The sequence below is a fragment of the Solanum dulcamara genome, chromosome 7, assembly GCF_947179165.1.
Source record: "Solanum dulcamara chromosome 7, daSolDulc1.2, whole genome shotgun sequence".
In the NCBI taxonomy this organism is placed as follows: domain Eukaryota; kingdom Viridiplantae; phylum Streptophyta; class Magnoliopsida; order Solanales; family Solanaceae; genus Solanum; species Solanum dulcamara.
In genome coordinates this window covers 59,940,269-60,012,357 of record NC_077243.1, presented here as the reverse complement: position 1 = coordinate 60,012,357, position 72,089 = coordinate 59,940,269, and the positions used below count along the sequence as shown (strand labels likewise).

Sequence of the window (72,089 nt, the reverse complement as noted above, 5' to 3'; positions counted from 1 at the left end):
GTATCCTGAATAAAAGCCATATAAGACGTATATCCTCTGTTAATCAATCTCTGAGCGTGTAGATATGAAATAATCTTACTAGGATAAGAACTACTAGTGTCATTCCACTCGATTCTTGCACACCAGGTATTGCTAAGAGTCACAATCTTGGTATAATAATCAAGAATAGCATGATAAGGAGAAAGCCACTCTACACCCAATATCATATCAAAGTCTACCATTTCCGGAGTGATCATAACTACCCAAGTATCATACTCGGTTAGAGTAATAAGACAGGATCAATACACTTAATCCACCACTAAGGGCTCATCCATGGGTGTAGAAACATGAATAGGCATAGGCATGCGATCCCAAGTCAGATCAAATCCACATGCAAAATAGGTAGACACATAGGGGAAAGTAGATACAGGATCAAATAACAAGAGTACAGGTCGATGGCAAATTGGGACGATACCTGTGATAACTACATCAGAAGACTCGGCCTCAGGCCTTCTAAGAAAAACATAGAACTATTCTCTCTTGAAACCTACACCTTGCGTAACGCCTCAGCCTCTTCCTTGTACAACTATAGCACCATCAGCAACCCTACCAGAAGTACGACTACCCTACTATTTTGATCTCACCTCGACCTCTGGATGATGGGCTAGTCCTCTAGTTGGAGCTGATGGATTAGGTTGGGGTCCATACCGGCCTTGAGCAATATACCTCTACATGAGATGACCGAGATTCCCACAAGTTTAGTAATTCCTCTGAGTACAACCCTTTTGTGATGACCCTAAAAAAGTACAAAAACTACATCTATCAAAACTGTATGACCCTCGAGTAACTTGACCACCCTCGATCCCTGGAATGAAAGCATGGATGGGTCTCTGTCGATGAAATAAACAATCACCTCTATGCGATCCCCTACCTCCTGATATAGTGCCTGAAAACTAACCAGAGCGAGCCCGCTTGGGGTCCCCAAACTCATCTCTGACCATCAATTTTGCCTCATTGTCAAAGCTCACAATAGAAGAAAAGGAAGCCCTCTCACAGGCCGATCTAAACACATAGGATCTAATAATGAATCTACGGACTCTCTCCGCCTGATCTGGGATCAATGTCGTAGCATGCCTCGATACCATTTTGTCATAAACTAAATCCATGTTTCTTGACACTCATATCAACCCATGATACATGTCATCCCAAACCCAAACAAAAGAGGAAACAGTCTAAAAAATAGATAAGTATAAAAAAATACGGAAGTCTTAGTCATCTACAAAACCCCAAAAGATTAGTTGTCACGTGTACAATCTTCTAATATAGTTGAAATGAAAATAAGTACAAGTCTTAATGTGTTTGTCTCTCAAATAGAATAAAGCATGTAAAAGAAACAAAAAAGATCCCCGGCATGGACAACTATCTCTCAAGTATCCTTGAAAGCCGCAAATGAAGAAGAAAGGAATTTGGATCACTATGCGGTCTCAGAACCTACACATGTGTAGATAGAAAGAGGTAAGTTCCAAATAAAACGGTACTCAGAAAATAATACAATAAATACATGTAAAGCTAAGTAGAAAAAATACTCCTGACACACTATCTAAACCTCCATAACTACAACCTGCAAGCAGAACAGCCCAATATAACAGTCTTTATATGCAGATATAGCTCATGTAACATGTAGATCAGATATGTTTCCACAACTCAAATAGATAGTATCAATGTCGCATATATTTCAATCTTAAGTGGTCATATAGTAAGGGTAAATAGTCATATAATCAACTCAATGCAATACCATGCAATGCGATGAATATGTGATGCTAAAATAACAACCACGATGTGTGGCACGTCCCAGTATGTAAGAATATAACAACCATGACATATAGCACATCTGTCGATGCATTAATATAACAATCACAATGTGTGGTACGTCCCTTGATGCAATAATATAACAACCATGATGCCTAGCCCATCCCTTGAATACTCTTTGTCTTTCTCTTTTATCATAACTTAGTTGAGACCATTTTCCATCGACGTAATCATCAATGTAGACTTCAGTGATAATGTTTCAACCCAAATGCATATGAAGATGCTCATGCAATCAATGGGAATGATATAAAGTCCAATGCCATATGCAATTTATATCCATAACATCACAGTGTAAGCTTTACAACGAGACAACAAGGTCAAATTGATCAAATAGCTTGAATCATTAGATAAATTTTCACTTTCATTCTTAAGTGTTTTCATGGTTCATGATCAACCCAATACCAAATTCAATCAAATCACATAGCACATAACAAGAATACACATTCTATAGAGCTTACGAAAGTTTAGAATTTCACATGACTTGATATAGCACTCGACTACTCCGGAACTTGAATCTTTTCCTTTCATCGACACTGTGAATCAAATCAAATATGAATTCCCAATAAAATTACAAAGCTAGAGACACCAAAATCATAGCTTTTGAAATTTAGGCCGAAACCGACCAAAAACTCAAAGTTTGGAAATTTTTACATCAAAATATTCCTTGAAGTATTAGAAATCTATTGTCAAAAACCATTTTCAAAATGGGGTTGAAATTAGTTCACAAACTTGAGTTTTGCAAAAACCTTAGTTCAAGTAAAAACTCTCACAATTGAAGTCCTGAAACCATGAATTCAAGGTAAAAATTACCAAATAATAGTTGGGTATTGAAGGATTTAAGTCAAAAGCACTTACCCAATGAATTCCCAAGAAAAACTCCTCCCCAAATCGTCTCTACCGAGCTCCAAAGTTCAAAAATAGAGTAAAATGGCCTTCTTCCTGTCTTTTTGGTAAAGACCACTGTTCAGGGACAGAAATGCTCTCCATGAACGGGGACCACTAACTCTGCAAACGTGGAGGCTATCCAAAAATACCCTCAGCGAACATGACACAAGCTCTATGAACGTAGAGAACAAACAATGGCCCTTCCGTGAACACAGCTTTGTCTCCGTGAACGCAGAAAAGGTATTTCATGATTCATTTGGAATCTTGTGCATAGAAACCTTTTATGCATTCCTACTAAATTTGACATTCCAGAGTCAATGAAATCATCGGAATTTGAATTCGAGGTCTTCTTGACCCAAAACTCGATAAGTCACAATCTAACTAACTTTAAACCTCAAAACACCAAACAAACTCGGGACCACCAACAATCCTACCAAGACCATCCTAAACCTAAAATCATCACCGAATTCAACAAAATTATTGAAATTCAATTTCAATCAGCATATCTCAAAATATTGACCAAAGTCAACTCTATAATCAAAATTTCAAGAATTACCAACTCAAGACCTCCAATCTTTGTTACAACTCCAAATCTGATTCTGTTCTCCTAGAACAAATTTCACATTCTGGAGCTCCTGGAATTGATGGAATTCTATTTCAAGACTTGTAGCTTCAATTGGTCTCAAATACCACTTTTGAATAATTTACTAACACTACTGTTCATCATTTTCATCGGCAGAAGACTGCTGGAATGGCTTCACCACCGCCGGTGGAGCTTCACATACCACCGGACCGTAATAAGAACATAGCTGAAGAAGCATCAACCTTTAATCCAGCTAAGAGTACTTTGAATCTGCAAAAAAATACTGACAAACCAGTAGCAATTTCAAGTAAGGCAGGATTGATTCAAGTTGCAACATCACAAAATCAAACCCACAGCTCCTCCAATCTGCAAAATACACCTGCGAACACTGTAGATATTTCTGAGGAGGAGCTGCGCCGTGCTCAAAGAATCATTGATTTGAAGAACAATGGTTTGATTCGAGTCACAAGACCTGTATCATCTGATTCCTTATCATTTGGACTACCTATAGTCCAAAAATTGGATCAAAATACTACACAAATCGTGAGCACTGATCCTGCAATTAGTGCGCTGGAAAATGCACAGTCGCCGGAGGTGCGCCTTGAAATTCGACCAAGTTCCGGCGACATTCGAGCCATCGCACCACCTGGGCTTTATTCTCAAGGATATGGCGCCCCTCAGGGAACAAAAATCTCCAGCGAAATCATCGCCGGCGAACAATTCAGCGTCGGCGGCGGAGCTCCGGCGAACAAAACTGAACAAGATGAATACCAAAATGATCCTCAAGATATTTCCCATCTTCCCAACCATGAGAGACAACTCGAATATACTCCAATTGTTTCGAATTCACATTTGAGTTCTAACAACAATGGAGTCGCCGGAGATCCGGCGACTGAATTCATCCAAGACCAATACCAAAAGGTGAGTAACAGTGTGGAGAGGCATTCTAACAATAAAACATGTCTCGAATCTCCACAAACAAGTTCAAATTCAAAAAGTCGTCAAGATGACTTTGGGGGTGCCGGAGCTCCGGTGAACCAATTGGCACAAGACCAATTCCAAAAGGTCCATCAAGGTGTTAGGAGGTTCCCAAGCTATGTAGAGTGCCTCAAATCACAACCAACAAGCTCAAACTCAAAAAGTCGCAAAGACACTCATCTTAATGAAGAACACTGTGACAGTGTTCTTCAATCTGAATTTGTAACTGGTGCGGTGGATCATGATACATATGACCAACAAAAAAATAGAATGGGAACATTGGAAGGCATTGAAGAGTATGATCAAGTCCCCAAAGAAAATTCGAAGGGGAATTTCTTTGTTGAGCAAAGGAACAGTGCCCCTACAGTGGTTCCTCCAGGTAAGTCCTCCAACTATTTCAATCAATATATAATAGAACATACTAGTCATAATCACAATGTTGATCAAATGCATATTGATACTGTCAAATTTCATGAAGTTAGTCTAACTGATAATAATACTCAAAAAGAAAATGTAGCTAATGCAGCTACTGTTAAGTCTACTGATCTGCATCTTGTTATGTCCAAAATAATGAAGTACTGAAGACTTCTACTCACAATGTTGATGTTGATCTTGTTGATAAACACAAGGAGAAGGGGAACATATTACCTGGAAATGTTGAAAAAACCAAACAAACTGCCCAGTTGAACAAGGGTCTCAATGTGAAATTTCAACATGTCCAAAAACCTTATGTTCCTAATAGTAACCCAATGAAAGTGTCTAATAACTTTGATGCTTTCAAATCCAATAATAAATCTGCTACTATGAATACTGGAAGCAATTTAGGTCCCAAATATCCAAACCAACTTAGAGCTCCAACTTTTAATACTTCTATTTCTACTAATCATGTGGTGTCCCCTACTAATCAGTTACATGTCAAACAAAACAAGCATCCCAATACTAATATTCCAACCCCTCCAAATCCTGTCATCCATCAGACCTTGGCTACTAAGTTGAGAGCCCAAGAAGCCATTAAAACAGCCATTATTGATATTACACCCCCCAAAATTACTACAAAACAAGGCTATCCAGCTATAGTATTTACAGAAGAAGATTTCTTGGTGAAATTGGCTAGTGATTGTAAGTATACTCTGATAGGAAATTTCACTAATACTATGCCTAAGATAGAAACCATTAGAAAGGAATTCATCTTGCAAACAGAGCTCAGAAGAGGAGTGAAAATTACTCATTTTAACTCTAGGCATCTGTACATAGACTTGGACAATGAATATGATCACTCTACTGTATGGTCCAAAGGAAAAATGTACATAAATGGACAGCTTATGAGACTCCAGCTATGGACCCCCACCTTCAAGCCTGAAGAAGAAACCTCTCTAGTTCCTATATGGGCTATATTACCAGAATTACCTTGGCACTGTTATCGTCTTGAAGTGGTAACCCCTTTACTGTCCCCAATTGGAAAGGTGTTGTTCTTGGATTTGGCAACCTACAAGAAAACAAGGGGTAGTGTTGCCAAAGTCAAAGTACAAATTGACCTTACAAAAGAAAGACCACAGCATGTATAGATGGGCTATGGTGAAGATGAAAATGGAGCAGGAAGGTGGCAGTCTATTCAATATGAAGGGGTGCCAGATTACTGTCAACACTGCAAATATCAAGGTCACACCATTTATGTTTGTACTGTTAAAAAAGGGATGAGGATAAGCAGAAAAAGCAAGTTCAAGAAGAAGAAGCAAGACACAAAGATAAGGACAGCACTGACAAGAATAAGGAACAACAGAAAAATGAGCTAAAGCACCAAGAAGACAAACAAAGTAAGGAACAACAAAATACTAGCAGGGCTGCAGCTGAAAAAAGAGACCAAGAACATGCAGGTTGGCAAATTCAAAGGAGGAAAGGTAAAAAGGAAGAACAACACCACCAACAACAACCACAACAACATAAAACACAAGTATACATGACAAAAGGGGAAACTTCAGCACCCCACTAGCATAATATCAGCAGCAGCAGAGAAGGGAAAAATCCACAGCAGGCAGGTATGGTTAATAGCTCTAAATTTAATACTTGTACTAACCAAACTTGTAATGTAGACTCTGGAGTCCAGAGCTTACTCCCTACTCCCCATACAACATTAGATCCCATCCCCCATAAGCCTATACAGCAGGTTCTACATGGTACTGGAAGTAGCACACCTGCAGACAAACAAAAAGAGCAAAATATTACAGCTATTTGTACACCAAGTACTGCTGTGAACAATGTGGAATGCAACAATGCCTATGGAAAAATCCCAGGTATTGACTCAATGCTCCCACACCCCCATGGCTCCCCTAATTACTTTAATGTCTTAAATGGTATTACTGTTGTGGCTGATGAAGTCTGTGGAGGTGAGGATGGGGGAATACAGGAGAAAGCCACTAATCTGCAGGAAGGGGAAACCAAGGGGAAGGAAAATTTGGCTGAACATAGAAAAGATCCTAGAACCCCTGTCAACACTCTTCTAGCAGAAATAAGGTACTCTATGCATTGGCAACAAGATGATATTCAACAAGTTCCAGAAGACAGGTTACAGCTCACTGAAATGGATAAGGAAGGTGCAGAATCTCCAAATAGATGTGAAGGAAATATGGGTGCAGTTACTAAGCTCCTGAATAATAAATATACTCTATCTCTGAGTAAGAAGAAGATGGATGCAATGAAGAAAAAGTTAGCTCAGAAACAAAAAAAATCTCTATCTGGAAAAACACAACACAGAGTGAACTATGTGTTAGTTGATGAACAAGCAGGGATTCATGTGACACCTCTTCAAATTCAATCCAGTTCTACTGAAGTGTGTGTTCTTGATAAGAAAGCCATATCACATGACAATGAGGATGAATACAGACCTATTCAATCTGAAGATGAAGAGGATTTGGACCAAAGGGAACAATCTCAAGATGAGGAAACTAGTGCCTCTCCCTTTAGAGCATTGGAGGATATCACAAATACTACAATATAGGAGGAGGTGTTGCAGGTCACTGAGGAGAAGGGTCTATCACCCAGGGGTCAGCAAGATCAGAACAAGAAGAAAAAGAAACAAGACATCTCCACCAGTTCAGATAATGCTACTTGTAAGAGTGGCATCAAAACAAGGTCCAAATCCATGAAACCTTGATGATGAATACAATATGCTGGAATGCAAGGAGTATTGATACTCAAGGTGCTTTGGATAGACTCCAAAAACTCAAGGATTATCATAGTCTCTCTATGTTGGCAATTCTTGAACCATTTGCTCATCAATCACAGATCAACCAATACAAAAATCAGCTTAGAATGAATAATGCCTATCATAATCCTAATAACAAGATTTGGCTATTCTGGAATCAGGATGTGGACTGTCACATTAGAGACCAGGATGAACAACAGGTCACTTGTGATATTAAACATGTGTCTAGCCCCAATTCTCACACTATTACATTTGTCTATGCCAAGTGTAAAGATTACTTGAGAAGAAGTCTTTGGGAAAAAATGCTGCAGGTGGCTGATATAGATAAGCCTTGGTGTATTGTTGGAGACTTTAATGTAATCACTGAAGTGGAGGAAAAGCTTGGAGGTCTGCCTTACAATATGAACAAAAGCCTTGAATTCATAAGTGTCATTGAAGCATGTGGCCTCACGGACTTGGGTTTTCATGGCCAAAGCTTCACCTGGTGCAACAACAGGGACAATGATGCTAGAATATGGAAGAGGTTGGACAGGGCCATGGTGAATGATAGGTGGTTAGAGATAATGCCTATGACTATTGTGACTCATCTAGCCTCTATAGGTTCAGATCACTGTCCTCTTTTAGTTGAATGTCAAGATGATCATAGTAATCCCATCAAATACTTCAAGTTTCTTCACTGCTGGACAGAGAATGATACTTTCCTGGATACTGTTAAAACCTATTGGGATAGGCATATGGAAGGAAATCCTATGAGAATTTTCCACCAGAAGCTTAAGAGGGTAGCTAACACTCTTAACAAGTGGTCAAGACAACAATATGGAGACATATATACCACAGTTAAAGAGTTTGAAGAGAAAGTACAGCAGGCAGAAGAAGATATCATCCTTGATAATTCTGAGGAAAATAGAAACAAGCTTCATCAAGTGAATGCAGAGTACATTAGATATTTGAAGATTGAGCATTCTATCCTTAAACAAAAAACTCGGATTCAGTAGTTTAAGGATGGAGATGCCAACTCCAAATACTTTCATGCTATCATCAGAGGAAGAAGGAGGAGGTTACTCATTCATAAAATCACTGATGACCAAGGAAACACTTTTCAAGGTGATCAGAACATAGCAACTGCTGCCTGTGATTACTTTGAGAAGATCTTTACTGGAAAAGAGGATTTGATCAATGAAGATATCCTAAAATGCATTCCCTGTTCCATCACAGATCAGCAAAATCAGATTCTTAATGCTATGCCTACCAAGGAGTAGTTGAAAGCTGCTGTATTTTCTCTTAGTGATGTGTCTGCAGCAGGTCCTGATGGATTTAATGGCAAATTCTTCCATACCTGCTGGGATATTATTAGTGAAGACTTGTTAAACTTAGTGAAGTACTTTTGTTGTGGACAGTCTATTCCCAAGTTCATCACACATGCCTGTTTGGTTCTACTCCCAAAAGTAGAACATCCTAATAAACTATCTGATTTCAGGCCTATATCACTCAGCAACTTCACCAATAAAGTCATTTCTAAGGTCCTTTGCCTCAGAATAGCCCCAATTCTCCCTCAAGTAATCTCTGAAAATCAATCTGGTTTTGTAAAGGGAAGAAGCATCTCTGAGAATATTATGTTAGCACAAGAGATCATTCATGGAATAAAACAACCAAAGATTGGAGACAATGTTGTTATCAAGTTAGACATGGCCAAAGCCTATGACAGGGTGTCTTGGTCATTTATATGTCTAGTGATGAGAAGAATGGGTTTTGGAGAAGTATTCATTGACATGGTTTGGAGGTTAATGGCTAACAACTGGTACTCAGTTATTGTGAATGGAGGTAGGCATGGTTTCTTTCATTCTACAAGAGGCCTCAAACAGGGAGATCCTTTGTCTCCAGCCCTATTTATTTTAGGTGCTGAGGTGCTATCAAGACTTCTCAACAACCTTCATCAACACTATTTGTACAAAGGTTTTCACATGGAAAAGAAGGGTCCTCTAATTAATCACTTGAGCTTTGCTGATGATGTAATTATTTTCACCTCAACCTCTAAGTATTCTCTCAAGTTGATCATGAAGACTCTGCAGTTGTATGAACATACATCAGGACAGCTTGTTAACAAAGACAAGAGTCAATGTATGATCCCTTTGAATACTGATCCAGCTACTAATGAGAGGGTCACTTCTATCACTGGTTTCAAATCAACTCATGGCCCTATTACATATTTAGGATGTCCCTTATATATTGGGCGTCAAAGGATCATTTACTTTACTAGTATGGTATCCAAAGTGATCTCCAGGATTAGAGGATGGCAGGCCAAAATATTGAGCTATGGGGGAAGAGCTACTCTTGTCCAATCAGTGTTGCAATTACTTCCAATTCACCTGCTTTCAGCAATCATCCCTACAGTCACTACCCTCAAACAAATTAAAGTCCTTATGGCAGATTTTTTCTGGGGATGGGATAAAGAAAAGAGGAAGTACCACTGGGCTTCTTGGGAGACACTCAGCTACCCTGTGGAGGAAGGGGGTATTGGTATGAAAAACATACAAGATGTGTGTCTGGCCTTATAATACAAACAGTGGTGGACTTTTAGATCCAAGAAGACTTTATGGGGAGAATTCTTAAAGGCTAAGTATTGCCAAAGAGCACATCCGGTGATAAAAAAATGGAACACAGGTCAATCTCTTATGTGGAAGCATATGATGGCAAATAAAATTAATATTGAGCCTCATATACATTGGCATATCAATTCAGGTACATGCAGCTTTTGGTGGGATGATTGGATGGGTATTGGACCCCTTGCTTATCACAATAACTATCTACCTAGGCTCAATAATACTACAGTCTCTGAATACCTTATGAATGGGGAATGGAATGTGCAGAAAATCAGAAAATATGCCCCTCCTCAGCTTGTGTTTCAGATCCTTAACACTAAGGTATATTATCATCCCAACATAGCTGATAAAGCATGCTGGAAACTAACATCTCATGGTAATTTCACTTCCAAATCTGCTTAGGAATAAGTTAGAAAGCACAAATGTAAGAGCTTGACTGATAGTTGCACTTGGCACACTAACATCCCTTTCAAGGTGTCCTTTTTACTATGGAGAGCACTCAAATTGAAACTTCCAACCAATGAAAAACTAGTTCAATTTGGAGCTGAACCAGCAGAATGCTCTTGTTGCTACAGGCCTGGATTGGATACTGTTGACCATATATTTGCCTCTGGAAATTTAGCAAAACATATTTGGCAGCAATTTTCCAGATCTTGGGGAATCCTGCAAGACAACTGGCCTCTGAGAAACATCCTGATGAAGTGGTGGACTTCTAAGCCCAATAATGCAGTCCATAAGCTCATGTTGCAGGCAACTCCTATTTTTGTTTGCTGGCATATATGGAAGAATAGATGTGCAAGCAAATATGGAGAAAAGAAATCTAGTTCTACTAGAGTTAAGTTCTCCATTACTAAGGACCTGTACATGCTGATAAGCACTGTCTATCCTTACATTAAGTGGCCTAAGAGTTGGAATGATCTGGTTCTGATGGTAGAAAATTGCCAACATGACACTAAAGTGATCAAAGTTGTGTGGATCAGACCTCCACCTTCAATAGTAAAGTTGAATACTGATGGGAGTGCATTGGACAACCCTGGGAAGATTGGAGCAGGGGGAATATTGAGAGACCACAAGGGTAACTTGATATATGCATTTGCAACTCCATTAGGACATGGAACCAACAATCAAGCTGAGGTACAGGCAGCTACTATGGGCATCCTTTGGTGTCTTCAACATGGTTATAGTAGAGTGGTACTGGAGGTGGACTCAAAACTTTTGACTATGTGGTTGAAGCAAGATATCAAGCCTTCATGGAGCATACACAAATACATGGAAGAACTTCAGAATTTAGTCCAGTTACTAGACTACTTTCATTGCAAACATGTATTTAGAGAAGCCAATTTTGTTGCAGATACTCTTTCTAAGCACAGCCATAAGCTTGACAATACTCAACAATTCTATAATATGCAACAACTTCCACAAGAAACCAAGGGCTACATCAAGCTGGACAAGATAGGGATGGCAAGCTTCAGGAGAAAAAGATTAAAAAGGATCAAACAACCTTCTTGAACTATTTTTATCTTCAATGTTCTAACTTACTCTTCAAATTGGATATCAATATGACTAGTGATAACCACTTTGAAGGTTCTACAGTTAGGACCATTGTAAAGGGGAGAGTCTCCCCTGCATCTTACCTACCTAGGATTAGAGTAGCCTTTTTCTTTTTCTTTCCTTTCCTTATACTTTTTGACTGTGCAGGAACTTGTACACATGCAACATATCAATCCACAGTTGGAGGGCCAGCTATGTGTGCTGCATATTACAGCAGTGGCAGGATGGAGCACTTCACCATTTGGAGCTTGCAGCTTGTGGAATTTCTCCATACAACCGGAACTTACATCAAGGGGCTGGTGCTGGAGTGTCAGCAATTGTGCTTGGAATTCCAACAAATTGCAGCATACAAGGAGAAACTACAGCACAGTTTTTGCTGTGCAGAATTTTTCTTGTTCTTTTACTTATGCAGGTACAATATACAACTGCAACCTCCAAGAAGAAGTTCTTCAGCATACAACAAATCATTAGAACATAAAGCAACATCAAGACATACCTGCAACAGATGGACTACAGCTGCAGCAACAGCCATCAAAATTCCAGCACAGGCCACAGCTGCAGCCCCCAACAAAAGCATCATGCAACATCAAATTGACTCCAAACTAGGCAGGAATACAGAAAATACAGTAGTTGCAAAGCCTAAGAAGTTTTAGCTCAAACGGAAATTTGGAGACGTTAGTCGAGCGACCTTGAAAAGGTTAGCCGAATTAAGTCTCCAAATGGAACACTTCACTACTTGGAGCTTCCAGCTTGTCCAAAAGGCCTCCAAATGTTGCAAGAACACAGAAAATACAGTATTTGCAAAGCCCAAGAAGTTTTACCTCAAACGGATAATTGGAGACGTTAGTCGAGCGACTTTGAAAAAGTTAGCCGACTTAACTCTCCAAATGAAGCACTTCACTACTTGGAGCTTCCAGCTTGTCCAAAAGGCCTCCAAATGTTGCCTGAACATAGAAAATACTGTAATTACAAATCCCAAGAAGTTTCATCCCAAACAGATAATTAGAGACGTTAGTCGAGCGACCTTGAAAAAGTTAGCCGACTTAAGTCTTCAAATGGAGCAATTCACTACTTGGAGATTCCAGCTTGTCTAAAAGGCTTCCAAATGTTGCAAGAACACAGAAAATACAGTAACTACAAGGATCAAGAAGTTCCACCTCAAATGGATAATTGGAAACGTTAGTCGAGCGACCTTAAACAAGTTAACCGACGTAAGCATAATGAGGAGGTTGGTGTCTATTTGTTTTTGGTCTTGTTTGCTTGTCTCTATGCATTTGCAGGTATCTGGAGATACATTAAAGCATGTTACAGTTGGGGACATGTTTACAAGCCACAACACACAAAAACTCCAACAACATGCAGCACACAAGGACAAACTACAAGTCCACAATGGACCTGCAGAACCACAGCACAGTGTTTGCTGTGCAGAAGTATTGGAGGTATTTTTCTTCTTGTTCTTTTACTTGTGCAGGTACAATACACAACTACAATCCCAAAGAACAAGTACTTCAGCATACAACCACTCACTAGAACATAAAGCAACATCAAGACAGACCTGCAACAGATGGGCTACAGCTGCAGCAACAGCAATGGCAAAAGGGTTGTTTTTCTTTGCAGATGCAGGGATTACAAAGTGCATGGTTACACTTGTAGATGCAGCCAACAGATACCATGATACAATACCTGCAACAGCCCTCCTGGATTCTATGCAGGCACACAAGAACCCTCCAATATCCAAGGCTGCTAGAACATCAGAAGCTGCAAAATTCTAGTTTCATCCTCCTTAGCTGATAATCATGATTGCGATGCTGTTGCATACTTCCCTTGGACTTACTTGGTACGACAAGACAAAAAAGGGCAAAGATGAAAAAAGCTTCTTCACCCCATGCAAGATAGAAGGTTCATATACTTGTTCTTCTTCAATTTAGCTATGTATGGTACGTAGCATAGTTGAATAGGACTAGTGTAGGTTACTTTCTTGTCTTTTCATGGAAGGGGAGAGTCTCCCTCATTTATGCTTTCTTAGTCGACTTGTATTGGGAGGAGTCCTCTCATAGGTTTACTGCTTTCTAGTTATAGATAGCTCCTTTTGCTACGGGGATGAGTTAGCCGACCTTAATAGGTTAGCCGACTTATGAACCAACATAGGATCGGAGGTAAGGTTTATGTCCCCCTCCTTGTATTTTTCTATTTTATTTTATGTTAAGGCTTGGGGGTGATGCTCAACCCCTGACTATGCACGAGAGGTGGGAGCCTCGTGTAGGGTCTGTTCCCTCAAAAAAAAAGCCTTTAAAACTCAAAAACTTCCAAAAACTCATCTTTTCAAAGAATTTCCCAAAACAAACCCCCAACAAAGATTAGAAATGACTCGAGACAACTATCGAGAGGGGTAAAATGGTCATTTTTGCAAAATATTTCAAAAACAACCTTCAAGTTCATTATAATATTGGACTAATTATGTAGCATTAAACTATCATCTTGTTTCGTAATCAAGCATGATAAACTAGATATATCTCTATCCTAGATACAAAAGGTAAGCTAGATATATCTCTATTCTAGATACAAAAGGAAAAGTAGATATATCTCTATCCTAGATACAAAAAATCTAGGTATTTAATAAAGAAGGATCATGCTCCTTGTATCCGCGTTCTATTCTTCTATTTCTTTCTCGAATTCTAGAGAAGACAATATGTGTATTCTAATAGTGATCAAGCATTAAAATAGTAGAATAAACAACACAAGAATAAATTTTCATGATAACCAATCTTCATCTAAAGAGTTGATAATATACAATCATTTGTTGCCACAACTCTAGAAAAAGTACATTTAGCCACTCATAATTTAATTCTCAAAGTTTGAGTCTTCAATAATCATTAAAGACATTAAAAGATGAAAAGGAGTAAGAATGAACCCTTGAAATTGAAGAAGAAATTCATTAAAGTCTTGCCTCCAAGTATTAGAAAAAGAATAATAATAATATCCAAAAACAAGTCTATTTATATGCTAGAAAATGCGTCCAAATTTTGGGGTGCAAGTCCGCGATGCGAAGTCAAGGCGGACTTGCCTTGCTTCCAATTTTGCCTTCTCCATATTAAGCTCCGTGACACTGATCCATTACGGACTTCACTGGTCTAATTTCTTTTGACGACTGAAATCATCTGACGAGCTGCGACATAGAGCGAATGTAGAGCTGGGTTCATTTTTGTTTTAGGCATTTTTTTCAATCCTTACTTCTTGTCCACTCATCCGCCTTTATCTAAAATATGGATTTCACTTGTCTTTTAAGCATATAAATATGTCCAAGATTACCACCCCATACTTAAAGACTTGTTCTTCCTCAAACAAATCCATATATTCACACACAAGACTTCGACTTGACATAAAAGTATTCACACTTTGGCCACGCAACTCATAAGGCCTTTATCTTTTCAAATTAAGCATGACATAACTTCACATTTGTTACATATCAAACCACATTGAGACCTCTTAACCTCAAGAATCAACTCAATAATTTTTTGCAAACTCAAGCATATATTTTCACTCAATATATCATATTGATCACCTATCCTTCATTAAACATGTGCCTTCACCAAAAAAGAATCACCCATGTTTCACATATATGCAAGTAATATATCTCAAAAAATGGCATAAGACTAGAAACACACTCACTCTCACAAACGAATTCATATGTTCACATAACGAACAGCAGGCTTGCCCTTAGTGTGATGCTCCACTAATTTAGTATGCTCGAATAGAATCAAATAGGAATTTTACGAGTTGTAATGTGGGATAAGGAGAGGGTATAAAAATTATATAATAGTTACTTACAATTCCTTAAGAACATTGCACTTTTAGACTTTATTACCTATTATTTCCTTATATTTTCAGCCCTCACTTCAATAATCATTCCTTCACTAGTAACTCACTCTAATCAAGAATGTTTCACTTTACCAGTTACTTTTTATTTTTCTATCTCTCTCTTTTTCTCTTTTTTTTATGTCCCGTTCTTTTAAATAGGGATTCTTTATCACTTTATATCTATCATTTTGATTTTCTTTTACACTTAACCATCCCCTTTCTACAGATTTAACAATTATAACAAGTCTATGCTATAATGATTATGGAAGTACGGTGCAAAAATTAGGGATTCAATAAAAAAGGTTAAGGAAAAACACGTGGCTATCAACAAAAGACTACAAGCTCCAAGGCCTAACTAGTGATACATTATCTGAAAAGGCTAACTTTGCAAAACAAATCAAGGAAGGCATATTATCATCATCTAAATAGAGCAATACTTTTTATTTTTCTTCACACACACCAGGCAAGTTCTAAACATCATGTCGTAACACATAATATACAAACCTTATCACACATTAGCACTTGTTTAAATTAGGTAGGATAAGTATAGATTTTTACGCTCAACAAATGCAAGAATTCATTTTTAACCTTAAATTGATATTTGAGTTGACATAAGAGCAGTCTCTAAACATAGTTCACCTCATGCTTTAACAATAAATTTTCCATTATATAGTTACGTATTCTCAGCATAAATACCTTGACACAACAAACACATTGACAAAATTAACCTTAAGACAGTCGTCATTCATCCATCATAGGGCAATATCACACAATTACGACTAACACTCAATTATACAAAGAAAATATTTTTTTACGGTTCAAAGAGACTATCTTTGATCAAAGAACCAAAAATAAACTCCAAGGAACCCTAAAAAACAACTCATATATCAAAAATATTTACACAGAGAACAGTCATACCGCACCCTACACTTAAAATCATAGCACTTTTCCAGTGCTGCAAATATATATAACAAAGCAAAAAGTAGGGTATAGGAACTTCCCTAAAAACTTCTCCATCGTATCATCAGACTAAGTGCCCTGCAGTGCCAGTGGCTGCTCCAATTCATCCTCATCAGATTCCTCATCTGAGCCAATATGCAATATTTTCTCATCAATTAGTATGTCATCCTTCGTCGGCTCATAAAATGTTTGCCCCAATTTCAAGATAGCCTTGGCATGGGCATTGAGAGGATACTTACACTAACCTCATACAATTACTCCCATTTGGAAGCTCTGTAACCATTTTGGTGCCTCAGCATCTCAAACCCATACATATGGTTTGCTATCAGGTCATCTCGTCTGTGCCTTTCTGCTACTGTGAAGGGAGACCCATGCAGTGAACCAGGCCCCTTCATCTTGGTGAAACCAGTTGGCACTATGACTAATAGAGCCATATAGTCAACATATTTTTCTAGGACTCTTTTGGCTTGACATTTTTGGGTTATCAATCCCTCGAAAGCATATCATCGTCCCTGGTGGACTCGTACCTTTTGCATTGTTGATTTGATCACAACACCAATGTTGATTTCAATCTATATCATGTGGGCGTAGACCAGGAAAAATCTATCTTAGGTGACATTAGTGTAGTACACCCCAGGAATTAAGCAATTTATCACAATCTTGAGCCACACGTGGGCTTCCCTATTCATCAATCCATAGAGGAACGTCTGGTGGTACTCCTTATGGTTGTTATGGGTCCACTTGGCATTGGATTTCCTCCCACTCAGAGTATGGAAAATATAAGGATAAGGTAGATGAATTTTTAAACATGTCGGCACAAAAAAAGATACATCCTCAGTCCCTAAATAATTATTGATTAACATGGGGTTCGGGGTGATACTCGTACCTCTCACCTTACTTTTATGTGACCTCTTGTCAGGGTCCAATTAGCATAGAACTCTCATACCAGGTGGAGGTTGCATTTAGTGGGTTTGTCAAAGATAAACCCCATTTGGAGCTCCCTAATCCATTGCATAATCTGAGCAAAGTCCCTCAGAAGACTTTTGTCGTCAATGCTTAAGTCTGAGAAGTACTTTGCCTCAGTGTGCTTCTTGTACCGGATTTTCCTTTCTTTGGTGACCGCTCTAAGTCCAAAGCGATAATTTTGTCCCCTTGGAAGTGTGGGTGTTGTGGGAACATTAGGGCTGATGTGGACCCTTTTTCTGTTACTAGAGGAAGCCACTTGCTTTCCTTTTCTTTGACTGCTAGACATTTTGACCTATCAAACGATTTACAATAATTCAATCAACCCACAAGAGATAAGAAAAAATCTTATAAGTTGTGGGTTTTCTTAACTGATTTACAAGGATAATAATATAATCAAGATCTCTTGACCTCTAACCGTCTATCATAATTGACAACCTAACTACATCATTGAGCAGGGATATATTGAACCAATTATAAAGGATCATGCTCCTTGTATTCCGCATCTAATCCCTCTATTCCACTCTCGCATTTTAGAAAAGATAATATGTGTATTCTAATGGTGGTCAAGCATTAAAATAGTAAAATCAAGAACACAAAAATAAATTTTCACAATAACCAATGTTCATCTAAAGTGTTGATACTATACAATCATTCATAGCCATAATCCTAGAAAAAAGGAATTTAGCCAATCAGAATTTGATTATCAAAGTTTGAATCTTCAATAATCATTCAAGAAATTAAAATATGAAAGAGAGTAGGAATGAACCCTAGAAATTGAAAAATAAAGTCGTCCAACTCTTGTCCTCCAAGTCTTAAAAAAACAAAAATGAGTCTATTTATAGGCTATAAAATGCGTCCAAATTTTGGGGTGCAGTTCTATGACGCAGAGTCAAAGCGGACTTGCCTTACTGCCAATTTTGTCTTGTCCATATTAAGTTTCATGACATAGAGCCATTACGGACTTCACTAGTCCAATTTCTGTCAACGACTAAAATTATCTGTCCAACTCCGCGACACGCAGCTAACATGGAGATCGGTTCATTTTTGTTTTGGGCTTTTTTTTTGAATACTTGCTTCTTGTCCACTCCTTGGGATGCCTTGATTTCACCTTCATCCCATTTTTCTTCAATTAAGTATCCTTTCCACGTGCTTTTTATCCTACAAACACCTAATTACATCAAGTAGCAAAATAACATAAACAAGACCAAACAAGAGCAAACATAATGGATTTTTTCTCAAATTTAGCTAAAATATGAGTTTCACTTGGATTTTAAGCATAAAAATATGCCCAAGATCACCTAGCCTAGTTCTGCAATCCGACCATAAAGTGGAACAACAAGTCATCACTGGTGAGGTTGGGAATTTGGATCATAAAGGTGGTAAACTCCTTGATATAGTCGCGTATGCTCCTTGTCTACTTCAACTTCTGCAATTTGCGGCTTGCCTCGTACAAACATTTTTTGGGAAGAACTCCTGCTTGAACTCTCCCTTGAATTGATCCCACGTGCTAATTGTTTATAGACCTATCATAACATCAATTGATTTTAATCTACATTATAGCATGATAGTCTCTGACAAGTACAACACTGTAGTGCTGATCTTGGCATCATCGCCCCTTATTATTTCATGTCAGAAATAGTTCTCCAAGTGCTAAAGAAAGTTCTCTACTTTTTGTGCATCACAAACTCCTTTGAACATTAGTGGCCTGGGGGCCTCTATCTTTGCCTCCCTTATCATGATTATCTTACAAAACATAAAACATATAAATAACTAGTTTGTGTAACAAATGGATAAATCTTACTAAATAAGTAAGTAAGACTTTATGAGTTACCACTTAAGTTTTGATAAACTTGCAAGTAAATTCATAGCAAAATGACAAATTATCCATTATGGATAACAACAACAACAAAAACAAAATATAAAAAAATTGACAGACCAACAAATAAAATTACTACCAAATAAACACAGTGAGGTCTCGTACTAGAGATCACGATTATTTCCTTATACATATAGTTACTTGGCTTAAACAATTCTTTCTGCTTATCTTACTAGCTCCGAAAGATTCTTTAAGTAGCATAATTAATCAAATAATACTGCCATACATTTACGACAAAGACCTTAAAGAGTTCAAAATACAACAAATAATTCCGTACGAGATGGTCCATACATGACATGTACGATATAAGTTCTTAGAAACAAATCAAATGGTCATAAAAGAGCATAAGATACCTTAGGTTGGTCTTGGAAGCTTCATTTATAATATGAAACAATAGATAAACGTCAAATGCATAACATGAAACCTATAGAACCCTTATATAGTGAACTCTTATTATCTCCCTTCCAGCACGGACTCAGATTGAAGGCACACATAAGCTTAATCATTATAGCAATACGAGATAAATAATATTTAATAACTTAGAAGTTAACTCATCACATACTTACTTTTACAATATTAAAGCTACAAATACTTGTCAATTTGAACCACCAAGAAAAATATGGCATGAGGATTATATTTTATTTTATTTTTCTGATATTTTCTAAAGGTATTTTTTCCAAATAATCACGGATATCGACCATGATTAACAACTCAAATACAGAAGATAAAGAAACATGTCGAGATTTATGATCAGTAGTGTGAATAAAATAAGTATAACAAGTATTTACTTAAGCTTTTATGAAAGACTTTTAAGTAGCAAAATGCATGTTGAGGAGAGCGAGACGAGTATCCCCAATTATTCGTCGAATCAGGTACTACTCTATCTTTGTCTTAGCCCTGTTTTTCCTAGTTGATCACTAGGTGATGAGTGATGGGTAAATTAATATCTATTGTAATGACTTGTCCCCATCATTACGAGGAAGCCAATGGAAAAGAAATCGGGCAAAAAAACTTTTGGGTAGTGACTTGGAAATTTTGAGCCTAGGTCAGACTTGGATAAAATCTGAGTCAGGTGAGGTCTAGGGTAATTTGAAAATGGATGAGGGATTAAATTGTTAGTTTGATGAGTTGATTTGATATCCAAGATGATATGGAGCCTGTACAGCTTTACAGGACCGTATTCGTGCGAGTAAAACTCCCGAAATTGAATTGGGCGTAAAGTGTAGATGTTAAGACGTTATGGGACGAGGGTGTGTTGCAAAATAGGAGACCTTGGGACTCAGTCCGGGCTTTATTTCTCCGTGTATTATGCCAGAGAGGGATTATTCCAGCCAGAGCAGGGCCGTTGTGACGGCCCAGTCGGGACTAAAATGAGAAAAAACCCTAGAAATGGTATTTTTCTACAAAAACTATTAGGGCTGGGCATTTAGTTATTCGATTTGATTTTGGTTTTTTTATTTTGATTTTTTTGGTTTTTAGTTTGTGTAATTATGGTATCGAATACCGAACCAAATTGATTGGATTCAGTTCGATTTTTTGTATGAACCTGCTTATTGGGCTTTTATAGATTTTATATTATATGATTTCACAGTGTCTCATGTGGTTTGATTTTATAAGTAATAATGTAATATTAAATATTTCTTGATTTGATTATGGTGGTCACTATTGTTCTCTACATATATGTAATATGTGTTGCTATTTGCTAATGAAATTACATGTGTTGCTATGTGTTGGTTGTCTTATAGTCAAGTTCATTGTTCAATATATTGTTCTATACTTTCATTGACATAATAATACTACTACATGCCAGACAACTTATAGAAATTGGAGTAGAAGTCTTTGGTTCCATTTCAGCATTTACACTCTCTTCACTCTTTATAGGTTCCCACTATTCTCCCAGCCACTCAAAAAACTTTGTATGTTTTGTAACTTTGCTCCACAACATCATCTTGCCGTGTTGTTCATCTGAGTTTATGAGAAGTGAGAAGTCTCAATGAAGGCTAAGCAGATTGAAAATTACAAGTGAACTCAAAAGTGAAAATCTAGGCTAAGGGTAGAAAAGAAAAATAGAAAATAATTATTAAAAGTATTTAATAATTAAATATCAAATATAGCATATTGATATAGTATGTATTAATTTTGGTTAACCGAAATATCGAAATATAACAAAATGTGTTATCAAAAACCGAACCAAAAAATTAAAGTTACAAAAAATATGGACCAAAAATTAAAATATCAAAACCGAAAAATCGAAAAAATTCAATTTCGATCCGATATTTCAGTTTTCCAATATTTATGCCCAACCCTAAAAGCTATTCTTAATAGCTAAGAGGCGACCCAGGGCATTTTTCCATCGATTTTCCACGAATTCTCGCGCCAAAAGTAAGATAATTACACCCCTAATTCATATTTCGATTTCTACAACCTAGAATCATGTTTGGTGATCATTGGAGGAGGGTTTTGGTCAAAATTAATGGTGGAAAAAGACTTAATTAGGCATTTGGATCATGGGTTTGGCCAAGGGTTGTAAAGTTGTTATAATTCAAGTGAGTTTGGACATTTTATTGATTCTTTGCATTATGTATGACTATTTTTAGACCAAGAAAAAGCCGAACGAAATCGAAAAGAAAAAGCTCCAGCAATTTAGAGTTTTCAAAAGCTTAGTACGAATAGGTGATGGTTTTTTCTTCTTGTATGTGTGATATGTGCTTGATAATTTCTTCATTGTATGCATACATGTATGTGAATAGGAAAAGTTGAAATGAACCATGCAAAATGACTATGTATTGTTTTTGTCTTGCAATGAATTTGTTCTTGATAAATATGACTGTTGAACTATTTACTATAATTGTGATTGGCTGTGTATGCTTGCATCGGGTGTCACGTTCTGACACATAACTCGATTGGATGTCACGTTCTGACACGTAATTGGATCGAGTGTCACGTTTCGTTACAATCTTGGATTGGGTGTCACGTTTTGACACACTAATAGGTGTTTGGAGGTCCCATGAGAGGACCCTTCCTTGAAATTGCATGATAATTGGGACTATTAATCTGTGTGCATGTTTAAGTACTGGATAAGAAATGATAAGTGGTAAGATACTCTGTATCTATGTGTTTACTGTGTTATAGTTACTTGATCATGTCTCATTTACTGCCTAGCCGCGTGATTCTATCAGTACACCATTGCTTTTGTGTACTGATAGTGCACCTTCTCTGTCTTTGTTAAGTAAAGGGCATCTTCATGTGGTTGTTGATAGACCTCACCTAAAAGATCGTTGACTAGTCAGAATTCAAGGGTGAGCCAATTCTTTCGGACTACCATGAGCTCTTCTATATCTTGGTCCTTCATTCAGGATTTAGACTTTCAGACACTTGTTTATGATTTTGGGGTTGCACCCCCTTATCTTTAGACTAGTTATTTCATTAGAGTTTTGGTACGATGACTTTCAAATTCTAACGGTATTTCTGCATGTTAGTTGAACTGGTTGAGTTTATAGGGACTCAACACCCTTTTCTTATATTTAACGTATTTCACATGTTAAATTTGCTTATCTCTTGCGATTGTTGTTAGTTTAGGCTGTAATAGTGATTCTCTCACCGGAAGGTTAATGAGGGTGTCAATCACGGCGGGTTAGGACAGTGACAGATGAAGGCAATGAAAACAAGCGGAGTAGCGAGCAATGAATGACAAGCGTAATTGCATAGAAAAAGGCCAAAATACTAAATCCCCACGGACCAAAAAGAACCAAAAAGCCCCTAAATCAATCCGGATAAAGAGTCATGTGTCATACAGCAAAAAATACCGTAGCTCAAATAGGAGCATATATACACCATAACACGGAAAATCGCACAAAAAAGTAATAAGTCAAACAAACAGACAAGGGAAAACACAAACACAAAACTCCAGATCTAACCATCACACACCAAAGTAGAGAAAACACTAAGCAAGACACAGAGATAACAAACCCATAAGACGAAGAAGATACTTACAGGGGAAGATATGAGAAAAAAGGAAGTGCAGTTGCGCAATTTGATGGAATCAATGAAAAGCGTCTGCATCATTTCATGTGAGAAGAAGTGGTGTTCACCAACGAAGGATACATGTAGTCGCACAGAGAGAGACACAAATACCCTGGCTGCTGAAGCAGACATGTCATCCAAGACACATCTACTTCCAGCGGCTTATATATAGTAGTAATATGCATTTATGCATGCTTGAAGAACACTTATAGCTGACATATTCTTTAATGAAAAAATAATACAACCAAAAGTAATAAATGCTAAGGAACTTCCACTAATTACTCATATATGTAGTTCTTTGCCTTGAATGACAAGTAGTGGTGGTAGTGTCACCACCACATACTTCCCTATTTATTAAAATTTTTGGGTGGGGTTGATGTCACATATGCATTCGGGTATTGGTAAGTTTGCGGTAATATGAATATAACTTTTTGAATATATCACAATTAATAGAAAATTATTTCGAATAAAGTCTGCCTCATATAATAATAATTCTTTAAATATAATTAGGCTTATTATCTCCATTTAAGTATTAATAATTGATAAACTCTTATAAAAATAAATATATATACAAATATATTGTAACTAAAAAAAATTCACAATACATTTTAGGAAGGCAATAAGTATCTATTTTTCAGATTTTGATTAAAATATGATGTTATTAAATTATTCATGGTGCTATAATATAAATCTCAAATTTATGCTCGTTATTCTTCTATACGAGACAAAGAACAACCGTAAACATCCGAAGTATGACAAAAGTAATTTAATGAAAATATACTTTACTCAGACATGCATATGAATACTATAGTAGAGTTTTTAAATTACTTTAGTTAAAAAGGATCCATGTGGTAGGATAACAATGAACCATAAATCAAGAATCGTTAATAAATATGAAATACAATAGTTTCAATAAAAGAATTAAGCAATGGAAAGTTTGAGTTTGATGGAATTTGAATTCACAGATTTTGGATAAAAATTCTAATTTTGATTTTATTAACTGAAATCGTAGATATAGGACATGAGGACGAACTGAGTTTCTCACTGTGATAGCCTTACATACCTTAATTGTTTCAAATATCCAAGAAATTATGATATTGGAAGGAGAGGAACCACAAAGCTTTTTTTGAACCTTGAAGATGAATTATCTTGAAAATCTAGGTTTTCAGAGTATAATTCTTGCTTAGGATACATAATCATATGCTGGAATCACTGAAATATTGTGAGAGTATGCTTACTTTAATTTGAAAGGAAAAACTCTTGATGGACTTGCTTGAACAAATCCCTAGGTGCTTGACTTGCTTTAGAGAACTTGTTCTTGACTTGGGCTGAAAAGAATGAATGAGAGAATTTACGTAGGATCTGATATTTATGCTTTTTGGAAGTCAAAACTAGAAGGATTGGGTAATAGGGTCAAAAAAAGTCAAACATACCCTTGAAAAAATGTTTGAAAAAGTTTGGAAATTGTAACAATGAATCATTTTATATGTCGTACAGTGGCACCACGACTCGTAGTCTAACTCATGTTTGCCTGGGATGATTTGGGTCTCTCTAAACTTTTCTACGGGTCACAGTACAGGTCGTACTATCAAAGTATGAGTCGTACTAATGATACCATGAGTCATACTATTAAAAAATTTAGATTGGAGCATTTATGATAAAACAATAATAACTTTTTACGTCAAACTCGAATTTAGAAACGATCAATGGTGTTGAAAAAAAGACTCAAAGACATTTAATTTTTTAGGTAATAAAACACTAACTCTTCATATTTTGAGAGATATGTTCGTTTGAAGTTGACCCTAGCATTATCTTATGCAAAAACTTAATCGGGAAACTTTGAACTCAACTTAGTGCTAGAGGCTAATTCACATCCAATACATTTTCCACACTTAAAAATTCATCTTAACACCCATGTACAATTAGAAATCATCGGATTCGAACCTATACACATTCAAAGAATGATTCAAATCTTAACTTAGAATTTTGCGGGTGTTACAAAGGTGCATTAAAAGTGTTGAAGGACCGAAAATCAGTGCCATCCGACAATCGACATGAACCTTCTGATACTGAGCCACATAAATGATGAGGTTTTTCTACTATTGTGGCCATGGAAAAACAACTTCCTTTATGAAATAATTTGGTGGCAAGTGTAGAAAGGAAATCCAAGTGATAGCAATTGTGGGGTTTTCATCTGGATCAAACAGTGGATCCCATTTTAAAGTATGCATTGAATAGGACCAATTCATATATGTAATATTAAAAGCCGACTTCGAGATTAGATTGACATGTTCATCTAACATGGTAGCACAAATTAACACATATCTATTGTGTAATAATTCGAGATTGTATTCTCCTTTCAATTAACATTAAAACAAATTTGATTTTATAAAATTTAATGCAAATAGATATTGGATGTTTTAAATGTAAAAATTTATTCGGATAATGCATAAGTATCCTCCTAAATTATGACTCAAATCCTAGCAACACACCTTAACTTAACTAGAGTTCTATTATCCCCCCTTCCCCCTCCCCCCTCTCCAGACTATTTTAAAAAGGAATAAATACAACTTAAATGATGACGTGGCATAGAGAATGTGCATGCTCTTTTGAAGACATAAGTGAAAAAATTGGATACGTGTCCTTTTTTAATTGGTCATTTTATAATTAGTTAACACACATAATTATTGATATTAAACTTTATATATATATTTCTTCCTCACTTTAAACTTTTTTTCTCTTTCATTAATTTCTTATCTTTTCACTTTTAATTATTTTTTAAAAAATTATGTGTACTTTTTTAAAAAAAATAGAAAGTGTCATTTAATTTTAATGTTTTAATTTTTTAATACTTTAATTGATTTTCTTCACTTATGTTGGTATCCGTACGAAATTAAATTATTTTAAATACAAAGCATTTGGAATTAACTTTGAAATCAAATCAAAATAAAAGGCCAAAAAAATTAAGAGAATGAATAAAATCAACAAAAATAATAATGAATGAAGGTTAAAAAAAATGAAGAAAAAAAAGTTTCAACACAAGGCAAAAGTTTTTAAAAAAAACTATGTGTATTAACTTATACAAAATAAAGAAAATAAGGATATTTTTAAAAAAATATAAAAATTAATTTTTAAAAAAATATTCACACATGATGCGTGCTTGTTGTACAAATGCAATCAACTTACCTGGTTGAAGGTGTCACGTCAGCACAAAAAATGCATGAAAAGACATAACAAATGAGCTCGAGGGGGTAATGGAACCATAGTCAAGTTAAGGTGTGTCGCTGGAATTTCGGTCATAGTTTAGAAGATACTTATGCATTATCCCAAATTTATTAGACTATGTTTATCATAAATTGTTTGTTGGGATAATCACCTTTTTGAGTAGTGCTCATAAAATATTTACTACTTTAAATATATTTTTTATTTATTACCTAGATATATCAAATTTAGAAAATATTTATCATTTTAGCCATTATATTATGTATTAAAAGTGAATTATATATATATATATATATATATATATATATATATACATGTATTATAAATATATTAAAAGTATTATACTTATTTTGGTAAATAAAATTATACTATATATTAAAAATAAATTATGCATGTAATATAGATGTATTACACAGTATAAAAGTTAATTTTGAATGCAATATAAGTTTCTTAAAATGTATCAGGCTTATTTTGTCAAAACATTTGTACTATGAAAGTGAATTATACATGTAATATATGTGTATTAAAATTATATAGCTATAAATGATCAATATTTTCTAAATATGATATATTTAGGTAAGTTTTTCTTGTTTGTTTGGGTAGTACACATGTAGGTGTGTGCAAAAACCAAACCGTCCAATAAACCAAATCGAAAAATATGCTATTGGGTTATTAGGTTAATAGATTTTTAATGATTTTTTAAAAAAAATTATCAGATTACTGGTTTGATATTGATTTTAATACTGGATTATTGGAATAACCGATAACCCCATAGTAGTAATTTACTTCAAGACCTCTACATAAATATTAAATATTAATATCAGTACCTTATTGGTTACTACTTTTACTCTTTAGTCTTCAATTCACATTATTGTCCTAGTTTTATATTTATGTTACACTTGTATAGTTCTTTTTATATTAGTTAATATTTGTCACGACCCAACCCATCGTACCGTGCGGACACCTACTCTAACACCTAGATAGGATAACCCATACAAAATACAAGCAGAAGTTTGATCAAAAAGTCATTAATAGCCAAAAAGAGTAGTGAAAACATCGTAAATGAAATTTTTAAAACACCAAGTTTGGTTACAAAAAACAAACTTTAACACCCCAAGGATACTAGTCTAAACAGGCACATGAACTTTTAAAGACACAAAGTATAAATAAAGTAATGACACAGCTCCAACCATAAGGAAGGAAGAGTAGAAGTTGTTGGATAATCATCTTCCTCTTCACCTAAGCAACAACACTGACCCTGCAACCAGACTATGCCTATTGGCATAGCAAGAGTAATATCAGTACAACCAACACGTACTGATAGGCATTATCAGTCAACCCGATATCCACCGCATAATATAAGAAAATCAACAAGAAGAAAACATGCTCTTAAAAAATACACCGCCAAACCTTTATGTGCAACTCTTACTATTCTCGATAACCTCATTAAATTCGTTCAAGCCTAACTCTTATCCCTTCTAATTGGTCCGTTGACAAATCTAATACAAATTAAGGCTTAACCCTTCTATCACATAGAGGAGTTTCCAAACTACAGGCCACTACAACTCTGTCTAACAAGTCTATTACCTTTAGCTTTCAAACCAACACCTGACCCTAGAATAATTAACATCTTACTTGAAAGAGGTAAACATTTAAGTGAACAAAGACTTTCCTCTTAACCGTACTGGCCCGTTGTGATGGGACCTATCCCTCTCTAGAGGCCTCACCACAGTGGGATTCATTCCGTCAGAGCGACCTGGCCGGAGATAGTAACTCTGACTTCTCCCCCAATTCTCTTTTTTCACATATACCAACAGGACACCATCAATATTTGACTCTAAGTCACTAATCTTATTAAACCATATATCAACTGCTCTCCACTTATTTACCACGGCCTCACACCTATGATACGGATGCATCTACCAACCATAACATAATCTGAACATGCATATATATAGAAGCATATTACCAATTTACTATTTTAAAAGAAATATAGAGTTTCACCATATAAATCTCAATTACAACTGTTAACATGGTAACACTTGGACCTTCAATCCTTTCATATCAATTATTATAGAGATGGGCATGCTGAATTATCCCTATCATCACACAAATAGTCAAGATCAATTTACAGATTATAGCCACATAATGGTTCTCTCATGGAATCCATACCCAAACTATTAGTGTGCCGGCGAGACACTCGATCCAATATTTAGTATGTGTCGGGAAGTGAAGCCCAATCCAATATACGTGTCAAAATGCGACACCCGATTCAATATATGTATCAAAATGCGATACCCGATCCAATATATGTATCGGAATACGACACCTAATCCAATATCACAATCACAATGCATAATCATAGTACACAATAAATAGTTCGCATACTTGCACAATCAAGTAATCAGGCTCATTACATGTAATTGTTCACAAATAGTCATTTCATTAGTTTTATTTTATTTTATTGCATGAACGCGCATTACTCAACCATTTCACATGGAACTATCACTACGAACACATACACACACACACACACACATATATATATATATGTATATATATGGATCAATAGCCCCATACTTGACCTCCCCCTCGATTATCACAAGTCTCAGGATCTCACTCTAACCCAGCAATTTCCTTACATATTAACTTTACAAGGACCATCAGCAATATCATCAAGAAGTATTAAGATTAACAATCAAGAACTAGACTATCATTACTAGTCACAGCATAATCATAATCCACATAGTGTATTCCTACCATAAACAGTAATAACAACACATTCAGCCATCCAGACTCCATGCCTGAAGGCCTAAACATGAAATCTCCCATCAATCTACTATAAATTATGCAATGGGAATAGATTTATAACTACTCAATTGAGAAACCTAGCCTACGCCAAGCAACTGCTGCAGAAGTCCGATCGCAAACCTTGACTCCTCTAATAAAACTTTAGCTTGTTCTTGGTCTAAAATAATAGTATAATACAAAATCAATCACAAATGACCTAAATATTTTTAGATTATATGCAAATCTCAAACCCTAAGCCAAACTTATGATTTTTCCACCCAAACTAGGGTTTTTCTACCATTTATTTACCTAAACTACCAATTTCATGATAACCTTAGAGAATTGCGATAAATAAATTGAGATTAACCATTCTTAAGATTAGCCCAAGATCTTACAACCTAAAATCCTCATGAAACCATATTTTTCCCACCTTAGAATTAATTCAAACCATCTCCTAAGGCCACAATTATGTTTTCTAAGTACTAAAGAATCAAACGAGTGTTAGATTGATGAAAGAACTTACCTTGAAGGAGGAAATCGATGGAAAACTGAAGAAATTACTCCTCTCTTGTCCTAACCTGACCTTGGATGAGTTTTGGGAGTAAAATAAGTTTTAAGTTTGAAAATAACATTTAACTGCGCGTAGCCCACTCTGGCGGTCCTGCCACAGTGGCCTAAATCCCGCTCTAGCAGCTAAGTCCGTACACTGTTCAGTAAAAGGGTCATAACCTTTTACTCCAAACTCTGAATAACGCAACTTAGTGAAGTTGAAAAGAAAACTCAAAGACCTTTAATTTAACAGGTTATAGGCCACCTAATTCATTATAAGCTGAGTGAATGGTTGTTTGAAGTTGACCTTAGTTTAAACTCAAGTCCAAAACTTAATTGAAAAGACACTTTCAGCTCAATTTTGAGATAGGAATATAGCACGACCTTAATTCACAACTAATACACTCACATACCAAGATATTGATCCTAACCTTATGATGAATGAGATTCGTATACCTTTACCGCAGATATTTTTAGGTAACGACGGGTATGGTCATTACAATAGATACCAATTTACCCCTCATTCATCCTCGAACGATAACACGGAAGAGAGGGCATGAAGCGATATAAGAGTTTTTCGAACCGAATAATGAGAAACCATTACAACTTAGGGAAAATCACATCCCAAACTAACCCTTTTTACATCAAACACTACACCCGAAATTTTACCAACTCCAAATCTATTTTGGAGGTTTCCATGGGATACTACGTCCCTCAAATATCATGATACCATCTTAAATTTTTCTCAAACACTACACTTTGAGACTGTCAAATATCTCTAAACCACCCAATTCATAAGGTTCATTGGATTCTATGCTAACTGAAATATTGTCAACTCTCATATTAGGGAAAGTTTTACCTGGGTACTTACATCCTAACCAATGCTATAAGTAGCACATTATCCCCACTTAATGAGCAGTAACCACAAGGTATCTCACAAATCAAACACAAGAATTAATAGGTCACGATTGAGTTTATAAGGATGCTCATTCACAATCAATAATCAAGCATCAATCACATTCACTGGCAATAATTCGGTATCACACTCTCCATCCCATCATATGATCCAAGAACAAATGCAATTCAACATGTTCACACATAATAAGGAAACGACAAGTTCAAGCAATTCACTATCACAATGAGACTATCAAGGCATATCATAAGATTCCCACCCTTGCCAATTATCAGGCATTTTCAATAAAGGGTCCTCCCATGGGACCTGCAAACATCTACGGGAAACAAAACCATCACCTATGTTGCCAACCCTTAAGGTTTATCACCAATATCCATATACTTTATATCTCTATACATGCTAATGTGTCCATTACAACTTCACCTATTTGTATGCAATAATTTCACAATCAATGCCCCCTAATCATGGCACCACCCTCTTACCCAAGTCACTTCAAATTAAACCACTAAGATAATTGAATTTTTGCTCGTGATCGTGACCCGTGACCCATAGCTCAATTATACGAATTCTCATTAAATTCTCTTCTATACTACATAATGAGTATAGATTTAACTACTCAAACAAGAGAATTAATTATTACTCATTCAAAATAGAAGGGTGGGACAAGGCAAAACAAGAGAGACAGGGCTAAGATTCTATCTCGCCCTATCCCTCTCTAGCGAACCGTTTCCCACTCTGGCGGGCCCATCATGGAGGGATTACCTCTCTATGGCAGCTATTAGAAATTAGTCTTTAGGAAATAATTTTCTAAAGGTTTTTCCCCCTTCTTTCGTACTTCTTGAGATCACTATTGACTTCCAAGGTGATAATTTAGCCAGAGATTAACTCTCTCTTAGATAGATTCAGCGGAATTCACCCCAAGATCGAACCCAACATTATACACATATGAATTTCTCCACATTATCTTAGCATAAAAAACATGCGCACCACCAAGATTTATTCATCATCCACATTAAACCAATAACCTCATGATAACTAGACACCATTTTTAGAAATGACTAAAACATTGAGTTCCCATAAACTCAATCACATAGTCAAAATAATTATGTCAACTAAAGATACAATTTAACAATAGCTAAAGCATTGAGTCGCTATAAACTCAATCCAATAGTCAAAATCATTATGACAAATAGACACACAATTTAGTAACAACTAAAGCATTGAGTCCCCATAAACTCAATCCAACAGTTAAAATAATCATGATCACAAGTATGATATAACCCGAACTTCCAGACTCAAGTCTTGACTTTAGTAAACATATGAAATCGTATTAAGGCCTTTAACATAATTTAAAGATCAACTCAAGCACTGCATAGACTAAAATTCAGTGTCACGTGATTTAAAACCAGTTATGAAACATGTCAAAGAGATCTTTCATAACAACAATTTTTGCTATTATGCAACAATAGTGCTTTTCTCACATGGTTCCCAACCAATCTCGACTGTCCTGAAATCAGAGTTTCTCTACAGTCATAAATCACTCTTTTTCCCTACCATTTTTACCAACGGTAAGTCCATGAATAATTAAGAGTTGTATTGCCTCACTTAAGTATGTCATTTAACACATCAGAAATTTATTCATTAATCATATTCTGGTTTATCATTAGACCATTGCACATAATCAAACTATGACTCTCTTTCTGACCACAAGTTTACAGAAACCCAAGCAATTATATCTCACATAATTTCAAGCATTCAGGCAAGTACACTTCACCTACTGGCATATATTTCAGGCAACACTATGCACATAATCACATCATATCATTCAGAGAAGTACACTTCACACCTTGGCAGTTATTCAGGAAACACTCTGTATATAATCACAATTTAAGGCTACATTACACAAGCATTTAAGTCACTTTATTTAATTAGTTCGCTTCATGGATAACCTTCAATTGGTCATCTATGCACTTACACAATCTGTAAGGCTAGATACCAATTGAAATTTTCTCGGTTCTAATTTCTCTTACGTATGTCCCTTCAGCCGTAACAACGGCATCAAGTTTACTTTATTGAGATACCAATTGGAATTTGGAGATATTAATGTCACAACCCAACTCCGTAGGTCGTGGCGGGTGCCCGAACTAGACACTCGTATATACCCTTGCTAACTATAAGTGAACATGTCCCATGTTTGAGTTATAATATATCGACATGCATGATAACATATGAGCCGATGAGGCCATCACAAAATATAGGAACAACCATACATACATATATATACAACTCACATACATGTCCACCGACCTCTAAGAGTAAGAACAGTAACATAAGGTGGGACAGGGCCTCCTCCGTACCCATGAACATATAAATATATACATCAAGAGTTAGTACCAAAATCTAGGATCCAGCACAATGGAGCGCTTCTGAACTGCTGAGCGGGACTCCTATGCTGGCGGATCCCCAAAGTATGTATCTGTACCTGCGAGCATGAAACGCAGCCCCCCGAAGAGAGGGGGGTCATTACGACATATGTACTGAGTATACAAAGTATAACTGAAAGCATATCTGAAATAAAGAGAGACAGGGGATAAATACATTACGTAAGAAAACACTGTACCTGTATCTTGTGAATCATAAAAACATGCATGCTCATATTATACAATATAGATGGCCCTTTCAGGGACTCGGTGAATCATAATTGTAGGACCATTATAGGGTCCGACGCCATCACCACCTTATCACGTCACATCACATCATCATATATACATATATATATAAGTACTCGGCCCTCTAATGAGGGACTCGGTGAAATGTTCATGTCATTGCATTATCATATCCTAATATAGCATACCCGGCCCTTTAGTGGGGGGACTCAGTGGATAATGCAGTGAACTGCGCATGATTATGTACCCGGCTCGAGACTCGGTGATAGAAGGGTTACAGTATACACGAGTAGAGTAGTGAGTTACCATATGCAATTTAAAATACTATCAAAGACTTAATAAAGTCATAAAATAAATTGTCATTTGAAAATTAGGACGGTAGTCATATCAATCATCCCTCAAGTATCATTATTGATCATATCAAAAGAGCCTTAGAAATCATACGCATGAATCAAGACGATACAAAATAACTTATAAAAGTCAAGGACATTAACTATCAGAGAATCTCTAAGAACAGAAATCATGAATCACCCTCGAGACTTATGAATGGAATTACCCCCAAAGCTCATTTTAATCCTTACTTAATTCTAAGACATACCAAAAGAAAGAAGGGACAACTTTACATACTCTCTACTTTCCTTCATATAGTCATCATATACATGTGTGCCATGGAACATACAGCTCGATCCTTAGATAGTAACATATGTCGAGGAACGTTCGGCCCAATCCTTATATAGTAACATATGCCGAGGAACGTTCGGCCTAATCCTTATATTATACATATGCCGAGGAACGCTCGGCTCGATACTTATATAGTAACATATGCCGATACTTGGCCCATCAAGGGACTCGGTACCATAAACATCTCATCATAACATCATAACTTATATCAAGGACATATCAAGAGACAAGAAGGGTAGTTTTACATACTTATGCCAAAAACATGCCAAGAGAAAGAAGGTAGCTTCATATACCTCTTATGGATTACCCTTCACCACGTTCACCTCATCGTCTTTTGAACCTATTTAACATGAAAGCAATACTAAGGTTAATAACCTTTCACTTTCCAATTTCCAACTCTACAACCAAGTATCCATTTCCCTCTACTAGTTCATTACTAGTTCCAAAGTTATCGGAAATCGGGCAGCATCTCCCCTGTAACTTGCCCTATCCAACTGATAATCTTAGAAGCCATATTACCAACAACAACCATCATCTATATATACAATCAAATCACTTCAACATTACACAATACAACTCCAAACAACTAGCTCCAAACTACTATGCCAAAATAGAGTTTTTAACCTTTATTTTATAAAACCTTTAACAATACGAAATAGAGGGTCATGTGGCTGCAACCAAAAGTACCCACACTCCTTTTATAACACTTTCCATCCCTACAACATACAATCAACCCAGGTGCAACTGCAGCACCACAATCACAATACACTACTCGACTTTGATTTGACTATAACAACTTTAATTTAGTTTGTTTCTAACGTCGAGCATCCTTATACAATTTTTCCACTTCCAGCCTCATTTAAGAAATGTAATATATTGCATAACAACATCATAAATTCCAATTTGAAAGGGAAAACCTTATCTTGCCCAAAACTCGCCAAAACTCGCCTCGGAAGTTCTCCTAGCGCGGCTGAAACTTCGTGGCTGTTTGTTATCCTTTTGGTGCTTCTCCAAACCATAAATTTACATTACTAAAACCTTCATGCCCTCTTGGTATACCCTAGATAATTAATTCATGAAATAAAATTGGAGAACTTACCTTTTTTCCCCTAAAATCCATAGCTCTCTTCTCTTTAGCTTAAGGTTTCTCTTCTCTTTTTTTCTAGAAATTTCCTTGGATAAGAATGACTTCTTTTGGATAAAGATGACCATAAATAATATATATATATATATAGGTCACCTTAGGGGTGACACATGTCAGCCCCTAAGTGATGACACGTGTCAAGCCCTCATAGGGCCAACGCACCACACCTCCAACCATGGGCTACCATGTGGCAGGTGGGGTCCACCCCCATACTTTAACTGCTACCACGTGGCACTTCCATATGCTGCCACGTGGCACTCTCTCTTGCTGCCATGTGTCACCTTCTTTTTCTCCTCGTGAGTTCATAATTTCATCTTACTTTACGAACCTATATAATCCTTGCTACGTATGCTTGGTATGAACTCGAGTAGCTTAAGAATGTAAGATTTTCAAGTTGGTAGCTTACGTAAGTAGGTCGAGTCCTACGACTCATTACTTGGCCTCCAACTTCTTTTGGATTCTTATACCCCTATTTCCAATATTCTCTATTATGGGGCATCACATTCTTCTTTCGTTAGAGTTTTTTGATAGCGTTATAGATTATCCGGCTCACATGGTAACTTCTAAGAAGCTTAAGAACCTTTCAAGAAACTTAAGAGCCTTTCAAGAACTTAAGAAGCTTAAGAACCTTCCCAGGTATAAAAGTACGGGGTATAACAATCAATTAGACTCAACCCATACCACAAGCGATAAATTGCATGAAAGACAGAAGAAATGGATTGACTTCCTAAAATATTTCATAGCTTCCTAAAGATTAAATGTGGACGTCAACACACTAATCCGTAGGAGTCTATTCCACACTTGCTCTTGTACTAATAGACAGGTAACCTAGGATCTTCTACCAAATTGTCATGACCCAAGCCATCGAGCCGTGCGGGCACCTACTCTAACACCTAGATAGGATAACCCATAAACAATACATGCAGAAGTTTGACCAAAAAGCCATTAATAGGCAAAAAGAGTAGTGAAAACACCGTAAATGAATTTTTTTTAAATCCAAGTTTGGTTACAAGAAAAACACTTTAACACCCCCAAGAATACTAGTCTAAACAGGTACAAGAGCTTTTAAAGATACAGAGTATAAATAAAATAAAGACACAGCTCCAACCATAAGGAAGGTAGAGTAGAAGATGTTGGAGAATCATCTTCGTCTTCACCTAAGCAACATCACTGACCCTGCAATAAGACTATGCCTAGTGACATAGAAAAAGTAGTATCAGTACAAATAACACATACTAGTAGGCATTATCGGTCACCCGATACCCACCACAAAGAAAATCAACGACAAGAAAACATGCTCTTTAGAAATACACTGCCAAATCTTTATGCGCAACTCTTACTATTCTCGATAACCTCATTAAATTCATTCAAGACAAACTCTCATCCCTTCTAGTTGGTCTGCTGCCAACTCTAATACAAATCAAGGCCTAACCTTTCTATCACATAGAGGAGTTTCCAAACTACGGGTCACTACAACTCTGTCTAATAAGTCTATTACCTTTAGCTTTCAAACCAACACCTGGCCCTAGAATAATTAACATATCACTTGGAAGAGGTAAACATTTAAGTGAACTAAGATTTTTCTCTTAACCGTACTGACCCACTGTGATCGGACCTATCCCGCTCTAGCGGCCTCGCCACAGCGGGGTTCCTTCCGCCAGAGTGGCCTGGCCGGAGACAGTAACTCTAACTTCTCCCCCAATTCCCTTTTATTTCACATATATCAACAGAACACCATCAATATTTGACTTTAAGTCACTAATCTTATTAAACCGCACATCAACTGCTCTCCGCTTGTTTACTACGGCCTTATACCTATGATACGGATACATCTAACAACTATAACATAATCTGAACATGTATATATATATATATATATATATAGATGCACATTACCAATTTACCATTTTAAAAGCAATATAGAGTTTCACCGTGTAAATCTCAATTACAATTGTTAACATGGTATCACTTGGACCTTCAATCCTTTCAGATCAATTATTACTAGAATGGGCATGCTCAATTATCATTAAGCCAGTTTCTCAATCATCACACATATAGTCAAGATCAATTTACTGATGATAGTCACACAATAGTTTTCTCATGGAACCTATAACCAAACTATTAGTGTGTCGGCATGACACCCGATTCAATATTTAGTTGTGTCGGAATGGGACACCCGATCCAATATGCATGTCAGAATACGACACTCGATCCAATATATATGTCGAAACGTGATACCCGATCCAATATATGTATTGGAATACGACACCCAATCCAATATCACAATCACAATGCATAATCATAGTACACAATAAATAGTTTGCATACTTGCACAATCAAGTAATCAGGCTCATTACATGTAACTGTTCACAAATAGTCATTTCATTAGTTTTATTTTATTTTATTGCATGAACGCGCATTACTCAACCATTTCACATGGAACTATCACTACGAACACACACACACAAATATATATATATATATATATATATATATATATATATATATATATATATATATATATATATATCCTATATTTATATGGATCAATATCCCCATACTTGACCTCTCCCTTGATTATCACAAGTCTCAGAATCTCAATCTAACCCATCAATTTTTTTACATATTAACTTTACAAGGACCATCAACAATATCATCAAGAAGTATTAAGATTAATAATTAAGAACTAGACTATCATCACTAGTCACATCATAATCATAATCCACATAGTGTATTCCTACCATAAACAGCAATAACAACACATTCAGCCATCCAGACTCTGTGCCTGAAGACCTAAACATGAAATCTCCCATCAATCAACTATAAATTGTGCAATGAAAATAGATTTATAACTACTCAATTGAGAAACCTAGTCGACTTGGGCGCCAAGCAACTGTTGCAAAAGTCTGATCGCGAACCTTGACTCCTTTAATGAATTTTTAACTTGTTCTTGATCTAAAATAATGGTATAATATAATTCAATCACGAATGACCTAAATATTTTCAGATTATATGCAAATCTCAAAAGCTAGGCCAAACTTATGATTTTTCCACCCAAACTAGTATTTTTCTGCCATTAATTTACCTAAACTACCAATTTCATGGTAACCTTAGAGAATTGCGATAAATAAATTGAGATTAACCATTCTTAAGATTAGCCCAAGATGTTACACCCTAAAATTCTCATGAAACCATATTTTCTCCACCTTAGAATTAATTCAAACCACTTCCTAAGGCCACAATTATGTTTTCTAAGGACTAAAGAATCAAACGAGTGTTAGATTGATGAAAGGACTTACCTTGAAAGAGAAAACCGATGGAAAATTGAAGAAATCACTCCTCCCTTGACCTAACCTGACCTTGGATGAGTTTTGGGAGTAAAATAACATTTTAGGTATGAAAATAACATTTAATTGCACGTAGCCCGCTCTGGAGGCTCAGTCCGGATAGTGTTCAGTAAAAGGGTCATAATTTTTTACTCCGAATCCGAATGGCGTAAACTTGGTGAATTTGAAAAGAAGACTCAAAGATATTTAATTTGATAAGTCATGGGCCACCTAATTCATTATAGGATGAGAGATATGGTCGTTTGAAGTTTACCTTAGTTTAAACTCAATTCCGTAACTCAATCGGAAAGACATTTTCAGCTCAACTTTGAGATAGGATCATAGCACGACCTTAATTCACAACTAATGCACTCACATACCAAGGTATTGATCCTAACTTTATGATGAATAAGATTCGTATACCTTTACCACAGATATTTTTAGGTAACGACGGGCTTGGTCATTACACTATTGTTTCTATTTTTTATGTATTCTGTAAAGTTGTATTATTGTTTTGTTGTGTCAAATTATTGGAGAAGTCATATAATTATTTTATGAGTATTTTATTATTGGTTAAATCAAAAATAGAATCGTTAATGACCAAAAATCGGTAAATTGAAAACCAATAAAAAATATCTTATTAGTTTGATTATTGATTTAGCATATTGAAAAATCAAAAATCGATAAATCGAACAGATAATACATAAAATCGAAGCGAAAAGACAGATGCACACACCTATACACATGGGTAAGTATCCCTCAAAGTTAATTAGTCAAATAAAAAAGAAAAACTTACATAGAAATACTATATTAAGAAATTATTTACCATTAATAACAATAACATTTTTATTTTTGTTGAACACTTATAATATAATTTTAATAAATATTATAAAAAATAATTTATAAAACACCTATAATACAAATTTTATTGATGAATAATACATTTATCACACACCTTAATATACTTCTGTGTCAATTTTTTACTAAACAAATGTAATATATTTTTAAAATACTTATAATATATTTATATTACATATATAATTCACTTTTAATATGTAGTGCAAATTTATTATAGTATTAATATAAATAATAATAAATAAAAAATATCGCTAAAATCAATAATTATTTATTAAAAAGTTAGTCTCGAATTGGGCTGACATCTCAAATGGGCTGAAATCTATTTTGGGCTGCCAATGAAAGGACAAAATTTGGGCGGGCAAAGTATAATTTTGGGCTATAAGTTTTAGCGAGAATGGCTTCCTTTGAAACTGTTGTGTCAAATTTCGAACTGCTCTGCTTTCTTGCTTTTCATTTGCTTGCCATTTCGTAGAAGAAGAAACAAACGGTTCTTTTTCCGTTTCAATGGGAGACCTAAAGAGGAAAAGAGGCCGAAAACCTAAAAGTGCAGTGGAGGACTCCGGCGACGGCGCTGGTATCTCTTCCAAAGAAGCCCTCGATGACGGCGTAGTTTCTGCAAGTCCTGTCGAAACTGCCACCAACGGTGACCCACAAACTCACCGGCGCGGCCGTGGACGCCCTAGGAAAGGTGGCAAACATGAAGAAGAAGTAGACAGGGACATTGCGGCGTCGCCAGAGAGACGAGGCCATCGGTTCGCTGACCATAACGGTGATATCACCACTGTATTGAGTAGCGACTTGAGGCATGGGGCGGAGTTGGCTGCGGCAGCGAAGGCAGCTCCGTCGATGGATGCAGTGGTGAAGGTATTCTGCGTGCATACAGAGCCAAATTTCTCGCTTCCCTGGCAGAGGAAGAGACAATATAGCTCAAGTAGTAGTGGGTTCATCATTGGTGGAAGGAGGCTGCTCACGAATGCCCACTCAGTGGAGCACCATACTCAGGTTAAGGTCAAGAAACGTGGTTCTGATACCAAATACCTAGCTACCGTACTTTCCATTGGAACTGAATGCGATATTGGTATGTTCCATAATTTTTAGTTATTTATTTGCCTGAATTTTCAATTTGTTTAGCTATTTGTTGCATAAGCTCCACTTTCTAAAAATCTTGATTACCATTGTTTTTCTTAGACGGACTTTAGGTTTGTCAGTTAATGTTGAGTTCCGACATCGGTTACTTAGGGATAGGAAGGTCTCTTTACATGATTTTGGGCAATCTCAGCCCGTGAAGCACTTTTGATGTGAAGCACTTTTGGTATTGAGTTAGGCCTAAGGTCCATTTCTTATCATGGTATCAAAGTGAGACCCATTCCGATTATTGGTTTACCTGTTGCTGGCCCCCGCATTATTTTATCCACACTCTGTTTGTAAGCCCCTGGGCATGTAGGGGTGTTTGAGTTCCCACATTGACTATTAAGGGATGGGAAGGTCTCTTTGTATGATCTTGGATAATACTTGTCTCATGAGCCAACTTTTGAGGTTTAGTACCCAAGGTCCATTTCTTATCAATTCAAGGTTACTAACCTAGTGTTCATTTAGGGAAATGTTTTACCTTGGGAAGTAACTTATGTTTGTTTGGGTATAATAGTGTTTCTATGACATTTTCAGTAGGGAAGGTTGATAACATTGGCCAAACAAGTTATATGGAATACAAGTTGAGATATTTGTAGCCTTTGTATTCATTGGAATATTTTAAGGCTCCAAATACCTAAAGATGATTTCATAAAGGAAAATGTTTTTCATGAAGGTGCTTTTCTTCATACCAAATGCATCCCCTCTAATTGCATCATTGTTTTAAAAAAATTGGGTAGGGGAAGGGAAAATGGTGGTGGTGTTTTTTTTTTTTTCGGGGGGGGGGGGGGGGGGGGGGGGATTACAAGGTGTGGAATCTCCAACAAAATGAGAGTTCAGGTAGCCAACCAACTGAGCTACTAATATTCTCCTAATTGCATCATTTTACTGTTAGAATTTGGTAAATTCAGCACCGAAGAGTTCTAAACGTAGCTATTTCTGTTGTTACTATGAAACAGCAATGTTAACTGTGAATGATGATGAGTTCTGGGAAGGAGTGTCACCTCTTGAGTTTGGGGATCTGCCTGCGCTGCAAGATGCTGTAACTGTTGTTGGATACCCTATAGGAGGAGATACAATCTCTGTGACTAGCGGTGTTGTCTCGCGCATTGAGATACTATCTTATGTTCATGTGTCAACCGAGCTCCTCGGATTGCAGGTTATGTTTGGATGTTTCTTCCTTTCTGCGAATACTTTCTTTAATATATCATACAGGTCTTTTATTTCCTTTATTTGGTTGCTATGGTTTTTAATTTCCCCAGAAAAATCATGTGACTGCATTTCAATGGATTTTTTAACAATAAAAAAAAATCCTGCAGATAGATGCTGCCATCAATTCTGGAAATTCTGGTGGACCTGCATTCAATGATAAGGGGAAGTGTGTAGGTATTGCATTTCAATCCCTTAAACATGAAGATGCCGAGAACATTGGTTATGTCATACCAACACCAGTAATTATGCATTTCATTCGAGATTATGAGAAGAATGGAGCATACACAGGTACTTGAAAATTCGAATAGCATTTTCAACTTGATTAAATTGATGGTCTCAAAGTGCGAACTTATTTTTATTTGGACATCTCCTACATTCTAGGATTTCCTATCATTGGGATTGAATGGCAAAAAATGGAAAATCCTGACCTCCGCTTGTCAGTGGGTATGGCACATAATCAGAAGGGTGTTCGTATCCGAAGAGTTGAGCCTACGGCCCCAGAATCCAATGTTCTAAAGCCTTCAGATGTTATCCTTAGCTTTGACGGGGTTGATATAGCAAATGATGGAACAGGTGAACACTGATTTCATCCCAAATTATCAATGTGCTTCCACTGATATGTTAGCTTGTATTTTAGTCAGAAAGTCATCTTTACTGATGTATGGTTTAAGGTTTAGAGAGGATTGTGATGAAGTAGGATTGAGAAAATGCATAGTGATTGGCGGAGATAACACAACTACATATGCTCCCCCCCCCCCCACACAAAAAAGAAGAAGAAGAAGAGGAAAACGCTAATGTAAAAGAGATGATCAATGAAGGATAATAACATTAAATAAAATGGAGGGACTATGAAACAGCCTTCCAAAAGATTGTCACCTTTTTATATTTAAAAAGTATTTAATACTCCCTCTGTCTCAATTTATATGACACACTTTCTTTTTTAGTTAGTCCCAAAAAGAATGACACATTTCCTTATTTGGCAAATATTTAATGACATTATCAACATTTATCCATGTTGGGTCCCACGTATTCATCAAAAAATCTACAAAGGTGTACGTTTCTATTTTTAAATTTATTCATTTTAAGGGTAGTTTTGGAACATTGCAAAGTCTTTTCATATTTCTTAAACTCTGTGCCTAGTCAAACGACATCACATAAATTGGGACGGAGGAAGTAAACATTTCCATTTTGCCCTTAACGACACTCTTTGCCGCTTTGAGATGACATGTTTATGACTACAAGATTTTGGTTTGTAGTACATGTTTAGCTTTGAGTCAAACCTAAGTCTTTTTGTCTTGAACTCTTGTCAGTTAAATAAAGCCATGTAAAATAAAAAGGAGTATGAAAGACCATATGCAATGTGTAACCTAGTTTTGAAGGCTCCTCCTGCTCGTCAATTGTGTTTGTCTGGTCTTATAGACTACTAAATTGGTGATTTTAAGATTATGCTTTATATCCCAAAGAAAACAATGCTAGATAAGTGTAGATCGGTTCAAGTAGCATATTCACGTAGGGGTCTGACTAGTGTGAGTGCTAGACTAAGTACCCAATTATGATTGCAAATCCTCAAGTTGGTATCAAGGTTTTCATACTTGGCTTACGTGCTTAGAGTGGAGGGTATTGTTGTGCTCAAGAGCAAGAAAGCATATTGAAGTCATGAAAGTGTCAAGATTTCACTGTCCCTTTTGTTTGCTTTTCTTGAGTGTACCATCTTTTAAATGCTTATCTGAAAAGGAAATCTGAAATTCTGTTTAATTCCATATAACGTGTCCACACAACATACAAAAATTGCTGAGAAATTGTGCAAATCAATGTGATTTAGGTACCTGGCAATTAGAAAAGGTTTGAAGAAAGAAACAGGTTATTCCTTTTCAAACAAAAGGAAAGAAAAGGATTAACATAAAAGAGGAGGGAAGGTTCGAATTCTTTTACTGGACATGTGTTAACCATTGATGCTCTAGAATATGTTTCAAGCTTTGTCCTTTACTCTTAGTTGGTGTGCTCAACTTTTCTTTTCTTCCATATGATCCGTTTCTTTTTAAGTTAGATATTATTGTCCAGTAGTTAATACATATCCAACTTTCCTGCGAAGATGTTCATTTTGATAGCTGTTTAATTTATAGTGGAATGTAGTAATGTACACATTGCTCAATAGGGTATTAAATCTAGTTTCTCAAGCAATTCATTTATGCATGCAGAAGACTGCAGTTCATGCATGTCTATTAATCTTGATTGAATTGTTATTATCGTAAGCATTTCATTGTTCGCAATTGATAGTTGTAATATCTTTCATACTTCTTCAAATTCTCTCTTCTTTGCTGTTGATGAATTTATTTAGCCATTTGAGGGAAAAAAAAAGTCGTTGGGGGATGGGAGAAGGGGAAAATGAAAATACAAAACTGTTCTTTGTGTTGCTTGCTTTCGTGATTAGCTATTGTATATTTTCTACTGAACACTTAGATAAATGTGTTAGGTATTGCAAGATCCTCCAATTCAGAGTCGTCCTCACACTAGGGTTCAGAAGCACCCCCTCGATTTGCTGAGAATAATGGATTTGGGAAATCTGCATAGATATGCTTATAAAGAATCATTTAAGCGCCTAAGAGGGATGGTTGGGTAGGAATAATGGATGTGTTAATCTGGTATATGTAGTTTGACTTTTCCGGAATGCCATTTAGGTTCCTATTATGGACTGGTTGTTTTGTATGTTTTTCTTGTGGAAGGAAAAATGAATCCTATATTTGGCCCAGCCGCGAACTCAATCCCTCGTACACCTGAGAGACTCAAAAATAAATTCGACTTACAGCTATAAATGACTTCCTGAGATGCAAACAAGGGGGCTCTCAATCAGTAAATTTCTGAACTTATTGTTCTTTTTAAAATTATAAATTCCTGATTTTTGGTTTTCTTATTTTCAGTACCGTTCAGGCATGGAGAGCGCATTGGTTTCAGCTATCTTGTTTCTCAAAAATATACTGGAGATGATGCTCAAGTGAAAGTTCTCCGTAAATCTAAGACTCTAGAATTTAAAATAAAGCTTAATGCACATAAACGATTGATTCCAGCTCATATCAAGGGAAAACCTCCTTCTTACTACATTGTTGGTGGTTTTGTTTTCTCTGCTGTTTCTGTTCCATATTTACGTTCAGAGGTTTGTAATCAACTGCATTACTTAATATTTTATTTATTACTTCTTATCCATGACTCGGAGGGCTTACATATCTCGGTACAATCTTTGTTCCTTTAAATTTAGTATGGAAAAGACTATGAATTCGATGCTCCAGTTAAGTTGTTGGACAAACTTCTACATGCAATGGCACAATCAATTGATGAACAACTGGTTGTGGTTTCTCAGGTCAGGCCAGCTCTCTGTTAGCTTATTAGCCTTTATATCTATTATTCCTTTCTGATCTGCCTTGTGCGCTTCGTATTAGGTGCTTGTGGCTGACATCAATATTGGTTATGAAGAACTGGTAAACACTCAGGTGAGAAGAAAATATTGTGGAATAGAGCTGATCACTGTAGTATTTACAAATTAGCAAGCTGCCATTGTTATCTTATTCACGTCCATCTGAATGTTTTGACATTGGATCCCATGTAATCTAGGTTATTGCTTTCAATGGCAAGCCTGTGAAAAATCTAAAGAGCTTGGCTAACATGGTGGAGGCCTGTAAAGAAGAATACTTGAAGTTTGATCTTGATTATAATCAGGTTCTCTCTCTCTCTCCTAACTGATCTTTTGTCTTCTCTTTTCTTTTCTTATCCTTCTGGAACTGTTAAGGTGATTCTTTTGTTTTCTTTAGATTGTTGTACTGCAGACTAAAAATGCAAAAGCGGCAACATCAGATATTCTTGCAATGCATTGTATACCTTCAGCGATGTCTGATGACCTGAAGACATGAGAGCTATTTTGTGATGGTTTTGGATGCATAGGAAATCTCCACATTCACCTTTTCCCCTCTTTGAGCTACTTTGTCTTTTCATTATCATTGGTCAATTTACATTGGTGCCAAGTGTGGTGGTGTCTTTGATGGCCAATCGAAAGAGAGTTTGTGTTCTCTTCCTTGCAATAGGGAAACTGAAAAAGATGCTATGTTAGTTTGTACCAGATTTTCTTTCATTCCAGATAAGCGCTTTGAGTGCTTTAAAAGCTGTAGAATATAGTTCAGATATCATGTCAGGAGATGTATACAAACAAGGAAATATGCAGACAGTCTGCTGCTCTTTCCCACTGAGAAAACATAGCTTCCTTTAGCATTATGATTGGTGTCTCTATGTGATGAGTTTGGAGAAGACTATTTGAGTTTGTTTTCTTTTTGCGGATGAACCATCTTAGCCGAGGAAAACTCAAGATAACTAACACTGAATTCAGGCGACTCTTCTGCTTATCCTCACCTTACCACTGTAGAATCCAATGCTTGTAAGAGAAATCAGTTGGAAAATTACCAAACAGTGTAAGTTTTATCTATTTCGTTCCATAGTTGATTGCTTGGAGCTGTATCAATTTGTTTTGTATTAGTTTATCAAAAGTAAACTATTGCTATGTTTGGTAACCAGTCCAAATTGTTGTTATAATTGGTAACCAAGATTCAAAGTATTACTATTTCTAAGATTCCTCCCCAACGTAAAAATACAACATGAAAAACGTTAGAAATGTGATTTGTGTGGTACATTACATATGATAACTCATTTCTGTAAGATTTAATGCAGCTATATTTTTCTTCTGAATGTTGTTGTTGGTTCAGATTGTATTGCAGTACTCTGACCAACTTAAGTTGGCCAAATTTTCATACAAACCTTTAGCATTTAACCTCCGTATTGTTCTCAAACCTTGTTTCTGCTTCAATGACATCAAAGTTGAGAACTAAAATTCCACTCGAGACTGAAAAATTGGTTATAACTGATCCCAATCATCCTCCTATATAGTCCTGGGCATAAATACCGAAAAATCAAATCAGACTGAACTAAACCTGTTTCGGTTCTATATTTTTTAAAACTTAGATTTTATATTTTATTTTTATTTTTTAACTGAACTTTTATTACATAATTTTATTTTTTAAAAAAGAATACTTTACAGTGTTGTTGACTGCTGCTATAGAGTGCACCAATGTTTTATGGGGTAAATATTCCTTCGAGGAGAATTCGACAACACTTGTAGAAAGTTTCTAATATTTTGTCACCAATAATTTCATAACAGTAAAACAGATTCTCTTTTAACTTCCTCTTATACCATTACAAGTAGTTCTAATTGTACTGTTGAGTAATCATTTTGCAGGGAATGGACATTTTGCTTGATGGAGAAAAAAACTCAATAGACAGAGTCAAAACATATGAAAAATTTATCTCTAACTTCAATAGGTGAAAATTAGCCAACAAGATGATCCGATCTCTGAGGCCAATGTAACAACTATACTTATATTTTTTTCTTTCTATTTCTCTTATCTTTAATTTGTCAGCAACTTCAATAGGTTAGCCAACAATGTAACAATCAACTATACTTGTATTTTTCTTTCTCACTTTGATTCTAATACTCTACCCATCTCCTAAGCTAAACATGCAGAATATACAAAATAAAGGAGAATTCTGTCGACACACTCTCTTTCCCCTTGACCCTCCTCTCAAGCAATTCATCAAGAATCATGAGAAAATAATAATAATAATTACAAAACTGCTAAAATCAGTTATAGAAAACACAAATTTGACTATATGAGTATATCTCGTAATATATCTAAAAATATTCAGACTTATTAAATTTGACTTATGAGGAATAATAAGAAAAAGAAAATAAAATAAAATTGTCTGAGAACTCAATAGTTAAATATTCATTTTAAAATATATTTTTTCTAAAAGCTTACAACTTCCATGTCATTTAATAGGTAACATAAATTATATTTCTGGGAATAATGACCATGGAAACTATTTTGGCAAAGTTGAGTGACCATCCAAGCTTTTAACTTAAAATAAAAATTATGCTTCAACCTGAAAGTGAAGATTTAATCTCCTAATTTTTTAAAAGGAAGATGTGGAAGTTGTATCATAAATACATGAGTTGTACAGAGTGCATCCTCCAGTATAATCCCATTTACAATGCCAACTAACAATCCCCTCAATATAATCACTTGAGGCGGTTGTTACAGCACAGTAAGACATTGAAGGAAATAAACAATCATCCTCTATAAATCAAGAGTTTCTCCAATCTGCAAAAGTATATCGTGCTACAAAGTAAAGCTAACTCCTGCTTTTCAATTACTAGACCTTAGAGGAAGATGGAACTTTTGAACAACGGATTCAACTGAATCTAGTACTTTGCACGTAAAAAGAACCACTAAAATTCAACAAATATTAAATTCCAAACCCAAATTAAAAGTACAATGTGTTTAGTGCTAAAACATCAAACATTGAAATCTTCAAGTCTAAATCTTGGATCCACCACTGCTACACTTGCAACCATGCGTAGGTTGGAGCTTGCTCAGACCAAGACCAGCCGGTCAATTGTGTTTAAAAGACAATTGATTTCAAAGATGAAAAGGTACAGAGCTGTACATGCATGACCTGATGAATGAATGCATGTATATATCTGAGCTACTTTAACCTAACCAACTTTAAGTTCCAATTCCCAAAAACTGAGATCTTAAATCTTCTGATAAAACTATGCTCCTTGTTTTTTCATTTTTTTCTCCTCAATAAATCTAGAGCCTCAGATCTAATCCGCGAGCCATTTCTAGATGGAGATTCTCTTCTCAAGGACCTCGTTTTTTTCTGAAGAATAAGCATCCCTTCCGTTGATCAAGGATCATCCCACCGCCCTTTGATGTGTCAATTGTTTCCAACAAGGTTACCACTTCGTCCATTTCTGGCCGTTTGTCAGGGCTAGCATCCCAACACCGCCTCATTACATTTGCCAAAGAACTGGGGCAACAACGAGGTATCTCTGGCCTCAAATTCTGCAAATTCATAGCAGAGTTGTGACTTTCAAGTATTTTTTGCTCTTCAACGAACAAAGATGTGTATTCACTTTATTTTAGAATATATATTTCTACCTGTCGGACAACAGCTGTTGTCACTTCTGAGAAGCTCAGATCTGGATATGGCATGTCACAGCAATATATCTCCCAGAGGCATATGCCAAAGCTATATACATCACACTTCCGATTATAGGGGTTGCCATTAAGAACCTGTAGACCACGATAGAGATAAGTAAGTAGGACAGTTAATGAGAGGAGACAACATATATTTAAGTATGATGCATGTGAGTTTCATAAGTCAAGCACATACCTCAGGTGCCATGTAACCTAGGGTTCCAGTCTCACCAGTCATATCATTAGGATTTGAAGCTTCAACACGAGCAACACCAAAATCAGCTATTTTTAGAGTACGATTCCTGTCAAGAAGCATGTTCTCTGTTTTGACATCCCTATGGACGATCTTCTCAGAGTGAAGATAACTTAACCTAAGAATGGATTTTAACATGTTAAGTGTCAAACACATGCTGTTAATAAATATGAAAAAAAGAGTAAGCATTATGAAATTTCACCCCCGTGCTAGATCCAGCGCCAGTTGGACCACAACTTTGAAGACCAACTTCCTCCTATGGTTCTTGATGAGAAATGATTTGAGAGTACCCCCAGGAAGGTATTCAACCACCACACAACAAAGATTCCGTGGAATGCCAATGAAACCATTCTCAGTCTGTATGCTAAGATCCGGTGTGCCCATTGCAGCTCCTATAAACTGCAAAAGTATTATAGCCATTAGAAATGTCTAATCATCCCAGATTTTTTATATTCTTGCAAGCCGACACTTAGAGCTCCAGATAAAGATTTTCAAAGCATCAAATTAAAGATCCCATGTCACTTCTACACATCTATGTCGACTAAACAGCTGAGTAGAGCATGATACAAAATTATTTAGAATAAAAAAAAAGATCGCACTGACAGCATATTTGGACAAAATGAAGGTTTTTCAGGGACATCCGGTCTTTCTCAAAATATGGAAACAGAACTACAGAAACAAAACTGCTGATAAAATGGAACTTATGCAAATTCTTATGAGAAAAATCGTAATATTCATGGGTCACCACTAGCAGCATGTCAATGTGACCGGAAATACTCCAAGCCTTCAGCTTGAACTTATCCTTTGATTTGCTATGGAAATTAATTTATACTTCAACTCCATAATGTTGTGACCAAGTCAAGAATCAATAGACATCCTTCATATTTCAATTAGATATGTAGCAATGAAATCAAAGAGTAATTTGGATTACTACTGAACCCAAAGCTTTTTTAATTTGTTATATTTTATTTTCTCTGGAGTCTTGTGCGATAAAAAGGTACCGCCGAAACTCAAACGTAAGTTCTATAGAGTGGTGGTTAGATAAACATTATTGTATGGGACTAAGTGTTGGCCATACAAAAAATATCATGTCCAGAAGATACATGTTGCGGAGATGAGGATATTGAGGTGGATGTATGGTCATACTAGGAGCGATAAGATTAGAAATGAGGATATCCGGAATAAGGTGGGAGTGGCTTCTGTGTTGGATAAGATGAGGAAAGCGAGACTGAGATGATTTGGACATGTGAAGAGGAGATGCATAGGCGCACCAGTGAGGAGGTGCGAAAGATAGGTTGTGGAGGGGACGAGGAGAGGCAGAGGTAGGCCGAAAAAGTATTGTAGAGAAGTGATAAGACAATATATGACGCAGCTTCATTACCAAGAACATGACCCTAGTTAGTAGGATGTGGAGGACACATATTAGGGTAGAAAGTTACTAGTTAGTGTAGTATTGTTTTGCTTAGGGTGGTTGGTGTTTGCAATGGTAATAGTGGTATTAGTGTAGTTGTTGTTGTTTATTTTTATCATCATTTATTATTATTCTTAATAATCTATCCTAGTATGTTGTTTATGGTATTTCGATTATCACATGATTTTATTATTGTTTTGGCTACTTTTGCACTGTTCCTTGTTATTGGGTATATTCTCTTCATTGTCTCCTTCTTTATACCAGGATTTGTTGTACTTGAGTCGAAAGTCTTTCGGAAACAACCTCTCTACCTGAGTTTTGTGTACATTCTCTGCATACATCACCTCCTCTCCACTGGGTAGGTTGTTGTTTGGTAATAGGCAGAACTTAAAAAGCAATTTCAGCATATATAATGCCATCATTTACAGAAATTTGCATCCATTTTCTATTCTATTTTGTAGCGGCAGGATGACAAAAGGTGATTTTCAATGTAGTATATATTACCACCAAGAAGAAGAAGAAGAAGAAGAAGAAGAATGGCAAAGAGAGTAAAGTTACGTTGTATTGGTGAAATAAGTATCTTACTTTTGTGACATTAAGATGATCAAGTCTGTGCCATACGGAAACTTCTTGTGAAAAAGCTGTTCTGACTGAAGAAACCTCAGCCTGAGATCTCTGGCCTTCTTCTCCCCAATCAAGAAGCTTCACTGAGGTTAAGGCAAGAGAAAAGCTGTTGAGTAGCTAAACAAGAAATTATGATGCTTCTTCTTAGTTCTGCACTTCAAAGTATAACATGAAAATGGATTGTGGATACTAAGGCATGACTTGACAAATTGCCAGTTTGAAAGTTTTGTCTCGAATTGGCTCACATTGACAGCATAGCAAAATACTTTGGGGGGAAAGATCCAGATTTAGGTTTCCAATTTTGACAATGATTCAAAATTATCCAGTAGTATTTTAAAATGAATCCCAAGCAAGCAAAGAAAATTACCAGCTACATCTTGGCCATCATAGATACCACGATGAACGGTACCAAAGGTGCCACGAGCAATGACAGTTTTGATGATTAGCTTAGATGGGTCAATTTCCCAAGCATGTTTAATGGGGATCTCTCTATCCTTGTCTGCTTCTCCTTTGTTGGTCTTTTGCTTCTCCATAGTCCATGCTCGGCTCAGATGCCTCTGTAACTGCTCGTCTAAACTCTTCAGATCTATACGATCTGCTCTCACAAAACCCACTTCCCCACTTCCCTCCATCACTCGATTCAGACACACAATTTCTTATCCTTCCCTTACTTCACCTTTCATATGGAGTTTCCTGGGATAGAGAAATATGGCACTAGTTGGAAGTTGGGGCAACGGCCATGTCTGTGGAGAGAGTACACAACTCTCACTGTTACAAGCACCAAAACTAGTCTTCTTTTCTTTTTACAACTCTTTTTTCTTCCATATATAATATAATGTTAACCAAAAATGGTCAAATATACTCCTTCTGTATTATTAGAAATAATTTAAATATATCATTTATTATATTTTTTATTTAAATATTTTTTTTTATTATATTTTGGTATAAATTTATCTTTAATTTTAATAGAAAAATACTTGAAAAACTCAAAATTAAATAATTCATTCTTAATTTTAAATATAACCCTAAATCTTCATTTATTTATTTTTTCTCAAAAGTTATTTATATTTTAAAGATAAAAAAGATGAGATGTGTCATTTCAGTAAAAAAAAATTAATTTTAACAGGAGTCTACATTTTCGATTATCATGACTATTTGATTATTAGGATGATTATATTATAATTTACGTATGTTGTTTAATCAATATTTTGAATAACATTTGATAAATTTTGACACGCTAATAGTGTATTTCTTGGCTAAAGGAACTCTGCATCTATATTTTATATCTTATTAATATAGCTACATTAATAAGAGATGTAGTAAATTTTTTAAAATTTTTTAGCATTTTCTGTCTTGTCATTTTGTAAGAAAAAAAGACTCAAATTAATAATTAGAAATTTTATGTATTAGTACTTAAAATTATGCAACGCATTCTGTATTATCATTTCTAAGATAAAAAACTCGAATTAGTAATTGGAAATTTTATTTATTCCTAAAAAATCAGATATTTAAAATTGGGAATGAGTTATTTAATTTTGAGTTTTTCAAATGTTCTTCCGTTAAAATTAAGGGTGAATTACCAAAGTATAATGAGAGGGGTATATTTGAACCAAAAATTAACCCGAAAGTATAATGAGGGGTATATTTAATCTATTTTCAATAGTACAACGGTATATTTGACCATTTTCAGTATTATGGAATATGTCAATTACAAATAAAATGAGAATAACAATTATCAATAAAATAAAAATTTTAATAATTAATTAATTAAGATATTACTCCCTCTGTCCTTTTTTACTTAGCAAATTTTGATTTAACACATTTATTAAGATATAGTGAGTAGGGATGGACATGATATGATATATATCGAATTACCATACTATACCGAAATTTTTGATACCATGATTTTGATATTATAGTATTTGGTATGGTATATGGTATATTTTTTAATTTTTTTTGGTATTCAATATGGTATTTAGTATTTAAAATTAATATATCGAAATATCGAATACCATACCAAGTATGTAGTTATATAAATAACATAAATATATTATTAAAATACTAACAAATATGCAATCTCATATTAGTATAAACTATATGTTTAAAGTTGAAACTTTGACTACTTTATTTTGGTGAAATGTATATTAAATGTGATTGATTAAGAAAATGAGTTGTTTGTACGGTATTTTGAATATATGTATTTCTACATATGTAATGTGTTAGTATCATATAATTGAGATCTTTTTTTGAATTGTCAAAGTCTTAATACTCTATTATACGAATATATATTAGTCAAAGTAGAACAAAATATGATTACCGATTTACCGTACTGCAAAATATCAAAATCGAACTTTAAGATATCGAACCATACCGAATTAAATTGGTATGGTAATGGTATAACAGTTTTAAAAATTGAATACCGAAATTACCCTACTGAAGTTTCAAATACCATACCGTACCGTACCATGCCCACCCCTAATAGTGACTTTACCATTTTACCCCTATTAATTGATAGAAACATATTTACTCACTATAATTTTTAAAAACATTAACTCAATGTTAATAAATTGAGGGTATAATAGAAAGAAAAAAGTTGCTCTTTCTTTATTCATCAAAATTGATAAGTAAAAAGAAAAATTAAAGTAGAAAATATTTGACAAGTAAATAAAAACAGAGGGAATAATTTTTTTCTAGAATTTACGTTGGTAACACAATAATAAATACGTAATAAATAAGATAAGTGACATGTTACACCAACACTTGTGAAAATGGTTCCAGTATATATAAATAAAAGGGAAAAGGGTTAAAAATGTCCTTAAACTATTTAAAATAAATAAAAATGCTATTCGTTTATAGTTTGGTCCAAAAATGTCCTTGTCATCAATATTTTGGTCCAGAAATACTCTTGCCGTCAATTTAATGGGTCAAAAATACCCTTTTTCGAATAAATATATTTTTTTAAAAAAAAAACTTGTTACTTATAAAAATATTACTTTTAAGGAACTCTATTCTTGTTTTTTTTAAACCACTCTAAGTAATAAAATGTAGAAAATTATTTTATTCTTCGTAATCTCATTTTATGTATTAAATAGAATAATTTTATGTACTCTAAGTTTTAACGGATAATATATGTCATATATATAAGATCATAATAAATTCATCATTAATTTTTGTTCAAATAATGATAAAAAATAATTATAATAAAATAAAGAATATTTTTTATTTTTTATTTTTTTTCTAATTGAAGTAGAATAAACATTTGCTAATAAAAGAAATATTTTTAGGAAAAAAATGTGTTAAAAAAGAAAATAAGTAGTATATTTATTTTTAAAAAAGCATTTTTGACCCATTAAGTTGACTGAAAGGATATTTTTGGATCAAACATTTTGGACCATTTTTCCTAAATAAAATAATAATAATAACTTGTTGAAGAAAAGAAAGTTTATACAACTTAAATAGTGCACAAATTTTAGTTAACCAAAAGCTAAATTCATTGGTGATCCCTTAAAATTGACATCGAATTTTATTTATACATCTCAATTAGCCTATATTCATTTTAGACACCAGCTATTGGCTCCATGCAGATTGCTGAAAGCAATGGCTTTACGGGTCTTATTATATTATTTTGACACTTTGTCTATCCTCAACAAAAATATAGTGCGTGTGTTACACTACATATAAAGTGTCAATTAAATGATGACATTTATCAAACAAATTTCAAAACAATGAATTTTGAGTTTTTTTAATTTTAAAAAATAGTCAATTAATCAATGACATGTGGTATTTTGCTTTAATTTAACCTTTTAAAAAAATATTTTGCAACAGCCCTCCCTCCCCCTTCCCTCCCCCGCATTCTCCACTTGCCCCCCTCCACCCTCACCCCATCTTCTCCGACATACCTTTGCAGAAACAATCCCAACCCCTTCCATTAAAACCTATTTCTGCAAAAAACAATCTATTTTATCCTCAACAATCCCAAATCCACTCCAGAACTGATTTGTTATTCCCAACATATCAAATTCATGTGATGGAATTAAAAATGGGTAATGAATTCTCCACTAATCATTAATGCAAATTTTCTATACCTTCCAATAATCAGATAACAATAGCTACATGTAGATCAACTATTAGAATCTCCTCCATTTAACACCCCATCTTTCTTTTAAACGCTTCAAATTAGAGGTAAAATAACTGCCATTTTTTGTCGAACTAAATCGAGTAGAAAGAAGGGCAACAAAATAAGAAAAATGTGCAGCTGGGGAAAATCTCTGCTACTGAAATCCGTTATTTCTTCTGTAGTATCATCGTTAGATTTTCGCCTTAACCAAACTTATTTGTTTTACATGAATTATAATTTATATTGTCTTTTGGTTGTGGATATTTTAAAAATGTAGAGAAAAAGATGAAACTTTTCAATCACCACTTGAAGGTATGGCTTAACCTTACCAGTATTGAAAAGCCAATTATGCTTTTGGGTCATTTATTATTACATGGAGTCACCTTATGCGAATTTCTTTTGAACAATTTAGCCAGCAGAAAATCAACGGAACTTTTTGCATTCACATAAAAATCATCTGTACTATATAAAATTAACAGATAAGAGCCTAAAATGCCCTTTAATTATTTAAATTGGTATAAAATTATCTTCCATTCATCTTTTGGCTCCCAAATATCCGTGACACCGACATTTTGACTCAAAAATACCTTTATTTTTAATGGTTCACACTCATAAGGTGGATGAAGGGCAATATTATACCAAATCTCATAGTTTAAGGGCATTTTAGACTTTTTTTCGTTAAAATAATTTAAAATTATTTAATGTATGATCTCATGTGATTGGCCTAATCTTGGATTCCATAGTAAATTAAAAATTAAAAAAAAAATGTTAGTCCTCTACTCTCTACGCCACTTTTGTTTTTTGGATCTTGTCCACCTTTTTTTTAACTTATGACAAAACAAGGGAGAAAAAAGGAGGAAAATAGCGGCTACATTCATATAGAAATAATTAGTTCAATAGAAAATAATTTAATTATGCAGTTATGTACATATATTGCATTTTTCTTTTCTGTGCACCCAATATTCAAAATAAAAGAATAAAATTAAATTTTTCTCAAATCTCCATCCCCACCCCACCCCACCATGATAATGATATGAATATGAACATATAAGTTCATTTCAAGTTTGAGTCCCTGATATCCTAATTAAGAATAAGAAATTAAAAAAAGAATAAAAAAGAAAATGAACAATACATTTGGATAATTGATAGAAGAATTTATATTAATCAAACAAGTATTGATTTTAGTTGGATCCCTAGTTATGAGGGGGTTAATTAAATTGGGAGTTGATTTAAAATCGGTCAAATAGGAAGATGTCATGAAATTAATAAACTTTTGAATACTATTTTCAAGCATATTGTGTCAAAATATGGATCTTATGTAGTTTTTATTATTTATTTTGAGAAGAATTTAAATTTGGACCAATCAAATTAGACAACATAATAAATAAATATTTAATAATTATACTTTAGGGAAGCTGTTAAAAACAAGGGCAAATATGAACCAAAGAGTTAATACCAAGGGTATTTTTGAGCCAAAAGATTGGCGTCAAGGGTATTTTGAGGCCAAAAGGTGGATGGAGGGTAATTTTGTACAAATTCAAATAGTTGAGGGGCATTTTTTCTCCGTAAAATTAAAAAGGAGAGGATAAATTTTTTTTTAAAAAGCCACGAAGAGTGTAAGTTTCGTCTTAGTTATGTGGTATTCCTGTAATAAGTGGTGTCCAAAAAGGGTATTATGGAGGATCCAAAAAGATTGAGGCCGTTTGAGATTAAACTAGTTCTACTTTTCCTACTGAGATTCAAAGTCTTTTTGAATTTGGCAGGCTACTATCGACGCTTTGTGGAAGGTTTCCTATTTATTGTTTCTCCGTTGACAAAGAAAACTCAAAAGAACGTTAACATGATATTTCAATGGTCATATGATTGTAAGGCAAGCTTCCAAATACTAATTTACCCCCAAATTTATTTCAAAAGAAAAAAAGATTTGGACTTTACCTATGGAGGGTGAAGGATTTCTTCTTATGATGCTTCGTATATTGACCTTGGTTGAGTGTTGATGTAGAAGGGCAAAATTATTGCATAAGCCTTGAGACAGTTGAAGACTCACGAAAAGAGCTACCTTACTCATGAGTTGGAGTTGATAGCGATAGTATTTGACCTCACTCATGACTCGAAGTTGATAGCACTAGTATTTGCTTTGAACATGGATGTTAAATCTCTGCTCAATAGCTTCATAAGACTTGATATTTTGAAGCTTAGTCGAGTTCTTGGCAGTGTTAAGGCTCAAACACTTTTGGTGGAGCAGATAAAGGCTAGAAAAATTGAGATGAGAAGTTGTATATGATTCCGGACAAAGTGTTGAATGGAAAGGTTAAGGAGACAATTCTTGATGATGAAGTTGTTTTGAGGATCAAGGATCACACTTGTGTACTAAAAGTGGATGATTTGACCAAATTAATCATGAAAGAAGCTCACAATTTGAGGTATCTAGTCACACGAGTGTAACAAAGATATATCATGATTTGAAGTAGCACCATTGTTGGTGTTAGATGAAAAGAGATATAGTGGATTATGTGTCTCGATGCTTGAATTTTCAGTAGGTGAAGGATGAGAATCAGAGACCGAATGGTCTCAAAGGATGCTTTTATGCGAGTGGAGGTGGAAACGGATTTATCATGGACTTTGTTGTTGGATTGCCACATTTTTTAGTAGGTTTGATGTCATTTGGGTCATTGTGGATAAGTTGACCAAATCTGATCATTTCATTCGAGTTCAAACTACCTACACTTCCAGGGAGATAGCACATAATCTATATAAAGGAGATATTTTATTTGCATGTGTGCCTATTTTTACTATTTTAGACTGAGGTACTTAGTTCACATCTCATTTTTGGAGGTCTATGAAAAATGAGTTGTTTATACTTGTTTATTGTGCGTACACATCTATGTTTGTATGTATGTAGGAAGGTTCGATCCGAAAACATTAGATTTTGCCGAACTCATAAATCCAGAATCATTGGGAGGCCTAGAAGATGGAATCGCATGCTCTGCCTTATATTGAGCTACGCCCCAGCTTCCTCTATTCTGGCAATGCTATTATGCTAATTGCTGTTGCTCTAGGAGCAAGTGAACCCTGTCCAGTCCTTTTTCTTGCAGGAATCTTGTATTCCAGATATGAACTGCCATTTAATTTTAAACTTTTATAAAGAAATATAAAACTATTACTAGCTTTAAAAGGTAGTAATAGGAACCCCATGTGGATTCTCAAGTCCACAAGACTTGTTTCTCTCCATTGTGGGGGAAAAGTGGCACGCAGACATTCTAAAATGGCTAAAATAGACATTACACCATTTGGTACTCCAGAAAAGTTGACAAGAAGTACTAAGAAAGAACTAACTGGAAATTGTACAATATACTGGTTCACACTAACCTATAGTTGTTTTATCTATTGGAATACCTGGAGATGGAGAATCTGAAAGAATTTGTGGTGATGCCGTCACCATTATCCAACTGGAAATAAATGTGAAGGACAAAATGCCCTCCCCCTTTATCACACTGTTAGTATCAAGCATATGCCATTTCTCTTCTTTGGGTAAACACGTAGTAGAAACTAAAATTTGTTCAAACTGTCTTAAATAAAAAAGACAGCATGATCAGTGAACAGTAATATTCTTCATTCCGCAGCATAGTAAAACATGCAATTACACATCCACGTGTCCATGTAATATGTATGTATTAAACACAGATATACATCCCTATTATGCGGAATTATTTTCAAGTTAGAAGTTTGTTTACATGGAGTTGACAGAGCTTTTCAACAGTGGAAATTATCTAGCTGAAGGAGTCAGTCAGTGGTCAAAGTAGACGATATGTATGGGGATAATACTCATAAAATGATAAAATGACTAAGTGCAATGACATGAGCATTATAAATCGCCTGCATTTGCCCAATCTTGCAGCTGTTTGACCTCGAAATTGCATGACAATATACAGCTCCCTCTTCATTTCAAGTGGGAGGGATGGGCTTTCATTAAGGTTGTCCCAGACATGTTAAAATGGGCATATACCGACCGTTTTTACTTAAGTCTTTATTGCAGAAGACATAATTGGATATGCAACTCTGATGACTGAAAATGTAGAGTGTCCATCTATTTAGGTGCTAGCCTTATTGGGCAGATTGAGAACGCAACACATCGAGCAGCTTTTGCCAGCATGAACCGCTCATTTTCTGTCAATGGCCTCTCAATAACCTTCATAATATTTGCGTCCTAATTCATATTAGGTAGAAAAAATTGTCATTCCTCGTTCAACATTACATATAAAGAAAAATTTTAACTCTCAGAGAAACTAAATTGATGATGGGAAAGAAAGAGACTTATACTAGATCATTAGTAAAACAGAATGTCACATTATTTTATGCTAATCGGGAAAGGATATTAATAAGAAAATGTATGCATAAGTTAAGATGGGAATTAGATGTTTTACTGTTAAAGATTGTCATCCTCCATCCTTTTTAAGGGAAGGATACAAAAATTTAACCAACCTTCTTTTGTTGTTGAATGGAAGGCCTGACACTGGCAACATCACCAACAACAATTACATTATTGAGATTTCCCCGTTCATCTCTTTCAGTTGGTGAAGTGGTTGAATGCCTCCAGTTTCCACTAATAATGTACTTATAAAGGTACCTGATAATCAAAGACAATACTTCAAATGAAGCAAAATTTACCTAAGAGTAAAAACAGGAAAACAATATAAATATTGACAAAGGTACAACTTCAGGGAGGAAAAAGAAGCAGAAGGGTGAACTTAAGATTTGGAAAGGTTGAGGGGAAAAAGACAATACATATTGGATAAATGGAACCATGTAACGGAGATTCAAACTGACAAGAATAGCCTATGGCATGCAGGACTACAAATTTAAAGTGGGGCGTCACTTTAGTGACAAGAAGAATGAAACTAAAATAAAGTCACTTGTTTCAGGAAAAAGCAAAGAAGAAAAGCACAATGATACCGATTTGCATGTAACTTGACAATGAAACTTCAATTGACTTCAGGTTCAGCTTCCCTAAAAAAATAGTATTTGAGAATTTCAAGAATTAGTATACCAGTTCTCTCATTTCTACAGAATCTTGATTAAATCATTCTATGGTGTCTTCATTGCAAAAACAGCCAAAACAAGTTTGGATCTCTCAAAGAAGAGAAATGCGAACTAATTAGTTGTGATCGGCTTGATGAGATTCTGTTATGAGGCAGAAAAAGATAAGGATGATACCCAAAGGCATGCGTTTGAGTTGTGATTTGGCGATACAGCAAAAAGAATCATTAACAATAAAGGAAAAAGTATGAGAAAAAGAGAATTCAACACCCCACGCTTAAGCAGGAAAAGAGAATTCAACACTCCACACTTGAGCAGGAAATCATTATAAAAGCTTGACAATCGCTATCACATCTATGGCTGACAGGAAGAGGCAAGACTTACTTTCCCTGTGAAAGTCTAACTTCAGCCTCAAATCTTGGACCACCTTTGTGGACTGCCTTGATTGGTTCTTTCCAGTTACCTGTAAAATCTCCAACCAGGTAGACATCCTCCCCCTGTATAAAAATGTCATGCAAAAAGATACTTACAAGTAAATACCCCAATTTAAAACACATATGGAAGCGGACAACAGCGTAACACCGAGTATGCAACATTCATTCCAAGAATCAGTTTTGACCTTTGAGGAAAGAGGTCAAGAAAAGAGTCCAACATAAAATCTGGGTTCAATTTCACTGCTGATTTTCTTATTCATAATCATACCAACATCTGAGGACATCACCGACAAGCAGTGGAGATGATGAAATTGATTACCTCATGCCCATTCCATACAAATGTTACGGCATGTGTTGCAGGACCATCATGTGCACCATTTTCCACCATAGCTATGAGATCCCATGTTGCCCAGGCAATGGCTGGTCTGCAACAAATATGTTTTAGATAGGGTAAATCGAGAATGTTCATTGGACATGGCATTCTTTTTTATTTGCAATAAAATCTAAATTTTCTTGTTTGGTGATTAGACTATAAGAAAGGCTAAACAAACAAGAGATAAGATGGGGGTCATGACAGTGAGCTAAATAAGACATTATGGTTACATATGCAAAATTGATAACAGCAAGCTTTCAAATAGATAATATTTATACATCATTATACACCAGCTGTCTTCCAACACTCACCTGCTTGTGTTAGTACTAATACCCATGTTTTACCGTTTTAAAATCCAAAGAAATGGAAGTAGAGTTCTTTTTTAATTCTGAACAGGGACAGCTTTAGGATAAGGCAATTGAAGCCCTTAGCTTAAGCACCCAAATACTAAAGGCACCAAAAATATAAAGTATTGTATTATGTATATAACATATAATTTATGTAAATATTGATAAAAGAAGTCAAATTATATGTTTTTTAAAATTTGGTAGAGGTTGTACATTAGGTGAGTATAACATAAATCTTCTCTTAAGTTATCATTATCAAAAAAAAAACCACATAAATCTTCTCTTATTAAATTAACTAGTATCTTTACCTTCTTATCAATTCTAATTTTTCTTCCTGTGCGTATAGTTTATTCTTTTCATGTTTATGATGATTTCCCCAAAGCAAGTGTTGTGAAAGGTTCGAAACTCGGGGGATAATGAGCTCACCCATCTACCTTTTGCCACTTAAATACCATACTTATATATATGGGAGAGTTTGATATCAGAATGTGCATCTAACCCACAGATTATGCCGTTGGTAACGTGATACACATGCAAGTGCTTATCCAGTCAAGGCATCCCCAAATGTAAAGAATGGAACTGAAGAAATATGAGAGTTGGGAGAAGAACCTGTCAGGCTTGCATGAATGCAACCCAGTGACAAAATTATAGGCTGCATGAAGGGAAGTATCTGTCATCCAATGAAGGTAAGCTACTACACAAGCAGGGGATCTATCAAAACCAGTTGTACAAGTCACATAGACTCTCTGATTTTTCTTCAATAAGCGTAGAAGAAGACCAACACAAAAAGGAAGTTTCTTTCTCATGTCAAATGAATCTCCTTCCCTGCAAAAGAAATTAATATGCAGAGGGGTAACATAGCAAACCCAAGGTAATGGAATAAGATTAAGCTCCGTAATTGTTAATCTCAATATGCAAAGAAGATTGTGGTCAATGAAACAGGCAAATGCTAGAACTTCTGAAGACTAACGGTGCATCTATACAGGCATCACCATCACATTTCCAGTACAACAAAAAGATAGACTTCTCTTAAAGAAGTAAAAAGATAGAGAGCTCAGGGGGCATGCTAAGGTACTGGAACTATAAAACAGACTGATAGCTCATTGACGAAACCTTCGATTAAAAAAGTAAACCTTTTTATTACCTTATGGGATAGTTGATCATAAGGATATTAAACCTTTGGCAAGATTCATTGATTATGTTGGCATTAATTCCCCAATTTTCAGCCTCGATACCACTCTGAAAATTCAGCACAGCAGTGATCCCCTGATGCAGATATTCATTGGGTTAGTTGTAAGTAAATGAACAAGAAACAATTATCCTGATGCAGATATCTGGGTTAGTGTAAGCAAATGAGCAAGCAAGAATTAGTTCTGCAAAGAAACACTGAATAATGGTCAGATAAAGGTGGGCACAAATGTGTCTCCACACTTATATTAAGATAAACACTAGAGATGGTCTTGCCACATCTACCAGCATTCCAGTTTCCACAGTTTTTGCTTGTCATTTATTATTGATTTCAGAATCAAGAACACCTGTCCCTATTTGTATAATCAAATTTGCTTATATTTGTTTAATATGGTCTTGGCGTCCATCAAGCAACTGTCTTCATGCTGCAACTTAAACGTGGGACAACCATACATATTCTTGAACCACAAGTAACTACAGGCCATTTGCAGGGTGACTTCACCATATAAAACCATTGATTTACTTTCGTTATGTATATACTCATTTGTTTCTTTGTCCTGCTATTAAGGGTTGATTAAAGATAGTCATGATACTCTCAGTTCTATCAGATAGTGTGCAAACCAAAATTCTATATGGACTGGAAAATACAGAGATATACAAGACATGATTCTCAGTATATCAGTTGTATACACTTCATGAAATAGAAGGGCAAAAATCCGCCACATCTTCACTGTATACTTCATGAAATAGAAAAGGAAAAATAAATTATGTTCAACCCACAAAAGCATAACCTCACCACAACATCTGACAGCATTTCCACATCAGATTCCTTTTGTATGCACGATCCCACGTATATTTGCTCTGTAATCTAGCAAAGGACGTAAGCAATGTACTTCAGAACCAGGCAACGGAAAAGTATCTTCTTGGAAATAAAATGTACTACAGCGGTGGATGAAAATGGTGTTCAGCAAAATTGAAAAGAGCAAAATTCCTGGCGCTGTTCAGTTTATCTCTAGCAGTTGAATATTAATCATTTGAATAAAGGAAAGGTTCTGCACAGAAAAATCTGAATGTCACACCTTGCTGTAGCGCATACCAAGATCATGATTGTAATATAGTTCTCCCTTTGAACGATCCAATGCCTTTACGTATTCTTCCAGTGGGAAATTCCCATGAGCCCATTCAGAATCTCCAATGTCTTTCTCAGAGAATATGTTGATAATTGGGCTAAATGGTAACGAGGGGGTACCATTCAGCTTTCCTTGTTGCCTGATTTGATCTCCATCACTCAGAATATTCCATCCATTTAACGTTAGTAACTTGGGAGAAAATACTATAAAGCCGGAGTTCCCACTGCCCTCACAAGACGTTCGTAAGTTGGAGGCAAGTAAATTTTTGTTCCATGTAGCAACGGGAACACGACCTCTATTATATAGAATATCAATATCATTCATAAGATATAGCTGGTGGATAGGAAATGGGAAAAATGGTCTCTCAAGAACCAGGCTACAAGGTCCTGAGTTCTCTCTCATCATCTTCCTGCAGAAACCATAGTAAAATACAGTACACTTATTGAAACATCCCACTACTTCAGTCAGAAATGCACTCTTAGCTTTTAGTTGTATAGGTTAAAATTGGTATAATTTTAACGTTTCATACTCTGTATCGCCAAAGTCTTTGATCACAATAAGCCCCCCACCTGAAGAGTCACTCGCCTTTTTCAATGTATCACCAACCATTATTATTCTTGATTTCTCAGCATTTCCCTGCAAAGGACACTTGCACAAACTAAGAGATGATAAATTTCAATAGAAGATATGAAAATATTGGTAGATCCAGGATTAAGAGTCAATCTGTTCCAAGTGGGTACAATGACACAGACAAAACCCTTCTTATTAATTTTAATGCAAAGTTAAATGAACTTGTTGTGAAGGGCTAAATGCCATTATATTGTAAGATCAGAGTTATTCAAATGTAAGGATGTTAATTGGGAAAACTAACTAACCCCTTTCTTAAGAGCATGAACGAAAACTTTCCCATCAACAGAAAGGGCGAAACGAATACCAAGAGGTTTTTCAAGTGTAACCATATACTCGTTCAAATTCATCTTGAAAGGTGAAACAGAAGATGAAGACATAACAGAAATCCGCCGATATTGGCGTCGTTTTACTGCCGAACTAGGTGTGAACCGTCCATCGTTGAAGCACAACTCTACTCCCCAAAATGTGGATAAAATCACACATTTCTGCAACTTCTCCGAAGAAGAGAAGTTTCCATCAAACGAAGAGTGGTTAAAAACTCTGTAATTTGGAACTTGCAGTGAACACATTTCTTAGATATTTATATCAAATTCAAACTACTATCGTAATCAAATATTGATCGATTGATTATATATCAATTCTAGCAAAATGAAATGGCAGTAATAGTGTAATTTTGTGCATAGAGATGAGAGAAGGTTCTAGGGAAATGGAAGAAGATGATTATGAGGGATTTGCTGAGGAAGAAATGCCGCTGATTGGAGCTAAGAGTTGAGAGGCACATTACCCGCAACGCCACGTGAGATACTAGAAACCCCACATCCACGTGCCTCTCCTGACCTTTTCTATTTGGTCTAACTCACTTTCTCTCATGTACAAATATCAATCAATTTTTAATTATGTACATTAAGATTATTTTATACTACTAATTATTGGATTTGTATAGTGCAAGATGTTGTGACATGGTGATGGAGTAGCCTTAGTCTAAAGGCTGCTACGACTTAGGAGACCCAATTTGAGTGGGATTGTCATCCAAACTCTTCAATTTGGTAGTGTTTCGAGAAAATGTGAGACATGATGATTACTATGCCTTGAACACTTAGTTATCAGAAGTTGAGGAGCAGGGAAGCGAGCTGACGATTTTATTTGATGTGGTTAGCAAAATAACATGATAATAAGCATTATGACTTTAAAAACTCTAATCGAGGAGCCTTGACATACAAAGAATGGTTTTATCGAGGTGTAATTGAGATACGAATACTTTAATGTTGTCTGAATTTATTATGACAATCTTATGGCATAGGTGTGTTAATGAAAAGTCAATAATTCATTAATCGAATAGTACTAATATTCATATCTTGAAGACAAGTGTAAGCTAAGAAGGATCAATCGATCATATGAGAGGATAGTGACCATGGGACCTAGAAGTCATTTTGAGTTTGCTGTGTGTTTTTTCTGTTTTGACCCTTCACAAAGCTTTGGTATGTGATTATGAATTATGGGGATGCGTGGCACATTATTTGAGGTGATCAAATGAGTTTGAATAAGATTTTTGATTTTGAAGTTTGACTAAAGTTAACATTCTAGATTAATGAGGTCGAATTCAAGTTTAGACCGTTTGGTCTAGAGGGTGACATATGACTAAGTTGGGTGGTTGCACGGATCGAGGCATTCAGGAATAATTTGAGTATTTGAATTGATTCTAGAGTTTTGAAAAAGTTAAGTTTGAACATGGTTAATTTTTATCAAGACAACATCAGTATACAAATGCCTAAGATATGAATTTTAGGAATTTAGCATGATCGACATCCAAGCACCCCCAAACTCATACAAATCAGTATACAAATGCCTAAACATACTCAGTCTAAGAGGAGAAAGTCGTAGCCTACCTATAGGCCAACTGCGCGCACTCCAACTCAAGTAACCAGAGCTTTTCCCTTCCATATGACCTCAGAACGCTGTCACTCTATCAGAAATATAATTACAATGTTAACACAGTCATAATGAAAGGAAGATAGGAGTTTGTCTCTAGGTATTTGACCAAATAGGACCGTTCAGTTCCTATAGAACCTATCACTAAAATACCCCTAGAGGGTGGATAAGGCTAAGCGGAGCGAAAATGGTGTCCAAAATTACTAAATTTGGAGAAGAGCCAATTTTGGAGTAAAAAGGGAGATTGAGGGACCCGCTTATAAATTACGGAATTGACTTTGTGAAAAGGTCCCACACGCTACCCCGAACTTGTGTTCCAAAAAAGGGCACAATTTGGGCTTGAATCAGTCCCAACAACCAACATGCATAAAATCACCATTTAAGCTAAGAAATAGAGTAAACACAACTTCTATTTCGAGAATTTAACCTCAAACGAAGCATTTTCGACGCCCTCTGATCATAACCCAAGCAACCATGAAGATTATGGAAAATTGGAGCTTTGTATCACTGATTTTTTTGTTAAGAAACGAGTGAGATATAAAGGTTTGAAATTCTACAAATAGGCTAATTGCCGTCTCTGGTCTAAATTAAAAAACCAGAGAATTGCTCATCACGATCGCGGAGGGAGGGATCACGATAGCGACCAACTGAGAGAAAGGCCTACGTGATCGTGGAGGTTGGACCTCGCGATCGTGATAACCAAAAAGTGGTCAACACGGGTCAACCCCTCTTCGTGATCACGAGAAGCGACCATGCGATCACGTAGGGAAAGGGACCAGACCCTCGCGATCGCAGCCCAAGGAGAGGCGTGCAAAAACTGAATCGATCGATAAATCAAACTGAAGAAAATATTATTGGTTTATTGCTATTGGATCACTGGGTTAACAGTTATTTAATGATTTTATAAAAAAAATTATTTGGTTATCGAGGTATTAATTTTTTAATATTGGGTTATTGGGTAAATTGATAACACATTAAGACTATAAAAAATTACTATTTTAATTTTTACTCATATATAAATATCAAAGTATCAAACAAAATATATTAATATAATTACTATATCATATTATGAGTACCCTACACAACTCACATTTTATACTACTTCACAGTTCACACTGTATTTACTCTTTAGGCATTAGTATTACTTTAAGTTCACAGTATCAAAATCTAAAGAACTAAGAACAGCGGTGGCTACAGTTTGCAATTACAATGGCAAAGGTTAGGCGATGGTAAGGGTTGTGAATTGTGAGTATTCACAATAAAAAAGTTTGATTTGCTTGTTTCATTATATGCCTGTATCGCGTTAAATTATTGGAGAAGTCGTATATTTATTTTAAAAGTATTTTTTTATTGGTTAAACCAAAACCGAACCGTTAAAAATAAAAAATCGATAAACTGAAAACTGATAAAAAATATCTTATTAATTTAGTTTAATTACGTCATTCTTTCTTGACTTGCTGATTTGGTTAGCGCACTTAATGGTCCCCTTTTCTATTGTGTAAGTCTTCCGCTGAATACATGGATGTGTGATTGGACCAAGTAGTTCGCTTGGGAACCAGTAATGTTCTTCGAGTGTCGGCCATGTCTAGGGTACCTTCTTGGGCATGATAAACTTGGTATCAGAGCAAAGAGTTCAAGAGTTCTAGGATGTCTATGAAGTTGTGTCTAGTAGAGTCTTGCTTATGGATATGTCTTCCAGCACACTTATAATCAAGAAGCTATAGGACATTAGAAAATTATTTCACTTCTTCATATTCTGAGTTCGTTTGAAAGAGTTTAACTCTAAAGCGTCCCTTCCTAATTTGTGCATTTACGTGTTTGAAGACAATTCCTCCTAAACATACCGCTGGTTAGAGGAACATCGCCACCACCAAAGAACCAAAGTTTGATATGCCCCCACCTTCTGGAGTAAGGACTAGGGGTCGACCTGCGTGATATGCGGAGGAAATCTATGTGCCTACTACTCAGCCAACTCCTACTTTGGAGGCTCCCAGGGGCTATTTCTACGCTCACTCAGTTGGTACCCAGAGTTCACTAGCTTCTAGTTCTAGTTCTCAAGAGTCGTCTGCTGCCACGATGATTAGAGATTTTTGGAGAATGAGTCCGCCAGTTTACACGGGTTCTAAGGCTGAGGAGGATCCCTAGAACTTTATCGATGAGATGTGGAAGATACTGAAAGCAATGCATGCTACTGAGGTTGAGGGAGTTGAGTTGGTATCCTATCAACTCAAGTATGTGGCAAATGTGTGGTACCATCAATGGGAGGAGGGTAGAGGTGAGGACGTTGAGCCTACAGTGTGGAATGAGTTTGAGGGTGCTTTCCTTGATCATTTCTTTCCCAGAGATTTGAGGGAAGCCAATATTAAAGAGTTTGTGAACCTGAAACAAAAGGGCCTAACAACAAAGGAATATGGTCTGAAGTTCATCCAACTGTCAAGATATGCTCCGGAGATGATCCCAGATATGAGATTATCGATGAGGAAGTTTGTCTCTAGTCTGGGAAAACTTGTAAAAAAGAGTGTAAGGCATCATTATTGATTTCTGATATGGATATTTCCAAGTTGATGGTGTATGCTCAATAGGTTAAGGATGATAAGAAGAAAGACAGAGAATAGCGCTTGAGCAAGAAGGCCAAATCAGCTGGGCATGAGAATGAACAGAGGCAAGGTAAGGGAAACAAGTCCTTCTTTTAGAAGAGGTCTTTTAACTATGCTGTGTTGACAACAAGTGCACCTGCCCCAGTTAAAGGTATGATCAAAAGTCGTAGAGCCACCAGAATTACAAGGCTCAGGGTTCTCAGTCCCAAGCTAGTGTGGCTCTCGATTTGAAAGGGAAGCCACCTTGTGGTAAGTGTGGTAGTCTCCACTTGGGAGAATACAGAAAGAGAGGTAATGTTTGCTACAAATATGGTAAGATAGGCCATTTTCAGTAGCAGTGTCCAATGAGGGGTTACAGAGCCTAATCCTCTACTGTAGAAACCCCAGCTCGAGGTAATTAGAGAGGTACCACTTCAGGTATGGGCGAAAGTTCAAACAACCTATATGCTATGGCTACTCACCAGGATCAAGAGAACTCGCTAGATGTTGTCACTGATATGCTTTGAGTTCTCTTTTTCAATTGTTATGCTTTATTTGATCTAGGTGACACCTTGTCATTTGTGACCCCTTATGTGGATAATAAGTTTGATAAAATCCCTGAGTGTCTTCTTGAGCTTTTTAGTGTGTTGACCCCTGTTGGTGAGTCTATCTTAGCGGAGAGGGTCTATAGAGATTATACTATTTCAATCTATCCTAGGGATACCATGGCTAACTTAGTTAAGTTGGACATGGTTGATTTTGATGTGATTCTAGGCATGAATTATTTTTATGCTTGTTATGCTTCTTTTGATTGTTGAACTCAGATTGTTAAGTTCAAATTCCCAAATAAGCCTATCTTAGAATGGAGGGGTAGTCTTGTCGTGCCTAAGGGTAAATTTATTTCCTAGCTTAGGGCCAGAAAGTTAATCTCGAAAGAGTATATTATCATATCGTGCAAGTGAAAGATGATAGTGTGGAGTCTCCATCCATTGAGTCTGTCCCGATTATTAATGAATTCCCTGAAGTCTTTCTTGAGGATCTGTCCGGAGTCCCTCCTGATAGAGAGATCATATTTGGGATTGATGTCCTTCCCGATATGCAACCTATCTCTATTCTGCCATATAGAATGGCTCCCGTTGAGTTTAAATAATTGAAAGAACAACTGAAAGATCTCCTAGATAAGAGATTCATTAGGTTGAGTATCTCGCCTTGAGGCACTTCTACCCTATTTGTGTGAAAGAAAGATGGGTCATTGAGAATGTGCATTGACTATCGGCAACTGTACAAGGTCACCATAAAGAAAAGTATCCCCTTTCTAGGATAGATGATCTATTTGACCAACTTTAGGGTGCCACCTATTTCTCTAAGATAGATCTTAGATCAGCTATTGCCAGTTGAAAGTAAGATAATATGATATCCGAAAGACCGCCTTCTGAACCCGATACGGTCACTCTGCGTTATTTGTTATGTCCTTTGGTTTGACTAACGCTCCTGCAATATTTATGGACTTGATGGATCGATGTTCAAACAATATTGGGAAATGTTTGTGATTGTATTTATAGACGACATATTGATCTATTTGAGGAATAAAGAGGATTATTCTAATCATCTCAGAATTATCCTCCAAATCCTCAAGGAAAATGAGTTATATGCTAAGTTTTCCAAGTGTGAGTTTTGCCTTGTATCTGTGGTGTTCTTAGGATATATTATTTTGGGTGATGGTATCCGAGTTGATTCATAGAAGATTGAAATGGTTAAGAACTGGCCAAGACCAACATCCCCCACTGACATAAGAAGCTTCTTGGGTGTGGCTATCTACTACTGTAAATTTATTGAGGGGTTTTCATCTATATCCTTTCCATTTACTAAGCTGACTCAGTAGAAGGCTAAATTCCAATGGTCAGATACTTATGAGAAGAGTTTTTCAGGAATTGAAAACAAGATTGACTACTGCTCTAATTTTTTCCCTACTCGAGGGAATATATGGTTTTGTTATGTATTGGGTCCAAAGTTGGATTGAGTTCTGTTCTGATGCATAAAGGAAAAGGTCATTGCATATGCTTCCAGACAGCTTAAGATTCATGAGAGGAACTACCCGATTCATGACCTTGAGTTGACAACAGTAGTGTTTGCTTTCTAGATTTGACGTCATTATCTCTATGACGTGTATGTTGATGTGTTCATTGATCAAAAGAGCCTTTAATATGTGTTTACTCAGAAAGAGCTGAACCTGAGGCAGAGGAGATGGATTAAGCTCCTCAAGGACTATGATATGAGCATTCTCTACCACTCAGGTAAAGCTAATGTTGTTGCTGATGCTCTTAGCAGGTTATCTATAGGGAGCATTGCCTATGTGGAGGAAGGAAAGAAAGATTTGGCTAAAGAGGTGCATAGACTTGCACGTTTGGGAGTTCAACTTATTGACTTTAGTGAGGGCGGTGTTATTGTGTAGAATGGGGATGAATCATCTCTAGTTGCAGAAGTAAAGCTAAAGCAAGATCAAGATCCCATTCTCCTTCATTTGAAAGATGATGTTCACGAGCAGAAAGTAATGGATTTTGCCAAAGGGGGATATGGAGTATTGAGGTATCAAGGTAGATTGTGTTTCCAAGTGTTGAATCTTCGAGAAAGAACATGGTGGAGGCCCATAGCTCCACGTATTCCATCCATGACCTGAGAGAAGTCTATTGGTGGTGTTGTATGAAGAGAGACATTGCAGACTTTGTGTCCAAGTGCCCAAACTGCCAATAAGTCAAAGTTGAGCATCAAAAGCCTTGTGGCATAGCTTAGAATATTAGAATGCCTTAATGGAAGTGGGAGATGATAAATATGGACTTCATAACAGGTTTACCATGATCCTGCAGACAACATGACTTTATTTGGGTGATCATTGATAGGATGACCAAATGAACTCATTTCTTACCAATTAAGACTACTGATACCATAGAGTACTATGCAAAATTGTATCTTCTAGAAATTGACAGACTTCATGGGGTTCCTTTGTCCATTATCTCAGATAGGGGAGCTCAATTCACTTCTCAATTTTGAAAGTCATTCCAAAAAGGTTTAGGTTCGAGAGTGAACCTTAGCACTGCTTTCCATCCATAGACAGAAGGCCAGGCAGAGCATACACTTCAGACTT

General features: G+C 35.8%; 4 protein-coding genes across 6 annotated transcripts; 2 read left to right on the top strand and 2 right to left on the bottom strand.

Annotated features, from left to right (window-relative positions):
* The first annotated feature begins 9,550 nt into the window (after positions 1 to 9,550).
* Positions 9,551 to 12,300, top strand: LOC129894767 (uncharacterized). The gene is made up of 5 exons (XM_055970415.1): positions 9,551 to 10,013; positions 10,236 to 10,417; positions 10,571 to 11,557; positions 11,795 to 12,059; positions 12,164 to 12,300. Exons 1-5 carry the CDS (start codon positions 9,551 to 9,553, stop codon positions 12,298 to 12,300), a joined length of 2,034 nt encoding a protein of 677 aa, XP_055826390.1.
* Positions 12,301 to 39,877: 27,577 nt separating this feature from the next.
* LOC129895543 (protease Do-like 9) lies at positions 39,878 to 46,079 on the top strand. The gene is made up of 9 exons (XM_055971268.1): positions 39,878 to 40,557; positions 41,567 to 41,766; positions 41,927 to 42,107; positions 42,201 to 42,392; positions 44,738 to 44,970; positions 45,073 to 45,174; positions 45,254 to 45,304; positions 45,426 to 45,530; positions 45,623 to 46,079. Exons 1-9 carry the CDS (start codon positions 39,984 to 39,986, stop codon positions 45,719 to 45,721), a joined length of 1,737 nt encoding a protein of 578 aa, XP_055827243.1. The 5' UTR covers positions 39,878 to 39,983; the 3' UTR covers positions 45,722 to 46,079.
* A 1,889-nt stretch (positions 46,080 to 47,968) lies between these two features.
* LOC129895583 (serine/threonine-protein kinase STY13-like) lies at positions 47,969 to 51,997 on the bottom strand. The gene is made up of 6 exons (XM_055971307.1): positions 51,554 to 51,997; positions 51,148 to 51,269; positions 49,354 to 49,550; positions 49,095 to 49,269; positions 48,860 to 48,994; positions 47,969 to 48,763 (listed from the first exon to the last, which is right to left on the bottom strand). Exons 1-6 carry the CDS (start codon positions 51,816 to 51,818, stop codon positions 48,560 to 48,562), a joined length of 1,098 nt encoding a protein of 365 aa, XP_055827282.1. The 5' UTR covers positions 51,819 to 51,997; the 3' UTR covers positions 47,969 to 48,559.
* A 6,898-nt stretch (positions 51,998 to 58,895) lies between these two features.
* Positions 58,896 to 65,310, bottom strand: LOC129895013 (phosphoglucan phosphatase LSF1, chloroplastic). 3 transcript variants are annotated; one of them, XM_055970637.1, is made up of 10 exons: positions 65,227 to 65,310; positions 64,333 to 64,448; positions 63,762 to 64,221; positions 63,479 to 63,550; positions 62,639 to 62,760; positions 62,104 to 62,319; positions 61,094 to 61,199; positions 60,725 to 60,837; positions 59,786 to 59,930; positions 58,896 to 59,510 (listed from the first exon to the last, which is right to left on the bottom strand). In XM_055970637.1, exons 2-10 carry the CDS (start codon positions 64,419 to 64,421, stop codon positions 59,391 to 59,393), a joined length of 1,443 nt encoding a protein of 480 aa, XP_055826612.1. In that variant the 5' UTR covers positions 64,422 to 64,448; positions 65,227 to 65,310; the 3' UTR covers positions 58,896 to 59,390. The 3 variants fall into 3 exon arrangements, with proteins under 3 accessions (XP_055826612.1, XP_055826610.1, XP_055826611.1); XM_055970635.1 differs by lacking the exon at positions 65,227 to 65,310 and adding an exon at positions 64,688 to 65,188; XM_055970636.1 differs by lacking the exon at positions 65,227 to 65,310 and adding an exon at positions 64,688 to 65,187 and having other exon boundaries at positions 64,342 to 64,448.
* Between the last annotated feature and the right edge of the window lie 6,779 nt (positions 65,311 to 72,089).

What these genes read in the sequence shown, in the direction of transcription:
- LOC129895583 (XM_055971307.1), bottom strand. Translation starts at nt 51,818, where the DNA reads ATGGAGGGAAGTGGGGAAGTGGGTTTTGTGAGAGCAGATCGTATAGAT. An exon ending in TGATGGCCAAGATGTAGCTG is followed by an intron (nt 51,270 to 51,553) that starts GTAATTTTCTTT and finishes CCTTAACCTCAG; the next exon opens with TGAAGCTTCTTGATTGGGGA. An exon ending in GCGCTGGATCTAGCACGGGG is followed by an intron (nt 49,270 to 49,353) that starts GTGAAATTTCAT and finishes ATCCATTCTTAG; the next exon opens with GTTAAGTTATCTTCACTCTG.
- LOC129895013 (XM_055970635.1), bottom strand. Translation starts at nt 65,011, where the DNA reads ATGTGTTCACTGCAAGTTCCAAATTACAGAGTTTTTAACCACTCTTCG. An exon ending in TTCATGCTCTTAAGAAAGGG is followed by an intron (nt 64,449 to 64,687) that starts GTTAGTTAGTTT and finishes TGTCCTTTGCAG; the next exon opens with GGAAATGCTGAGAAATCAAG. An exon ending in CATTCATGCAAGCCTGACAG is followed by an intron (nt 61,200 to 62,103) that starts GTTCTTCTCCCA and finishes TATTTGTTGCAG; the next exon opens with ACCAGCCATTGCCTGGGCAA.
- LOC129894767 (XM_055970415.1), top strand. Translation starts at nt 9,551, where the DNA reads ATGAAGACTCTGCAGTTGTATGAACATACATCAGGACAGCTTGTTAAC. An exon ending in TTCAGATCCTTAACACTAAG is followed by an intron (nt 10,418 to 10,570) that starts GTATATTATCAT and finishes ATCCCTTTCAAG; the next exon opens with GTGTCCTTTTTACTATGGAG. An exon ending in AGCTGGACAAGATAGGGATG is followed by an intron (nt 11,558 to 11,794) that starts GCAAGCTTCAGG and finishes TTGACTGTGCAG; the next exon opens with GAACTTGTACACATGCAACA.
- LOC129895543 (XM_055971268.1), top strand. Translation starts at nt 39,984, where the DNA reads ATGGGAGACCTAAAGAGGAAAAGAGGCCGAAAACCTAAAAGTGCAGTG. An exon ending in GAAGAATGGAGCATACACAG is followed by an intron (nt 42,108 to 42,200) that starts GTACTTGAAAAT and finishes CCTACATTCTAG; the next exon opens with GATTTCCTATCATTGGGATT. An exon ending in TATAGCAAATGATGGAACAG is followed by an intron (nt 42,393 to 44,737) that starts GTGAACACTGAT and finishes TCTTATTTTCAG; the next exon opens with TACCGTTCAGGCATGGAGAG.